Raw genomic sequence first — 72,089 nt, 5'->3', positions numbered from 1 at the left:
ACAGACCAAAAAACAAAACAAAAAGTCAAAAAAGTAGGCTTTGATCTGCATTCATACTCTATCAGTTCTTTCTCTCGAGATGGATAACACTTTTCATAAGTCCTTTGGAATCATCTTGGATCATTGTATTGCTAAGAATAGCTAAGTCATTGAATATTTATTAGTTTTAAAAACAATTTTGCTATTTGTTTTAGCAGTCCAATTCATAACATACTAAGTTTACTTTATCCAAATGTCATCAATTTAGTCCATTTCAAAGTAACCTTACCCAAGCAAACTTAAAAATTTAGTTCACAACTCTGGTTGGGGAGGTCCTCAAACCTTTTATTAAATCATAAGAATTTAAGGCAAAAGACACTTAATTATTTCCATTTCCCAAAGACTGTTATCACTTTCATTTTAATAACTCAATAGGGAGACCTTTTTAACTTTACAATATTTTAGAAAAAATTTCACATAACAATATATATTTAAAGGCATATTTTCCTAATGAAGAGAATTCACATTTCTAATCATCTGTCTAATATTCTTCCAAATTCCACAATACAAGAAAAACTAGAAGTCTAAAAAATATCATGTTTGCTTTTTAAACATAACATCAGACTCCGCAAGTTTTTCTCAAGTAAAATTTCACCTATTCAGTTAGATAAAATCTTAACTTATGCTTCTTAGAAAATCATCCTTGTCATTTTCCAAAACTCAATAACAATAGTTAACATTTATACAGTGATCACTATGCTAAGGATTGAAGAATTGTTTAATTCTTCCAACCACCCTGGGAAGTAGGTGCTATTATTTATTGTCCTCTTCACATTCAAAAAAGACTGAATACATTTTCTGAAATACCATAATTTTAATGTAGCTTCAGAATGAAATTTTGACAGTATCAACCCCAAATTTATAATCCCTAATAATTTATAATCCCTAATGATACTATTTAAAATCTCATTTTTAAAGAGTCAATTGTTTTCAGCTAACTTATCCTGTAATGTTTTGAAATTTAATGTTTTAAATGTATATTAAAAAGTTTTGACCCCACAAACTGAAAAGTGATGATGCTAATTATAATTTCTAAAATTCAATGAACAGTAAATATCACACTGGGTCTAATTAAAACAATCAAATGTAAATTAAACAACAGTAATTTTAACTGACATATGCTAGTATACATTTACAGATTCTTTGACTTAAAAAAACCACCCCCTATTATATCAATCAATTTCACTAGCTCTTTGATATTGAAGCAGATTGTTCTCCCTCAAAGTACTGGGTGTTCTTTTATAAATTTGTACTTTGGAAAATGTAAGGTTTTACTTCCAAGTAATAAAAATTTGTTTTCTGTTGTAAGCTTCCTAATTTTATCTGTAAAATGTTTGTTTTAGTGTTCAAGACGATGAAGCAAGGAATGCTCTGAAATAATTTGTAAAAGGTTTTTTTTTTGGTATTTCAAAACGTCTGTGTTTGGGGCAGCTAGGTGACACAGTGGATGGAGCACTGGCCCTGGAGTCGGGAGGACCTGAGTTCAAATCTGGCCTCAGACACTTAACACTTACTTGCTGTGTGACCCTGGGCAAGTCACTTGGCCCCAATTGCCTCACCAAAACCAAAAACCAAAAACCAAAAAAAAACAACAAAAAACTTCTGTGTTTTATGGTAATATTTATGTCATATACTCCTTTTAATTTGATATTTAAAAAATATGATCACCCTCCACATTAGGTAAGCAGTTAATTGACTCCTATATTCTCCTATAGTTATATTCTTGTTTAATTCTACATTCAATAATTCTTGCTTTATTATAGCCTTATTTTTACTGAAATAGAATTTTTTCATGTAAAATATTTTCATATTGTTGCCGTTGTTGTTTGTCCTTCATTCTCGAAGGGGACCATGACATCACCCCGATGTCATGACTTGTACTGAATTGGATTTCAGTGATGGAGGGCTGTGCAGGTTTACCAACCTCACTCTCTTCTTTTGTACAAGAAGGCTCAAATAAAAGAAAAAGAATAAAAGAAAGAAAGTGAAAAATAGCATGCTTCAGTCTGTATTCAATTAATATCTTTCTCTGGATGTGGAGAATATACTTCGTTAGTCCTTTGTGATTTTCTTGGATCATTGTATTGCTCTGAGAATAGCAAAGTCAATCATAGTTCTTCATCAAACGATATTGCTGTTGTTGTGTACAACATTCTTCTGGTTCTGTTCACTTCACTTTGCATAAGTTTAAAATACAATTTTGAACTAATTTCACTTTCAGTGATTTCAGCACAAGTTTGCAACATTTCTAATTTACCTAAACAATTAATTTTAAATACAATGGTATTATTAAATTTTACTTGCTTTTCAGTTGCTTCTGATTTTAAAATAAACTTTTTCTTGTTTTGTTTGTTTGTTTTTTGGGGGCAGGGCAATGAGGGTTAAGTGACTTGCCCAGGGTCACACAGCTAGTAAGTGTCAAGTGTCTGAGGTTGGATTTGAACTCAGGTCCTTTTAAATCCAGGGCCGGTGCTTTATCCACTGAGCCATCTAGCTGCCCCAATGAGCTTTCTTCTTGCTGTGATCATTCAGCAAACTGTGAACATTCACTAGTTCCAGTTTGCTTTTCTCTGATCAGTAAAGTCACCTTCCCTTTTTACATTAAAACAGACTAGTTACTCTTCAGGGAGAGTAATAAAAGCAAATGTTACAGAAACAGTGAAACCACCATTTGGAAATTTGTAGTAGAGGAAATAACCCCTGGTCTCTAATTAATTTATAATGTTACTTACTTTTCTGCAGTTGGGAGCAAAGATTCCTGCCTTTTTATCTATGTCTCTTATCTGCCCCCACCTTCCTCCCCAGCTTGGCCAAAGCCAGAAAGGCAGAGAGAAAAAAAAAATTTTTTCGAAGGCTTTTTAAAGTTCTTCAGAAAGCTTTTACTTTCTATACCATTTTCCTTTGGTTGATCAGACCACAGAAAAAGGTTGGTTTACTTATCTAATTCACTATTTTTTATTTTTATTTTTGTCAGGGCAATGAGGGTTAAGTGACTTGTCCAAGGTCACACAGCTAATAAGTGTCTAAGATCAGATTTGAACTCAGGTCTTCCTGAATCCAGAGCCAGTGCTTTATCCACTGTGCCACCTAGTGGCCCCTGGTTTACTTATCAAGGCGGAAATACAGATAAACAGACACATAGATGTACTTGCTTACAAAGTTTTTCTTTCTTATCTCTAATCAGTTTAGTTGGAAAGTTAGTGCACACATTTTTAAAAAGAGTAGTCTTAAAATTTTAGGTCGCAGTAATTGAAAAACCTCTTCTTTAGGTTGGATTAAGGATTCATATAAAATATCCTATAAATTGTCAAAAATCCTATAATTTGACTCTAAGATTAGTTTTCAAAGTCACCTTTTAAGCACCTAGTGGCACAGCAAAGTCTTCCTCCCTAACTCTAACTAAAAAGAAACTATCTTCGGTTGACCAATTCACAGAAAGAAAAGAGAGAAAGCAAAAAATGAGGCTTTAATTAATGAGAGTTAAGGGCCTGCTAGGTGGAAGAGCTGTGTCTGCCCTTGTAGGCATTCTGCCAACTTGGAAACTGTGGGCTAGTCCTTAACTCCCTTAAAGGGAGGACTTCCCAATGGTAAGGACTTACTCCACCCTTAAAAGGGCTTTTACTTCCCTTTTGTAGGGGATCTTCCCAAGACTTTTAGGGAAGGACTTGGGCAGCGGAAGTTCCCCAACTGGGAGGTTTAACAGAGTTTTCCCAGTAATGTAGAAATTCCCACTTACCTTAGCTCAGAAGAATTTGGGTTGAGCCCAAGGGGTAGTCCAATCTCTGTTATCTGGAGAGATGTCCTTGGAGCTTGAAGTCTCTCACTCAGGTCCCATCTGGGTTCACCAATTATTGCAATAAAAATCTGTAAATAAGGGAAACTGAGGCTCAAAGCTTCCAAGTATAATGATTTATTTGCAAGACTAGCAGTTGCCAACAAATCAAGCCTACTGACTCCTCAGTGGTCAGAAACAAAGAAATTATTTACAGAGCTTAGTTTTATAATAGAAAGAGAGGAATTGTAAATTACAGAAATCTTGAGAAACTTGTTTGTAACATACTACAATTGGACAAGGCAGATCATTTGACTAGTGTGTTTCTTGGGGCTTGTTGGAGTTATAATGGGAAATTTTTAGGGTGTGACACTTACTAGACTGATTATTCTATTGGTCTAGAATTTGTGTCTATCATCCCGTCAAAGGGAGGTTGTTTTAGCTAGAACGTCCTACAGCAGTATCATTTGTAGCTAATTTAAAGAGAATGAAGCTTCTGGGGGGAGCAGCTAGGTAGCACAGTGGCATAGAGTCCCAGGTCTGGAGTTAGGGAGACCTGAGTTCAAATCCAGCCTTAGACACTAGCTATGTGACCCTGGGTAAGTCATTTAACCCTGTTTGCCTCAGTTTCCTTATGTGTAAAACAAACTAGAGAAGGACATGACAAACTACTCTAGTATCTTCGCAAAGAACCCTCCCCCCTAAAAAAGGATCTGGCATGATTGGAAATGATTAAACAACAACAAAAAAGAATTTATGGCCAAAGAAAGAGAAACTTAACTTTTAACAAAAATCTTCTGATGTCTAATTTAATTTAGTGATTATTTAATATAAAGATCTATGTCTCATATCTAAATTCCAAATTAGACTATCAAAGTAATAATCATACTAGTATATTGGTTCCAACAGAAGGGAGCCAGGTTGTAAAGGGCTTTGAATTTCAAACAGGAATTTATATCTGATCTTGGAAGTGATAGGGAGCCACTGGAGTCGATTCATTAGAGAGGGGGAGCTGGTGACATAATCATATCTGGGCTTCAAGAAGATATTTTGACAACTGGGTAGAGGATAGATTGGAATGCCGAGAGACTTGAGGAAGGGAGAACGATTAGCAAGTTATTGCCGTGGTCCAGGCGTGAGGCGATCGGTGCCCATACCCGGGTAGTAGCAGCATCAGAAGAGAAAAGGGAACATCAATGAGAGAGATGAAGACCCAAACTGATGACATCACAGATCATTGAAGTATGGAAGTAATAATTATTATAATTATTCCTGAGAGTAACCCCAGAGCTAGACAGAGCTGGACTTTGTGACTCTTCTGTGTACCTATTATCACTTGGAGCCTGTCCTCTCTCTGTTTTTACTTCTGGAATGAAAAGTGATGCGTGGAGGTTGGGGTCTTTGTGTTTATTGATTAGTAGTTTATTAGATACATTTGCTTCTGTATATCATGCCCCTAATCTGTTCTACTTATCAATCTATTTCTTAACCAGTAGCAACTTGCTTTTTAGTAATAACTGCTTTGTTGTATAGTTTGAGATCTAGCATCACTAGACTCCTTTCCTTCCCATTTCTTTTCATTATTTCTCTATGTATGTATATCTAAATGAAATAATGTAGAAAATTTACATTATATGTATGTCTTTGTGTATATTATATCTATGTTTGATATATGTATAAAATATAATTTTATAATTAGAAAATTAAAAATTAAAAAAGATTCTTGATATTTATCCATATCAATTTTGTGATTATTTTATCTAGTTATATAAAGTAATCCTTTGGTAGTATGATTGGCATGGAATTGATTAAGTAAGGAAGTATTTGTTACTTTTATTATATTTACTTATCTTACAAACAACTAATATTTTTCTAATGATTTAGATCTGCCTTTATTTCTGATGAATAGTTTGGTATGGAATTGATTAAGGATGTATTGTTATTTTTATTATATTGGCTTATCTTGCCCATTAACAACTAATATTTTTCTAATTATTTAGATCTGCCTATTTCTGTTGAATAGTTTGATGGGTATGAAATTGATTAAGTAAGAACATATGGTTATTTTTATTATGTTAACCTATATTATTCATGAACAATTAATAGTTTTCCAATTTCTTAGGTCTGTCTTCATGTCTTTTAGCATTTTTTTATACAACTGTATTTATATGGTTCCCATATATGCCTTAGAAGATGAGCTCACATGTATTTGATACATTATGTAGTGATTTTAAATGAAATTTCTCTTTTTATCTCTTCTTGCTGAGTTTTATTGGTACAATATAAAAATGCTGATAATTTTTTGTGGATTTATTTTATATCCTGCAACTTTGCAGAATATAAAGTTATTAATAATAGGAATTAATTCTATAATAAAATTAATTATACATTATATAAGTTAATTCTACAGTAAAGTTATTCATTTCTTCAGTTAATTTTTAGTCAGCTTTTTAGGGTTCTTTATGTATACCATCATATCATCTGCAAAAAGGGAAAAATTTATTTTTTCTTTACTTACTACACTGAAGGCAGGTACAGCAGAAGATAATTCCCTCCTAGAGGCCTCAACCTCAGGAAGCAGCTCCAAGCACTATGTGTCGGCAGGATTGGTGGGGACTTGGCTATTCTGGGACATGGGTCTCTGTGCATATGTGCATAGGTAAGTTTAAGGGCTCTTTCCCTCCACCTGATCAAGAGAAGAAAAGCCTGGCAGGGAGTTTGGGCAAGTCACTTCGCTTGCCTGAGCCTCAGCTTCATTATGTAAAATGAGAGAGTGGGCCTGGATGGATATTCTCTGACATTTCTTCTAGCTTTAATATCTCAGCATTCCACTCCTGCTATCCAAGGGGAATTTCTCATAGGAAAGGATATCTCTGTCCCTTTCTCTTTATTCCTAGCCTTCTGCAAGGTTCAGTTGAGGGGAGCACACCCCAATAAGATTCCTTTTCCTGGGCCCTATGCTGGGTGAGCTTCAGAAGTTATCTTCTTGCTTGTCTGACTCTAGATGACATCTGCTTAGACTCTGAGCAGTTTCTCCCTGCACAAGTGGAATTTATAGGCTCTGGGACTCCTTTCTCCTTTAGGGAAATGTTCGCTGCTGAGGAAGCAGACAGGAAACCATTAGCCCAAAGTCTGAGAAAAGAGAATAGGATTTTTGCCTCAAAAATGAAGGGACAAAGGGGCAGCTGAGGTCCACTCAGGTTAAAGGTTAGCTGAGGACACCCTTGTCTATATATTCTGACCTGAGGAAGGTCTTGAAGCTGGGCTAGGAGAGAAGGTCATGTGAAAAATGATTCTAGTTTACTCTCCTATGCAAAGCAGGTTAGACACTGAGATGGACTTTCACAGCAGCTGGACTTTCTCTTTGGGGGTACAAAGGTCCCATTAGTTCCTGTGTATACCATCCTGGGGTCAATGAAGAGAAGCAGAGCCCTTGTCAAATGGGATACCAATGAACACCAGCCTCAAGAAATAAAGAGAAGGGAAAGGATTTAGGTCTGACTCTTAAGGCAAAATAAAACCAGAAAAGAAGTCAGAAGAATAGGGATCTAGTCTCAGGTAGTAAGGAAGACCAAGGAAGTGCCTTCCTGTAGGCTTGGAAAATCTCTAACTTCCCCTTTGTTTGATTCACTTTTCTTTCTAAAAAGTGGGAACAAGTGTTTGTAGAGGCGAGGGGACTGGACTGAGAATCAGAAGCCCCTGGTTCTAGTCTTGACTCTTTTATTCCTTTGCTATGTGATTTTGGAGCAAGCCCCTTTTCCTTCCTAGGTATCAGTTTCTTCATCTGTAAAAGGAGGTCAGAGCCATGAAAAGGATATAATAGCCGGGGCTTTGTCCCAGGTGCTGATATCTGTGGGTGTTTCTTTTCCTCCCTGTCCTTGTGTAGAGACTAGCATTCATCCATCTGTCCTAAGTTGGTACCTGCCTCCATGGAGGTTGGAGGTTGCCCTGAGAAAGGTCAGGGAGCAGGGTCTTGGTGGTAGAGGTTGGGGAAGGACAAGTAGGGTACCATTTCCCCCCTTCTCCTTTCATGACCGCTTCCCCCAGTACTCCTGCCTTTGAAACTCCTTTCCTTGGCTAAACCTCTTTCTACATTGTCATATCCATTCAGTTTAGGAATAACTCTCCTATGTTACTTTGTTCTCCCTTTCCACTGTGCCCGATGGATCCCTCCCTCCCCCCTCCCTCCCTTCCTTCCCTCTTTCTTTCCTTGCAATCAGAGTTAAGTGACTTGCCCAGGGTCATACAATTAGTAAGTGTCTGAGGCCCTTTTTGAATTGGCCTTTAGGGCCAGTGCTCTATCTAATGCACCACCTAGTTTCTCCCCCCCACCCCCAAATTGTTAATCAATTCCTTTTCATTTTACTTTTCTTTCCATCTTCCGGTGCTCACTGAAGCTAGGTTTCTCCTAATAAAAAAATATTTCTTGTCACTCTCTCCAAGGATGGCTGCTCCTTCTCTCACAAAGCCAGAAAGAGGAGTTGGTATACTATTTACTCTTCAAAGTCACTTTCAGGATTTCTTTTGTCACCATTATTCTGTTGCCTCTCTTTAAGGTTTCCTCCATCCTATCCAGATCCTTATTTCTGTCACCTGTGGCTGTTCAGGTCACTCTTCTTCCTCTTCCTCAGTACCTGCTGCAGGTCACCTCAATCCCAACTCTAGCCGTCTTCAAACATCCTGGCCTTCACTTAGCCAACCTCCTCAACTCCCATGACCCTTGCCCTCAGTCCACTTCAACCATTCACAGGAGCGGCTTTTATCTTTAGCTGCCACTCTCCCTTACCACCCCCAACCTCTCTCCCCCTTACCCTGTGCTGGAATTTCTAGTTATGTCTCCGATTGTGGAAGAGAGATAAAGTGAGGAGGGGTCAATTGCCTGACTCTGTTTTTGAATCTAGCATAGATGTTGCAACACAAGGGAAAGACCCTCAATTTTGTAGTCCAAGGACCCTCTCCTGGGAGCTGATGAGAAGGGAGAAGGGGAGAGTTAGGAGACAGAGATACAGAGATTTGGGAAGGGGCAGCCTCTCCCCATCCCCAATGACTCACCATGAGATACCACCAGGGGGATTTTCCCGAATGATAGTGTCATTTTTGTGGTTGTAGCTCCCATACCAGTAGAGACCCGAGTCCTGTATTCTAACCTTGTCTTGGTGACAGTGAAGAGGCTAGTGATGCTTTTGTCCTTTGATCAGAATCCTGGTCTGGTAAAGAATGAGATACACAAAACCCCTCTCGGCACCACATTCTTTGCCCCTGCTCACTTGCCTCATGCTGATACTTGTGGCTCATGTTGAATGTCTGCCCCTCAGACTTGTATTCTACAATGATATCTTGTTCCTGGAAGCCTGGACAAGATAAGCCTGAGTCAAGGAGAGCTGGGTAGAGCCTGTCAGCTCCTTCCAGAGCTGGGCTGGGGAATGAGAGAGAAAGGGTGGGATGGAGAATAACTTTCTTTCAGCTCCACGTACAGAAGATGCCCAAAGGATAAGCCCCTATAACCAAGGAGTTTTCCTCCGTAGCCTCCAAAATGCCATGGTCTAAAGAAATGAATTATTTTGTGCCCCTCTCCTTTCCTTCCCACTCCCTTTTTTCCTTTCCCTCCATCCTCCCCATTTCCTTTCTGTTAGCCTTACCAGAAACCCACCTCAGCAGCAACAACACAGTTGATTCCTGGGCCATCCTGCTCTCCCTCTCAGTAGTCCTAGGATGAGGGGGAACACTGAGGCCTCCACCCCCTATTGGCCTCTGGAGAGCTAGAACAAAGAACCTAAGCCGGACTCTGACTCAAATGGCTTCCCTTGAAACCACTATGAAGGAAGAAGAACTGAGGAAGTAACAAAGATCTGACTGGGGAAGTAGAGGGTTGGAGAGAGCAGGGACACTGAGCTCAGAGAAAATGGGTGTGAACATTCACGCCAAGGGCCAGAGTGCCTCTGCTAGCAAATATTGGGAGTTTCCAGGGTGTGTGGCTGTTGCTTGGGCAGTTTCTCAGCACAGAACTGTCCCTTCCCCATAGGGAAGCCCTTGGAAGAACTGATGGGGCTGAAAAATGGGACACATTTGGACTGGGAGGCATGCTTCCAGATAAGTACTAGTGATGGGGGAGGTGTAGGAAGGGTCAGTGGGTCTATCTTGGAATAGGGAGAAACAGTTCTTGGATAACATGACTTACCTCCTTTCCATCTCTGACACTGTCTCTAAACTTCATCTTCATCAGACTACTACTTCTGCACCTAACACCCTCTCCCTCTTGCCAGAGCTGAGAAAGAAGGAATAGGCTGAAAATATTCAGAACAGGATGTCTGATCCCTTGATGGCACTGAATTTGGCTCTGGGTCTATCTGAGAACACTTGTGCATTGTACCCTAACTTGGGGGGAAGATTGGGACTGAGCATTGAAAGAATAGGGTGTTGGGCAGTGATTCTAATTGACTTTACAATTTGAATCCAACTGGACACTGAGAGGTGAGACACTAGGCTGGACCATCTCTCAAATATAAAAGTAGCCCACTAGCTCCTATGGACACATTGTTCTCCCATTTGGTGCAAGAGAAAGGGGGTCTCACCAAGGGTGGGGGGAATTGATGAACACCAGCCCCAGGTATGAGAAGAGAGGTAGATGGGGATTGGTTGAAGATGATTCTAAAGACAAAGAAACAAAGAGGAAAAATTAGACAAAAAGATAGATGTCTCTCAATTTTGTAAATTCCTTTCAGTTTGTTTGTTGTTGAGTTTTTGCAGTTGTGTCTGACTCTTTGTGACCTCGTTTGAGGTTTTTCTTGGTAAAGATACTGGAGTAGTTTGACACTTCCTTCTCCAGCTCATTTTACAGATGAGGAAACTGACACACAAAGGGTTAAAATGGCTTTTCCAGGTTCACACAGCCCATAAGGATCTAAGGCCAGATTTGAACTCAGGTGTTTTTGAGTCTAAGCCCAGTGCTCTATCCACCATGCCACTTATATGGGATTCCCCTATATGGAAGAGCCTGGGGAGTCTGCTTGTGGAAAGGCACGATGATATATAATAGAAGGATTCTGCTTTTCAATTTGGAGCATGTATAGACATTCTGTAGCTAATTCTGGTCTGCTAAACACTTAGTGGGGATTGCTGATTATCTAGCCAGAAGTAGGATGAATCTGGGTCTGTCTTTTTCCAGACTGTCCACATTCCAGTAAGAGAGGCAGTGTTGTAATGGGAAAGGCTTCAGTCCTTCCTCATCCAAGACCAACATATGACCTATGAAAATGGGCCTCTGTTCTTTGCCCCTTTGTGTCTCTTATTCCCTGTGTCAGGTAAAGTAGATTGGAGATGTCTGTGATCTTGTGAATTCCAAAAGTTCAGGAGAGTGAGCCACTAGAATATTGGGAGCTTGCAAACATGCTGGGATTTGCTGGAAGCCAGACTGTAAGGAGTAGAATCCTTAGTGATTCTCTTTGCTTAGCAGAGATGTGGACTTAGCCATATGCTGTACATGCCACATTTAGAAGTGAACTTGGTGAAGGCAAATTCTATGGAGGAAACTACTTTAGGTTTGACTCCAATCTTCTAATAGGCAATAGAGGGGGAGAATATGATCCCTGTGTAATAGGAGAAATGTATGCATTTCTGTTCATGCTCTCTCTCTCTCTCTCTCTCTCTCTCTCTCTCTCTCTCTCTCTCTCTCTGCAAATACCCCTTTGTGAAAACTGATTTATATTATTTGGTTAAATGGAACTGGGTTGTTGGTGGCAGTTAAGAGTACAGAGGAGAGAAATACACAAGACAGGAAGCTCAAAGCAATGTCATTAGAAAAGTTACCCTACTGACTCTCAGGGAGATTCCTTGACATGCAAGTAGAGTAATTTTTTTTAACGAAGCTATTGAGTGATGTTTGGATAGCAGCTTCCTTTTTTCCCCATATATTTGAGGATAACATGCAATATTATCCTCAACTAGTCTTTAAATTAAAAAAAAATCTTGAAGTATTTGGATCCATCTTTTAACACAAGAAAAAATTCACTCAAATGATGAAATGTTTCTGCCAACTGTTTTGTTGTGAACCTTTTTGGTTCAACCTCAGGCTCAAAACTTCCCTTTCGTCTATAATCTTTGCAGCTAGCAGCTCAATCAAAACTTCATTCTACTGTTCTTCTCCATGAGACTCAATCAACTCCTCCGCATCACCCTCATCTACTTTTAGCTCCGATTCTTGTGCTAATTTTACAATCTTGTTTCTCAACCTCTTTAAACATTTCATCTTTGTCAAATCCATGAAAATTGGGATGAACTGAGGGTACACATTTTCCCCCCAAACTGTCTTCATACATGTTTCTGTTACATCTTCCCATGTCTTAGCAATATTCTGGATTGCATGGTAAATATTGTAGGACTTCCAGAAATCTCTCAATGTCAAGTCCTTATTTGCATTCAAAGCTGCGATTGCCTGAACAAATGTAGTGTGTAAATAATACGCTTGAAATTTACAATCACTCCCCAATCCATAGGTTGAAATAATGAGGTGGTGTTAAGGGGAAGGTAGACCACGTTTACATTTTCATTAAAATCATCCAGATGAGGAGAGTGAACTGGTGCATTATCTAAAATAAGTAGAATCTTGAAAGGAATGCCATTATCATTACAAAAATTGTTTAAAAATGATAAGGGTTATTCATGCCCTAGGGTTAACAAAATAATGTATAAGTAGTGTTGCCTTGCTGATTCTTTTCCATGTGCTGGAATTTTCTGAATGGTGCACAAGAACAGGTTTTAATTTGCAAGTCCCAGATGCATTCCCTCCAAGCACAAGTGTAAACTCTTGTTTTTTTCCAAGTGTTATGTTCCAGTTTGGTTTTTTCCTCCACCAAGATGTAAGTTTAAGATGGCCTTCTTTGATAAAATAGGTTAGTTTCTAAAGGTTTGTTCCAGCAAGTAGGGACTTTCATCTATTTTTTTTTTTTTCTGTAGGAACTCCGGGAACTTCTTTACTGTTTTAATATCTACATTGGTAGTTTCTCCTGACACTTGCATATTATGAAATCTTATACAATTTTTAAATCGTGCCAACCAACTACTGCCTGCTGTAAATACCTGTGTTCTCTCAGGGTACTTTACCTTTAAATCTTCAAAGAGACTTTGAGCCTCGGCTTGAATTGTCATCAAGTTTAAAGGAATATTCTTCTGAGTCTACTCTTCTATCTACATAGTTAATAGTTTCTCCAATTCTAGAATAGCTCCTCTTTCTTTCTGTTCTTTCTATTTCTTTCTGTTCACAGTTGATACTGCAAGACAAAATTCACATGCTACTGGTGATATTTTTTCTCTTCCTTCATATTTTCTAATTATTTTCATTTTCATTTCCAAGTTTATTGGCTTATGCTTCCAAGATGGTTCACTTCCCCCTTAAGAGCATGTTTGCTGCCAGGCATGGTGCAAATATAATGACTGCTATTGAACACCGTGAGAGGTATGGTATCACTCACTGTCTGCAGACACCCAAAAACTGACTTAGAGATGTTTCTCAGCTTCCCACCACCGTTTATGCTGTCTGCGTCATACAGCAACTTATTGTATAGTGTCTGCTTTGCAGAAGGAATTTTAGTAATTTTTCTGGAATGTGGATTTCTTACAGGACTTTTAAAGTAAAGTTGATTTTGCATAATGTGAATTTAAATAAAGCAAAAACTGTATATTTGATTCAGCAGCTCCCTAGTGAAACTCCTAGGAGGTGCTGGAGACTACAGTATAAGCTCATTTTTAAAAAACCCAGGGCAGTAGTTTGTTGGATTCAATAAATAATCCAATTATTCATGAAAGTTGATAAGTTCAGAGCCCTCAGGCTAGAGAAAAGGACTTTTTGCTCTCTATTTAATAGAGACTGGCTCTTACACTAGCTAGCCCCCCTCATTTCTCATCAACACCTTTTCCACATTGTATTCACATATAAACATGTCATTCAAAACATTTCAAATTGGAATATATGGTTTGATGTAGGGAGATAAAATAAAGAAAAACAACAAAAAGTAAAACAGGGCCAGGAAACCCAATAAAAAGAATACCAGGCAGTGTAACCAAGACAGAGTAGAGAGAATAAGGAAGGTTAGGGGAAAGGAAAACACGTTTTTCAGCAGTCACAAAGAGATAACTCCAGGTTCAGTCTCCCCCCCCCCCCCCCCCGCCCCACCCCCCCAGGGCAATGAGGGTTGAATGACTTGCCCAGGGTCACACAGCTAGTAAGTGAAAGTTCAGTCTTAATGTTTCTGTTGCATTTCCTGCAAAGTGGAGACTGTCCCTTCCATGTAGCATGGGACTGTGTGTCATTGTGTGGCTCAAAGGGAGGCAAAATAGGTACCTCTAGCCTGACCCTCCCCACTCCTTCTCCAGGGGAGACTTTAATTTTTGCCAGGAGGGGAAGAGGCAGGTTGGGGTCAGAAATTTGATCACTGTTAAGAGCTAAAATTCTAGCTAGTCTGTCTAAAATATCTAATGAGTGGTCGCCAATAAATTATAAGCTTTAGCAAGAGTTAGACTTTTAAGCATTTATTAAGGAGAATAAGAATTTGGTAAAGAGAGAGAAAGGCCTAGATTCCTATCTATTAAAGGGAGAGCACATTTCTAGCTCCACTCTCCACCAGAGTCCAAAGGAAAAAGCGCGAGACTGAGCGCCAGTCTCTTCCTTCCTCCTCCCACTAGCTGGCATCACTTCCTGATGCCAAAGAAAAGACTCCTGGTCTTGCCCTCAAAGACCTTCACTTCATGGGCAGAACTCTTCTACAGTAAGTCTCCAGCAGGTGGCGTCATTCCAATCGTTACATCACTCTGCCCTCCACAGAGAGAGGAGGTACCAGGTTTGAATTACATCTATCTGCTGCATTAAATATTGTTCATCCAGGGGGTATTTAAGGTTCAATCTAACTTCTAATCACCATTTCATTATTTGGTGGGACAGGACCCTAAGCTTTATATCTCTGGCTTGATTTCCTTCCCACCAAATACCTGTTTTAAAATGAACACACATAGGAGGTAGCTAAGAAACTCTTTTATCCAAGTTGATAGCAAAAATAGAAATCAGAGAAAATATACTCAGGAGAAAATATACCAGACAATACAGATTGAAGGGGCTGTCCCATTGGGAATGAGGTGACTTGGCTCAACCAAGAGAGAAAGTGTTAGATTTTACCCAAAGAGAAATTCCCTGAAATCTCTAGAATAGCAAGTTGGGAATAGGGGACGTGGTGAAAACTGCCAACAACTCTCATGTTGACTTCTTCCAAGAGTCTTTTCCTTCAGCAACCTGAAGTGAGGTTGGCATCATCCATCTTCTCTTTTGAAGCTGGAAGCCAGAAGCACCCCAAATCTAAAGAGACTGAAGAGACTGAAAGAGACCTGAAGACAAATCCAAAGAAACTGAAGAGAGTGGAGTTCTCTTCTTCTACCTTCCCTACTCACCTCACCCCTTAAAATGCTCTATTAATGAAATAGTGCCTCAATAAACATTTGTTGATCCAGCCCTCCAGCCTCTAAAGCCAGTTCTCTATCCACTGTATTATATTGCCTCTTGACCTTTTCTTTTTATACTTTTTAGGTATAATTTCAAACTTTTCCAGCACAGTTGATCCAATTCGCAGCTCCACCAACAATGTATTAGTGTTCCTCTCTTCCTACACTCCCCCTCCCAATATTTATGATCTTTTATCTTTTGTCATTTTTGCCAATTTGATCAATTTGATGGATGTGAAGTGAAAATACAGTCATTTTAATGTGTACTTCTCTTATTATTGATGAGTTTAAAGCTTTCTTTCATATGATTGTTGATAATTTGAATTTCTTCCTTTTAGAAAACAATCTTCATATCTTTTTATGACTTGTATATCAGGAAATGACTCTTATTCTTAGGTATTTCTATCAATTCTATCTGAACCTTTATCAGAGATATCTGCTTTGAATATTTTCCTAATTAAACACTTCTCTTCTTCTAGCTACATTTATTCACAATTGCTCTTTGTCAGGTATTTTCTTTTCTTTTTTTGCATTTTCCTTTTATTGTTTTCCAGAATATATGTGAAAACAAATTTTGACATCAATTTTTAAAAACTTTGTGTTCCAACTTCTGTTCCTCCCTCCCTTCCCACCCCCTACCCACAAGAACTCAAGCAATTCAAAATAAGTTATACATGAGTGGTCATGGAAAACATTACCACATTAGATAGGTTGTGAGAGAAAACAGTTAAAAAAACCAAAACTTTAGATTAAGGAATTGTCAAAGAAAAAAAATTTTAAATGTGTTTCCATCTGTTTTCAGATACCATCAGTTCTTTCTCTATAGATGGGTTGCAATTTTCATAAATCTGTCAAGGTTATATTGGATCATTGCCTTGCCGAAAATACCCACATGCTTCCCAGCAGATCATCTTACACTATTGCTGTAATTTTGTATACAGTACATTTCACTCTGCTTCAGTTTATGTAGGTCTTTCCAGGTTTTTCTGATAGTATCCTGTTCTTCATAACCTGTATATAGTACCTTAAACTTGACAAAGAATTTTCTTCATAATAGCCCAGCAAAGTAGGTACCATACATTTTGCCATTATAATCAATCATCATAACTATTTTCCTCCATCCTATTCCCTTCCCATAATATTTACTCTATTTTCTATCTTCCTTTACCCTATTCCTCCTCAAAAGTATTTTACTTCTGAGTGTCCCCTCCCCCTCTCTGCCCTCCCTTTTTTCACTCTTACCCTCCTACTTTCCTGTAGGGTTCACTCCCAATTGGGTGTGAATGTTATTCCTTCCTTTAGCCCAATCTTAAGAGATTAAGGTCTTTGAGCTAATTCTGTGTTCTAAATTTTTCTTCCTCTCTCCTTCCTCAACCCTCCCTATGAAATCAAGCAATTCAATATGTCATACTGTGCAGTTATTCAGAACATCGTCACCTTCCTCAAAAGTGTTTTGCTTTTTACTGCTCTCTCCCCCAATCTGCCCTTTCCTCCTTCCCCTCTTCTCTCCTCCCCTTATCTCCCTCCCCTCCCACTTTCCAACAGGGCAAAAATATAATACTGTACCTACTTGAGTATATATGTTATTCCCTCTTTGAGCCAATTCTGATGATATTAAGGTTCACTCACTCCCCCACTCCTTCCCCCTTCTTCTCCCCTCAATAAGCCTTTTTCTTGTTTCTTTCATGTGAACTACCTCTCCCCAGACCATCTCTCCCCTTCCCCCTCCCCCAGTTTATTCCTCCTACCCCTCAACCCTATTTTAAAGATGTCATCATGGGTTAGTTAGGTGGCACAGTAGACAAAGCACCAGCCCTGGACCCAGGAGGCCCCAAGCCCAAATCCAGCCCCAGACATAAGACACCCCATCCTATTTGCCCCATAAATAACAAAACATAAATGCTTTACAGATATCATCCCTTCATATTCAGTTCAGACCTGTGTCTCCTGTAAATTCCTTACTGAGAAAGTTCTTATGAGTTCAAAGTATTATCTTCCCATGTAGAAATGTAAACAGTTTGATCTTTTAATATCCCTCATGAAGTCTTTTTCCTGTTTACCTTTTTATGCTTCTCCAGGGTCTTGTATTTGAAAGTCAAATTTTCTATTCAATTCAGGTCTTTTCATCACAAATGCCTGATAGATCTCTTTCTCATTGAAGTCCCATTTTTTCCTCCGAAATATTATAATCAGTTTTGCTGTGTACATGATTCTTGGCTGTAGTCCCAGTTCCTCTGCCCTCTGGAATATTATATTCCATGCCCTCTGGTCTTTTAATGTAGATTCTGCTAGATCTTATTTTAACCTTATTAGAGCTCTACAGTATTTGAATTCCCTGTTTCTAGCTGCTTGCAATATTTTCTCCTTGATCTGGGAGCTCTGGAATTTGGCTATAATATTCCTGGAGGTTTTCCTTTTGGGATCTCTTTCAGAAGGTGATCAATGGATTCTTTCAATTTTTATTTTGCCTTCTGCTAGAATATCAGGGCAATTTTCCTTGACAATCTCTTGGAAGATGCTGTCTAAACTCTTATTTTGGTCATGGTTTTCAGGTAGTCCAATGATTTTTCAAATTACCTCTCCTAGATCTATTTTCTAGATCAGTTGTTTTTTTCCAAGGAGGTATTTCATATTGCCCTCTATTTTTTATTCATTTGGATTTGCTTTACTGTGTCCTGGTTTCTCATAAAGTCACTAGCTTCCATTTGTTCAATCCTAGTTCTTAGGCAATAATTTTCATTAGACAGCTTTTTTATTTCCTTTTCCATTTGGCTTTTCAAGTTGTTGACTTTTTTCTCATAGCTTTCCTTCATTACTCTCATTTCTCTTTCCATTCTTTCCTCCACTTCTCTAAATCTTCCTTCTGTCTCTCCTACTTTCTCTTCAAAGTCCCTTTTGAGAGCTTCCACGGCCTGAGACCAATTCATATTTTTCTTGCAAGCTTTGGATGTAGGGACCCTGAAGTTGTTATCTTCTTCTGAAGGTGCACCTCGATCTTCCTTGTCTCCAAAGAAACTTTCAATAGTTTGCAACTTTCTTTGCTTGCTCATCTTGCAGTTTTTTAGTTGACTTTTAGCTCCCTCTTACGGTGGGGCCCTACTTGCAAGCTACACTGTGTCAAGCTTTAGAGGGTCCCAGGTGTTTGAGGGAGGGCAGGTTTTTTCCTCTCTCCTGGCCTGTTCTCCAGTCTTCAGGTAACATCAAGCCAACTTGCTAGTTAACCAACCAGCAGAGAACTGTGGTGGTTTTCAGCTTCAACGAGCCTGCGCCCCTCCCACACCTGGGCCTCCTGCTGCTCAAGATTTCTTCCTGGTTCCATGCTGGGGTGGGATATCCGAATTTGTCCTCAGGTCCCACAGACACCCCTGTGTTCCCCCCACCCCCTTGGGCTAGCCATTCAGCCCTCTCACCTGACAGTAAACTTAGTTCCAGAAGACACCAGTACTGCAGCTGATTTGGAGGCTGGGGATAAATTCCCCTTGCACAGAGCGTTTGGGGTCGTTGTTGGCATGATAGGGGGGAGGGTATGGATTTTGCTTGCAGCCCAGTATGGCCCCCTTTAACCTGGAAAATAATCTCGGCATCTTTTTGCGGGTTTTGCAGCTGCAAGGCTTTTTTTTACTGCTGTTTTGGGGGTAATTGTGTCAGGAGCTCTGTGTGTTTAATGTCTTTCCTCTGCCATCTTGGATCCAAAAAAGCTGTCATGTATTTTCTCAATCAAAACCAATGGCATTATAACTACTATACTCTCCCTCTCTGTATGTGTGTGAATGGGATGGTCCATGAAAGTTTTTTACATTTAAAAATCTTGTGAATGAATTTTCTAGACAAACAATTCCTGTTGGATTACTGTATTGAACCCATGTAGCCTGGACTATTGGAATAAAGAACAGAGAAGGGATAGATGTCTAGTCAGGGAAGGTAGGTGGTGCTGCAGATAGAATTCCAGGCCTGAAGTAAACAAGACTCATCTTCCAAAGCTCAAATCTGGCCTCAGACACTTACTAGCCGTGTGACTCTGGACAAGTCATTTGACACTATTTGCCTCAGTTCCTCATTTGTAAAATGAGCTGGAGAAGAAATGGCAAACTATTCTAGTATATTTGCTAAGAAAACCCAAAATAGCTTGATGGAGAGTCAGATACTACTGAAACAACTGAGAAGCAACAACAGATATCCTGTCACAGTGACTAGGATGGAAGACTAGGGAGAGATAATTAGGAATCAGAGACCATCAATTTCTGAACTCAGGAAGCCAATTTGGCCAGGAAAGTTTGAGATGCTCTGTGTGGAACTTGGTCCTATTGATCAAAAAATATTTAGGAAATAGTGAAAGGTAAAAACTCTGAAATCAAAGTGCAGAAGGGGAATCCAGAAAGCTGGACTGGGATGAATCCTTTACATATGTCTAGTAGCAGTAAGGTAACAAGTGCTAGCCTACTGTTTAGGCCAGTGAGTTTAGGAAAGTTTACAGAGATTCTTAATAGGGCCAGTTATAAAGGGTCAGATTTCTCATCAAGGGAAGGATGAACTTCCTAATGATAAAAGGTGCCTGAAGGGGCAGCTAGGTGGCTCAGTGGATAGAGCACCGGCCCTGGAGTCAGGAGTACCTGAGTTCAAATCCGGCCTCAGACACTTAATACTTACTAGCTGTGTGACCCTGGGCAAGTCACTTAACCCCAATTGCCTCACCAAAAAAAAATTAAAAGGTGCCTGAAAGTGGAGGTAATGAGGTCTCCATTGCTGGGTGTATTCAGTAAATAACTAGACAGAAACTTGTCAGAAATACTGTAGAGAATATTTTCTCCTTCAGAAAGGGGATGGATGAGATGCTGTCTGCATTTATTTAATTAAATAGCTCAGAAAAATAAATGGCTAAAAAGTCCTCTGTACATATGAGGTTACCACATAACCTACAGGTTACCATAACACCAAAACACCAGTAGGAAAGAGGACCAATTTAGGGAACTTGTGGGGAGATCAGATACACTTGAAGAATGCAAGGGACCATGGTGACACCTATGGGGGAAGCAACATGAATAGCCAAAGTCATTCTCAGTCTCAGGAAGGCCTCCCTTCATGCTTTCCTTCTCTGCCTCTTTTGGTAGCTGCTCCACCATATAGAGCCACTGATGACCTTCAGCTAGCTCAGTACCATCATCTAGCTGTGAGCTGCTGTCCTCTGCTGATGAGATTTCAATGTTTAATGCTGTCATTCTCTATGCCACTCACCTGACTGGTTTTCCATGGCCAAGATCCTCTCTGCTGCCATCTGCTGGCTGTCTTTGGAATTTCAATTACTATATTCAAGTCTCTTTTTTTAAATCTTGGCATGACTTTTTCGTGACTTAAACCATCAAACCACAATTAGCCTAATGGACAGTAAACATCATAAAGCTTGAGTTGAGTCTGTTTCTGAACTCCTTTGACTCTATCTAAGCTGCCCCTCTAAGAGTTCAGTTCCTTCTACTCTGAGATAATTCTTTCTAGCTTTTTCCATGTCTGCGATGCCCATCATAGTGCAGCAAATCCCTATTCTGGAGCAACATGGAAGGAGCAAGGCAGAATTCCAGTCAGCATCAAAAGAAAAAAAAGAAAGGAAAGGTCTGTTCTTATATTTTAAAAAATGGGCTGGAATATTAATAATAATGGGACAGCCAGATTAGACAGCAGATGGTTGTGAATGTGAGTTGAGAGCTCAGGGGACAGAATAGAGCTGAATGTATACATCTGGGACTCAGCAAATGCATAGAGGCACTAACTGGAATCATGGAAATAGATAAGCTTACCAAGAGAGAAAGTATAGAGCATGAAGGAAAGAATGCTGAAGGGAGAGCCTTAAAGGAAATTCACACTTAGAGCTTGGAAAGAGAAGATTGAGCTTTCAAAGAAGAGCTAGGAGGGCTGGTCAAGCAGGTCAATGGCAATCAAAGAAGAAGAGATAATGCCATATGTAAAGAATTAATTGTTATTTGAGGTTTTTATGACCCCATCTTTTGGCTAAAATTAAAAAAAAAACAACACCTTGGCACAGGCACCAGCCTCGGGCTCTGCAAACTGCACAGTGCTCTACCCACTGGTTGTAGCCATTGCCATGTCACTGGCACCTCACATCATCCCCACTCACTGATGTCTGCATGGGCCTGGCAAAATTATAATGATTGGAAGCCTAGTGAGGGCAGTCATGTGACTGTCAGAGCGGCCAGCCAATTGGCTAGGGGCTGTGTGTGGTCAGCCTGGGGTCTGCTGGGAAGAAGGGAGGTTTTCTGCCATTCTAGCGTGAAGCTGGAAGGTGACAGGATGCTGTTGTGTGTTCTCAGCTGATTCCTGGGTGGTGGTGTTGCTCAGGTTGTATAATTTCCCTTTCCCCATTTTATTTCCTTTCCCTTAATCCTACTGATCCTGTTTGTATTTTTTTAAAGTTCATTCTTGTTAAATAAATCCTGTTCTGTTTTGAGGGAGGCTGTCTGTCTTCTTCCTTGCCCCAATATTGCGGCGAGCCGCTTAGCTAACACTCCCCAATTAAAAATTGGTCCCTACACATAATTGAGTTTTGGACTTGGAATAAGAAAGTGTTGGGTTCAAATTCCTGCTTTCATGTTTATCAGCTATGTGTCTACATAGAGTATTTATAAGGGTCCGGTGATATAATAGAATAAAGTACTATATAAATGTCAGTTATCATTATTTTTAAGAAAGGACTGTCGAAAAGTGTTGAATGTCTTCCTAACCCCAAGTTTGAAAAATGCTTTAAATTGAATTGAAGTCCAAGGTGGATCAATCAACCAACCAATGAACTTATCAATATTTATCAAGCATCTACTATATGCCAAGTAGATGAGGAAAGAGGACTAACTATTGGTTTCTGTTCCCCTCTATCTGTTTCTGTTTCCCCAGGGGAAACAGAACAAAAATTCAAAGAGATAAGACAAGGCAGAGGGGCAGGATACACTATTTTATTTTCTTACAGCCTACAAGGGGTTCAGGATAGCTGATTGTTAAATTTTTGGTATGAGCATTTATACTTTGGAAATCAGCAAATGCACAGATGGTAAAGGAGTTGGAGAGCTGGCCAGAAGGAGCTTACTGGGTCCCTTTGCTGGGGCTGGGTGCAGGGCTCTGCTGCATTGCCCATACTGAGATTCAGGTTGCAGTCTTGGTTCACAGTCCCAGGGCAAGAAGGAGCATTGGCACACCAGAGCTTCTACATGCAGGGGAGTGAGCCCATGCTTATATTTTCAGGGCAGAAAAGAGTGCTTTTGGTCACTCGCAGACAAGAACACAGGCCAGGAGGGTAGCAAACATACCTCTCCTTAAATCATACCACCTTGGAATAAAACAGAAAGCTTACAGACCCCCAGAACTAGCTCTAAAAACAGCTGCACAAAGACACTGAAACTTGGGACAATGCCCCTCCCCCTTACTTGGGGAGCAGAGCCCAACTTTAATATAAAGTTAAAAATCAATAAATAGGTTGGAAAATGTGCAAAAACCAATAAAAGATCCTGACCATAGAAAGCTACTATGGTGACAGGGAAGGACAAAAGACAAACTTGGAAGAAGACAACAAATTCAAAACTGCTTCATGCAAAACCTCAAAGAAAATGTAAATTGGTCTCAGATCTGAAAAAGAATTCCTGGAAGAGCTCAAAAAAGATTTTAAAAATCAAATAAGAGTGTTCGCTTCGGCAGCACATACATTAAAATTGGAACAATACAGAGAAGATTAGCATGGCCCCTGCACAAGGATGACACGCAAATTTGTGAAGCGTTCCATATTTTTAAAAAAATCAAATAAGAGAGGCAGAGGAAAAAATGGGAAAAGAAATGACAGTGATACAAGAAAACCATGAAAAAAGTGTCAATAGCTCAGTAAAGGATGCACAAAAATACTAAATAAAATAATTTTAAAAAAAGAATAGGCCATATGGTAAAAGAGGCACACAACTCCAACAAAGAGAAGAATTACTTAAAAATCAGAATTGGTCAAATGGAAAAAAAAGATATACAAAAGTTACTGAAAAGAAGAAGTCCTTAAAAAGTACAATTGGCCAAATGGAAAAGGAGGTACAAAAGCTCACTGAAAGAAATAATTACTTAAGAATTTGAATTGGGCAAGTGGAAGCTAATAACTCTATGAGACATCAAGAAACAATAAAACAAAATATGAAATATCTCATTGGAAAAATAACTGACTTGGGGAAATAATTTAAGAATTATTGGAACACATGAAAATAGTCCAATCTAAAGTAGTCCAAAAAAAGAAAAGAAAAGAAAGAAAAGAAACCTCCCCCAAAGGAAATCAGCCAATGCTACAAATAAGAACTGGATTTATTGTTTTGTCAGTTGTCAAGACTTAAAAGAGTGGTGGAAATAATACTAATAATTCAGATTAAATTCAAAAGTACAGCATGTGTTTTCAGAGAGTGGGTTATTAAACATTTGTTGGCACACCTGGCTCCAGCCATCTTGTGATGCATTTGGTACTTAAGAATTGGTGAGATGTGAAATCTCTGTACTTAGCACTCTGGTCTGAACTAGGGGCATCAGGACTCTCCATCAATAGGAAATGTAGGGGGATATCTTGGACAGCTCCACTTTATTCAGCTCTGCTACTTTTTCACTGTCCCCATTACCCTGAGAATTGAAAAAGTTAAGAAAATGAACAAACTCAATATTTGAGCATGATCCCTTCTTCTTGCAACTTTGTCCTTTTTCCTTTTTAGAATTTTCATATCACTTCCAATGCCTTCCAACCCATACACCCACTTCATATGACCAGTAAAGACTTTTAATCACTGTGAGAGGCATAGTAGAAATACCTTCATATCATGTCTGGCTGTTATCTCAATTCAATTAACACCCTATTACTGCCCTAGGACCTAAATCCCAGCCTGTCCTGGCAGCTCCTAATCTGTTCCTTTTACACTGAACCCAGACCCATCCACAAAACAGCTAATGGTGATGAGAATAATAATAATCCTCACATTTGTATGGTGCTTACTACATTTTATGTAGTATAAGTGTTTTAGGAGCTATTCTTTTTCTCAGGATAGCTAAAATGTATTCCCATTTTGAGGTTGAAGAAACTAGGCAAGCAGAGGTTAAGTGACTTGCCCACAGTCACATAGCTAGTAAGTGTTTAAATCTGGATTTGAACTCAGGATTTCCAATCTACAGGCCCAGTGCTTTGTCTAGTGTGACATTTAACACCTTTTATACCCCTCATTTTAGTATGTCAATGTAGACTTTTATGAATCTTTTTATTATCTCAGGGCTAAAATTCTAGCAGTGTGGCTCTGAGGGGACACTCTGGGAATCTTTTGTTCCACTGTAAGGGCTGAGGGGGAAAGGGAAGACAGGAAATATCTTTTAAATGCTTACTATGTGCCAGGCACTGTCCTAAGGACTTTACAAATATTATTTTGTGAAGTGGGTGCCATTATTATCCCCATTTTGCAGTTGAAGAAACAAAGGCAGACAGAAATTAAGTGACTTGTGCAGGGGCACACTGGCTGGATTTGAACTCAAGTCCTCTTGACTCTAGTGCCCATAGGAGCTACTTGCATCCTAGGATGGGAGAGAGATATCCCTCGGTTTATTTCTAATTCAAGCCAAAGTCAAAATAATGACAGTAGGGTATAGTTGAAAGAACACTGGGGGCAGCTAGGTGGTGCAGTAGATAGAGCACTGGCCTTGGATTCAGGAGGACCTGAGTTCAAATCTGGCCTCAGACACTTGACACTTACTAGATGTGTGACCCTGGGCAAGTCACTTACCCCAATTGCCTCACAAAAAGAAAAAACACTGGAATACCTGGCTTCAAATCCTACCTCGGACTGTGTGACCTTGCATGAATCACTTAACCTCTATCTACCTCAGTTTCCTCAACTGTAAAATGAAGATTATGGGATCTATGGCCTCTGAGGTCCCTTCTGACTTTAAATCTATAATGACCCTGGAACACCACCACTCACCTGGTTCCTGAACCTGAAGAGGAGAATAAGAAGGACTAAGAAGGCCAAACCTTTTATCAGGAGGAGGCCAAACACCACAAGGGTGAGGAGACAGTTTGGGAACCTGGGAGGAGAAAATGGAGAAGATGGTGAAGCACCTGTGAGGCTGGGTCCTCTGGTACATTCCCCAGCTGTGAGGGTGCCTGGGGTGGAACCCTGGTCATGTCTTCCCAATATACTTAAAAAACAATTTATTCTGAATATAAACACACACAGAGAAAATAAAAGAAACATAAAAGAAAAGAAAAGAATATTTCCATATTTTGATATGAGTAATATAAATCAGCATTTAGTTTCCAATTAATTTTCAGTCTATATTTCCATGGCTCTTTATTACATGTAATTTTATTGTGTCATTATCTGAAAAGGATGTATTTATTATTTCTGCCTTTCTACATTTGACTGTGAGGTTTTTGTGCCCTAATACATGACAAATTTTTGTGTATGTGCCAAGTACTGCTGAAAAAAAGGTTTATTCTTTTTTATCTCCATTCAATTTTCTCCAGAGGTCTATCATATCTAACTTTTCTAAAATTCTATTTACCTATTTATCTGCTTCTGAGAGGGGAAGGTTAAGATCCCCCACTAGTATAGTTTTACTATTTCCTCTTGTAACTCATTTAACTTCTCCTCTAAGAATTTGGATGCTATACCACTTGATGCATATATGTTTAGTATTGATATTACTTCATTGTCTATGGTACCTTTTAGCAAGATGTAGTTTCCTTCCTTATCTCTTTTAATTAGATCTATTTTTGTTTTTGCTTTGTCTGAGTTAAGGATTGTTACCTCTGCATTTTTTGTTTTTTACTTCAGCAGAAGCATAATATAGTCTGCTCCAACCCTTTGCCTTTACTCTGTGTATAACTGCTTCAGATGTGTTTCTTCTAAACAACATATTGTAGGATTCTGGTTTTTCATTTACTCTGCTATTTGCTTCTATTTTATGGGGGAGTTCATCCCATTCCCATTCACAGTTGTGATTACTAACTGTGTATTTCGCTCCATCCTATTTCTTCCTTTGTTTATACTTTCCTTTCTTCTTTCACCCTATTCTTCCTCACCAGTGTTTTGCTTCTCACCGCTGCCTCCCCCAATCTCCCCTCCCTTTTATCAGGCCCCCTCCCTTTTATTTCCCCTTTCCTCCCCTGCTTCTGCCCTCCCTTCTATCAGTGTCCACCCTTCCCCCTTTACTCTTTTACTTCCCTAAAGGATAAGCTAAATTTCTTTATCCAAATGAGTATATATGTTATTTCCTCTTTGATCCAAATCTGATGAGAGTAAGGTTTCCCCCCTCTATTGTAATAGGTTTTTTGTACCTCTTCATGTAAGGTAATTTACCCCATTCCACCTCCCCTTTCTTCTTCTCCCCATATATTCCCTTTTTCACCCCTTACTTTTTTTTGGTGAGGCAATTGGGGTTAAGTGACTTGCCCAGGGTCAGACAGCTAGTAAGTGTCAGGGTCTGAGGTCAGATTTGAACTCAGGTCCTCCTGAATCCAGGGCTGGTGCTCTATCCACTGTACCACCTAGCTGTCCCTACCCCTTACTTTTTTATATCATCACATCAAAGTCAATTTATATCTATACCCTCTATGTATATTCCTTCTATCTGCCCAAATAGAGATACAGTTATCAAGAGTTACAAGTATTATCTTCCCTCATAGGAATGTAAATAGTTTAACCTTATTGAAAAACCTTTTTTTTTTCCTGTTTACCTTTTTATACTTCTCTTGAGTCTTATATTTGAAGATCAAATTTTCTGTTCACTTCTGGTCTTTTCATCAGGAAAGCTTGAAAGCCCTCCATTTCATTGAATGTCCATCTTTTACCCTGAAACACAATGCTCAGTTTTTCTGGGTGGTTGTGTCTTGGTTGCAATCCAAGCTCCCTTGCCTTCTGGAATATCATATTCCAAGCCCTCCAATCCTTTAATGTTGAAGCTGCCAGATCCTGTGTAAACCTGACTGTGGCTCCATGATTTTTAAATTGTTTCTCTCTGGCTTCTTGCAGTATTTTCTCCTTCACCTGATAATTCTGGAATTTGACTACAATATTCCTTGGAGTTTTCCTTTTGGGGTTTCTTTCAGGAGGTGATTGGTGGATTCTTTCAATGACTTTTATCCTCTGATTCTATGATATTAGGGCAGTTCTCCTTGACAATTTCTTGGAATATGGTGTGTAGACTCTTTTTTTTCAATCATGGCTTTTAGGTAGTCCAATAATTCTTAAATTATCTCTCCTGGATCTATTTTCCATGTCAGTTGTCTTTCTGATGAGATATTTCACATTTTCTTCTATTTTTTCATTCTTTTGATTCTGTTTGATTCCTGGTGTCTCATGGAGTCATTAGCTTCCATCTGCCCAATTCTAATTTTTAAGGCATGATTTTCTTAAGTAAGCTTTTGCACCTCCTTTTCCATTTGGCCAATTTTTTCCCCATTTGGCCAACTGTATGTTTTTTATGGGACAATGGGGGTTAAGTGACTTGCCCAGGGTCACACAGCTTGTAAGTGTCAAGTGTCTGAGGCCGGATTTGAACTCAGGCACTTCTGAATCCAGGTCCAGTGCTCTATCCACTGCAACACCTAGTTTCCCCTCAGGCCAATTGTATTTTTTAAGGAATTGTTTTCTTCAGTCAATTTTTGTGCTTCCTTTTCCAAGCTGTTGACTCTTTTTTCATACTTTTTCTTGTGTAACTCATTTCTCTCATTTCTTTTCCCATTTTTTCTTCTATCTCTCTCATTTGATTTTTTTTTTTTTTTTTTTTTTAGTGAGGCAGTTGGGGTTAAGTGACTTGCCCAGGGTCACACAGCTAGTAAGTGTTAAGTGTCTGAGGCCGGATTTGAACTCAGGTACTCCTGACTCCAGGGCCAGTGCTCTATCCACTGCGCCATCTAGCTGCCCCTCTCTCATTTGATTTTAAAAATCCTTTTTGAGCTCTTCCAAGAAAGCTTTTGGATCTTGAGACGAATTGATTTTCCCCTTTGAACTTTCACATGTAGCCATTTTGACAGTATTGTCCTCATCTGAGTTTGTGTTTTGGTCTTCCCTTTCACCATAGAAGGACCCTTTTCTGTTTCTCATTGATATTTTAGCTTACTTTTTGACTTTTAAAGTTGAGGTCTGCTCCTGGGTGCATGGGCCATTGTTGCAAGCTTCTTGTTCTGGAGGATAGGGGCCTGATCACTGATGTTCTCCTTTGAGGCCTCTGTAGCTTGCAGATTCCTCACTGCCCTAGGCTTGCTCCCAGTGCTGGGATGGCTTGGTTCTTTAGTTTGATCTCTCAGTCAGATCTGGGGTAGATCTCACAACTGGCCTGCTGTGCCACTCAGGAGAACTCAAGCAACTTCCTGGCTTCTCTTTGCTGACTTGGCTCTGCCTCTTGCACGGTTTTTTTTTCAAGCATATAATAAATTCCCCATGTGACTTTCATATCTGTTCTGTTGGTTTGTGCTTCCTTCTGAACTTCCTTCTATCACTTTCCCTTTACTCCATATACATCTCGTATGAATTTAGTTCCCTGTGTGTTGTTTGTCCCGTAGAATATGAGTTCCTTAATGGCAGGGATACTGTTTGCCATTCTTTATATCTCTAGCACAGTGCCTAGCGCAAATTAAGGGCTTAATAAATGCTGGTCAAACAATCGATAAAGCTTGAGTAGGCTTTCTAATATCTAGATAAGTGAGCCATGCTCCCTGTGGGGTAGCACTTTCAGTGACATAAGGCAGTCCAAAATTATTGAAAATTATTTGGTGGGGGCGGAGGCAGCTAGGTGGCATAGTGGATAAAGCAATGGCCCTGGATTCTGGAAGACCTGAGTTCAAATCCGGTCTCAGACACTTGATACTTACTAGCTGTGTGACCCTGGGCAAGTCACTTAACCCTCATTGCCTTGAAAAAAAAAAAGAAAATTATTTGGTGGGATCATGGTCCATTAGATTGTGAGCTCCTTGAGGGCAGGGATGATCTTTTTCTTCTTTTTGTATCCCCAGAACTTAATAAATACTTAAATGATTGATGACCTAACTTGGTGTCTCCTTTGTGACCTGAGATCTAGCTGATGATGTTGCTTCCTCAGGGTACCTTGTCACATGATTCAGTGATGTTCAAAATTCTCCCACTGTACAAAGGAGTAGGAAGAGCATCCAGGAAGCATGACCAATATTATTGGTTCAATAAACTCTTAGTGGTAGAACACAACCCCTTCCTCATCACACAGGATACTTTTAGCTGGAAGTAACCTCTTTAATGAAGGTTTCCCCCAACCTCCAAGCTTCACTGACTTTTGTCTAATAAGTAATGAGTATGCAGCCCTGCTCTTACTCCTTCCCCACAATCCCCAAACCACAGCCACATGTGAGGGTGCTTTTTTCTCATCAGGCAAAATTTTAAAGCTCATGAAAATTGTCCTCAGCTCTGGTGTAGTGGAGAGAACTCTGTGGCTGGAGTCAGAAGACCTGGGTTCAAATGAAGACTTTGCCGGTTATTGCTCATGTAATAAGCCACTTAACCTTTCTGAGCTTTTATCCCATGAAGCATTTGGATAAGAGCAAAGGTTTTTCACCTTTTTTTTTTTTTTGAGTCCCTTTGGCAGTGTGATGAAGCCTGTGAACCCTTTCTCAGAATAATTTTTTTAAACAACTGAAATATTAAATTTCAGTTAGAAGCTAGTAAAAATTGAAATGTATTTTTTTTTTCTAGACAAGTTCATGAATCTACTGAAATGCATCCACTGATCTCAGGTTAAAAACCCCTGGACCGGATTGCCTCTATGGTCCCCTCCTATTCTAAAAACCTATTTTCTCATTATACAACTTGGGCATTGAATTTTATGTGATTTGCATTTCATACCTTCATCCTGTTCTTCATCTTGTGCCTTTCAAGGGTTAGGGATCTCTAGTCTTTCTAGACACAGTTCATGGTCAGAGAAAAGAGGAGAGAGATCTTCAGAAAAACATCCTTGGACTTCTGGTGCTAGGATTCTTTCTCAGAAATCTGACTCAAGTGCAAGGGAAAAATTTTTTTTAAAAAGGAAGGAGGGGCAACTAGGTGGCACAGTCGATAGAGCACCGGCCCTGGATTCAGGAGGACCTGAGTTCACATCCGACCTTACACACTTGATGCTTACTACCTGTGTGACCCTGGGCAAGTCACTTAACCCCAATTGCCTCATTCCCCCCCCCCAAAAAAAAAGAAGGAAGGAGAGAAAAGGGAATAACAGAAAATAAAAGAGATAAATGAGGTGTTCTTACTAATGTTCTTTCCATTCTTGTCCCTTCCTAGGACCTAACCCATCATGGAACCATATATTATTTTTTCATTTCAGTTGTGTACTACTCTGTGACCCTATTTGGGGTTTTCTTGGAAGAGATCCTGGAGAGGTTTGCCATTTTCTTCTCCAGCTCATTTTACAGGTGAGGCAAACAGGGTGAAGTGACTTGCCTGGGGCCACACAGCTAGTAAGTGTCTAAACCAAATTTGAACTCAGGTCCTGTTGACTCTGTGCTCTATCCAGTGAGCCACTTGGCTGCCCCATACACTAGTACTGTTAATTACAATGCTACCTCAGCAGCTTCCCAGTAAACAGTCAGTCAATTAACAAACATTTATTAAACACCTACTATGTATCAAGTACTATGCTAAATGCTGGAGATACAAAGGAAGGCAAGAGACAGTCCTTGTCCCCAAGGTGCTCCTAGTCTAATGGGGGGGGGGAGACAACATTCAAACAGTTACATACAAATAAGCTACAGCCAGCATAAATTGGAGAAAATCTCAGAGGGAAGGCACTAAGAGGGCTGGGGAAGGCTTCTGGCAGAAAGTGAGACACAAGTAAGTCAGAGAAGTGAAGAAATAGAGATAAGGAAGAGAGAGCACCAGGTGAATGTAGTGTCAAAGGAGAGAAGGGGGGTTGTATGAGAGACATTATGAAGGTAGAAATAATAGGACTCTGCACCAGATTGGATATGGAAAAATGAAAGAGGCAGAAGTGGATTGAAGTTGTAAGTAGAAGTAGGTTTTCATTATTATTGCAGGCAATTGGGGTTGTGACTTGCCCAGGGTCTCACAGAAATCAAGTCCAGAACACAGAGATTTGAACTTAGGTCCTCCTAACCCTAGGGCCAGTGCTCTAAACACTGGACCACCTAGCTGCCCAAAAGTAGGTTATTTTGAAGAACTGGGTGGTACAATGGATGAAATCCTAGCTAAATTGTCTACTAATTGTGTGACCCTTGATAGGCATGTGCTCATAAATATTTTATTACTTATTCTCCAAGAAAAGCAAAAAAAGGACACAACATACTTTTTTTTTTTTTTGTGGGACAATAGGGGTTAAGTGATTTGCCCAGAGTCACACAGCTAGTAAGTGTCAAGTGTCTGAGGCCGGATTTGAACTCAGGTACTCCTGAATCCAGGGCCAGTGCTTTATCTACTGTGCCACCTAGCCGTCCCCCACAACATACTTTTAAGTTTAATCAACATTATTAACATTTCCTCCATTACTTTCTTGTCTAGACAATCGACAAATCAATAACTGAAGTGTAAATAAATGCTCACACTGAAAATTTAATAATCAGCTTTTGTTTGCTTGAGCTGGCTCTAGCTGGGACCTTAGCTGATACTTAACATCAGCATCTCTCAATCTCAACTTCCTTTGTCAAGAAAAACAGAAACAGTATATAGTATGCTCATAGTATAATACACACACACACACACACACACATATATATATGTATATGTATATATATACATGTGTATATATATGTATGTACACATCAACCTCAATTTCCTTATCTTTGTGAATAAAAACATAAATATATGTAGTATATATGTTATAGTATAAAGTGGGAATAATAATAGCACCTACCTCACAGGGTTGTTGTGATAGCCAAATCAATTAACACATGAAAAAAGCATTTTGTAAACTTTAAAGTGCTTTGGATGTATGAGCTACTAGTCCTACCTGGTGTGAATCATCCTAAGCCAAAGGAGTTCTCTTAGGTCACTAGATATGATGCCTTATTTTCAGGGTTCTCATGCAGAGCTTTCTATGGACCTCTGGGTGTAAGAGTCCTGTACTGATTCAACCAAGGGGACCCTGAGCTAAATTTTACTTGAGAGGAGACAAACCACTTCTCTTATATTTCCAGGGGCTCCCCCAAGGATGCTGAAGTTGATTCTGTTGGTTCATCACAGACCCTTTACATACATTCTATGTGCTGAGCTTGGATTGCCTTTGGCCTTAACAGGTGTTGCTGGAATTGTGGGAAGACTTTCCGATTGTGTTAGTGATGGACTGACTTGAGTGGAAGTGGTAGAGACCCTTACTAAACAATGCACCAGGGATGGAAACTTTCTCAATTCAGGGCTGGGGCCAGTGTATTCTCATTTGGCTGCCTCCAGGATGGCTGTTAGGGAAGCGGAAGGGAGTGGAGTGGGTAGGAGTGGGGAGAGTGCAATAAATAGGCTGCAGCCCAAGCTGAAATCTGCCAAATTGATCATAGGGTCACAAAAGCTTGGTTCTGTAAAGCACCTTAAGAGATCATCTAGTCCACTGTCTCATTTTTTGCAGATGAACAAAATGAGGCCTACATAGGTGAGGTAACTTAACCAAAGTCACACAAGTATTAAGGGACTAGTCTGGTCATCCGATGCCAAAAGAGGTGCCTTTTTCATATTGTCTGCTATCACAGGCATCTTGACAAAGGGAACTACTTAAGTGGGACTAGGTCAATGGATGCAACTGAGCTAAAGTCAAGGGTCAGAAGTAAAACTGGAGGGGGAAGCACAGATGTTCCGTAGTAAGGGGGCCCTAACTGGAACCACCTACCTTAGGTCCTCAGAGACAACATGATCCACAACCTGACTTCTAGAAGTAGAATTTTCTGGTAGCTGGATATCTGTCACAACAGTTGCTTTGAACTGGGGCCTGAAAAATATCACAGCAGTGGTTAGTCAGTCAATAAACATCTATTAAGTGCCTACTATGCACCAGGGACTATACTAAGTGCTAGGGATACCAATAAAAAAAGAAAGATAGTGCCTGCCCTCAAGGAGCTTACAATCTAATGGGGGAAGATAACACAGAAAAGGAAGCTGAAAAGGTGAGGGATAGGAAAGAGAAGGAGGAGAATGATGGGCAAGTTCAAAGGAATGCTGTGGGGTGGAAAATGAAAACATGGCTGGCTTCATCCTTAAATGGAGGTTATAAGAAAAACTGTCTCCTTTCAAGCCTTCAATTAGAGGGAGGGAGGGGCCCTTGGGCAGAGCATACTGATGAAGTATGAACACCAGGGTTAATATAGTCTTTTTTTTTGTTTTTGTTTTTTTGGTGAGGCAATTGGAGTTAAGTGACTTGCCCAGGGTCACACAGCTAGTAAGTGTTAAGTGTCTGAGGCCGGATTTGAACTCAGGTCCTCCTGACTCCAGGGCTGGTGCTCTATCTACTGTGCCACCTAGCCACCCCGGTTAATGTAGTCTTACAGGATAATGAGGTTCCAAGGGAGTACAACCAGATGGAGGAGTAGGAGGCAAAAAGAAACCAGATTGCAGGCCATATATATGTGAAAACAAGAGAAAAACATGGGAAGTGTGGTTCCCTGGGGTCCACCTGAACTCTGGGCTGAGGCCAGGAAATTGCACAAGAACTTCAGTGTGGTCGCTGTGGACTGTGGACTCACAGGTCAAGAGGGAACAGGCCAGGTAAGTGCAGGTAAGGGGGCACACACAAACTTCTGGGGAGACAGAGTGTGATCTTACAGAGGGAGTTCCTGGAGAGGAGTTTTACCTGATGGTGGAAGAGGTGATGGTCAGATCTTCTATCATGGTAGTTGACTTCACAGCAGTATCAGAGTTCAATGGGGTTGTATTCTGTGTTTGGGCTGCAAAGAGAAGACAAAGGGAGAGACAGCTGGCAGCTCTTTTCCTGGAAGGCTGCCTAATGCCAAAGCCTCAGACCTTGCCCAGATCTGTGGGATGATCAGAATGAGGGCAAAATGTAAAGTCAATGCTCTCTATTAATGTGTGGTATTATTCAAGGTATATCAAACCTCATTAAGGATCAATTCTCTTTCCTTCCATTTTGTCTTCTCTTTTTTTGGTTGTCATTACCCTTTAATTTATCTATTATCCTTGGCATTAAGGCCATTGGTGACCAAGATGATCACAGTGTAAGGGGGAAGAGCTTGCCATAGTAGAAAGGGCTTCCCTGAAAAGGGGAGCAAGAGAAAAGAGAAGATGGGGAATGATGGATAAATCCAATGCAGTGCTTTGGGATGGAAAATGAAGGGATGGTTGGCTTGGGCACTCTCCTTAAAGGGAAGTTCTAGGAGGAGCTGTCTGTTTTCCACCTTTCAATCTGAGGGAGGGAGGACAACCAGGGCAGAGGGTACTGATGATGTGTGAGCACCAGGGGTGATGTAATTTAAGGAAACTTAGATCCAACATCTGGCCTTGTCACTAACTTGTGTACGTACCTGGCAACTGACCCATCTTTAGTCTCCAGTTTCCTTCCCTGAAATGAGGTTGTTGAATTAAACGACATAAGAAATCAGATTTTTTTTTTTGGCCATCACCAATATTGATGCCATGGGATCAGTAATGAAATAATTCTCTTCTCTATATGGTGGCTAGATGGTACAGTGGATAGCATGCTGGGCCCAAAGTCAGGAAGACCTGAGTTCAAATCCAGCCTCAGATACTAGTTCTGTGACCCTGGGTGTAACCTCTGTCTGCCTCACTTTCCTCATCTGTAAAATGAAGATTAAAAATAGCAACTACCAAAAAAAAAATAGCACCTACCTCCCAGGGTTGTTGGGAGGATCAAATGAAATATTTGTAAAGTGCTCAGCACAGTGCCTGAAACATAGGAAGTGCTTAATAAATGTTTCTTTCTTTCTTTCCTTTACCCTTGGGATTAGAGGTAATGGGCTATGGTCAGCAATGTTTCATATGCTATCAATTGGGTCAGTTGTTGATTCTACTTTTTGTTTTTTGTTTTTGTTTTGTAATGAGGAAGGTTTCTGTGAGGATGGCTGTTGTTATTGTTCAATTGTTTCAGTTATATGTGTCTTACTCTTTGTGGGGATTTCTTGGCAAAGATACTGATATGTTTTTCCATTTCCTTCTCTAGCTCATTTTATAGATGAGGAAATGGAGGCAGGGTTAAGTGACTTGCACAGGGTCACACAACTAGTGTGTGACGATGGATTTGAACTCAAAAATATGAGTGTTCCAGACTCCAGGGCAGGCACTCTATCCACTTTGCCACTTAGTTTCCCATCCTGGGGCAGTCAGTGTGTGTGTGTGTGTGTGTATGCATGCGCCTTAGGAAGTGACTGTTATTAAAATATTTTAAAAATAAAAACTAAAACAAAGGATTGAACCAGATATTGCCTAAGGGATATCCAGGTTTCAGCATTCTACTATGAGACTATGATGCCCTGATAATCAGAATTTTGAATTAAATGGTGAAACCCATAAGTATATGATCCATAGGATCATAGATTTAAAGCCAAAAGGTACCTCAGAGGGAATCTAGTCCCACACTCTCCTTTTATACTGGAGGAGATTGGAGATTAGAGAGCTTAATTGACTTGCCTGAGGTCACCCAGGTTGTGGCTGCCAGACCTGGGCAATCAAACCCAGATCCTCTGACACCAAGTTTAGCTAGCATTTATTCCTTTGGGCCATATGAGACATTTTGACTTTACTAATTAGAATGGCAACAGAAAAGGTGAGGAACTATGAATATAATGGTGTCTATGCAGTCAGCCTTGGTTGATATATTGATTGCTTTTGTTGAATTTGTTTTTTCCCCCCATTTTTTATAAAGTATGGCCCATTGAGTGATGGAAAGGGAAAGGAGACCTTTGGAAATGAAGGTAATGTAGAAACAAACTATCTACTGATTAAAAAACAATTAAAGAAAGATAGATGGAAAAGATAGGGCTACTTTCTAGTAGGACAGGGCTTTATTTATCTGAATTTTTAATAATTCTCACGTATTTGAATGAACCTTAACAATTCCCCAATCTCGTCAGGTTGTGTTGTCTGGCTGGCAGACAGTCAGGGTCACCTGGTAAATAGGTCAGGTTTCCTATATATTCCTATATATGTCATTCTCCCTTTCCCTGCTCCTTTCCCCACCAGTGTCACCTCCATTCTCTGACCTCTATCTGCTACTACTCTGGTGAAATATGTGCAAAAGGGATTTAGAAAACTTACCATTCTAGGATCATATATGTCGCACAGCTTTTTTTTTTGTAATCTTTTTTGGTTTTGATGAATGAGTGGGATATGGTGGACTTGAGTCAGTTTAGACTCTGAGACTTATTATCAGATTATTCTGTCTCTGTTAAGTCCCATTGCTAAATCATATATCTTGCTTTGCTGAACTTAGTGTCTCCTGTTAACCATCCCTCCCTCCTGGCTTGCATTCCAAAGCCCCCAGTCTTTGTTATTGTTAGTCATTCCATTTCTACAATACCCCTCTTGTTCCCCTTGTTTTATGACCCAGCAGGAGAGCTGTCTCCTGTTAGTGCAGACTTAACCCTGACACTACCTCTCCCATCTTGCATTCCTAAGCCCCAGCTCAAGTAAATCTGTCTATCATATCTCTCCTTCTCCCCCTTTGCCCCCTCCTTACATGGGTGGAGTGGTTTCTCCCTTTCCCCCTCCCCTTCCCCCAACTCTCAGACATAGCTGAGCATGCACCCATACTATGATCACGAGCTGAACACGCATCCTGGGTGAGACAGGATTGGATGTTAGATTGTGAGCTCACCCTGTGCATGAAGGGAACCCCCCCCCCCCCCAACTTCCATAAAAACCTAACTCATGAGCTCATTAGTGTGCTCCTTATCTCTTGCATGGGGTCACCCATTCTCATGAGAATGAAATAAACCTGTCTCTGCTTGACTTGGTGGTCTCCTCAAATTATTTGGGTAAACTGAGGCAAACTGTCACAAACAGTGAAGCACTGGTCTGACCATGTCACCTCCACACTCAGTAAATTCCAGTGGCTCCCTATCATCTCTACGATCAAATACAAAATCTTTTGTTTGATATTCAACTCCCATGATGAGCCACCTCCTCACCCCTTCCAGTCTTCTTACATCTTTCCTGTCCCTGCCCCTCCTACTTGGTCACAGTGGTCTCTTGGCTGTTTCTTTTTTGGATAATTTTATTATTTTGTTTGTTTGTTTTTGCGGGGCAATGAGGGTTAAGTCACTTGCCCAGGGTCACACAGCTAGTAAGTGTCAAGTGTCTGAGGCTGGATTTGAACTCAGGTCTTCCTGAATCCAGGGCCAGTGCTTTATCCACTGCTCCCTTAGCTGTTTCTTGAACAAGACATTCTATCTTCCAACACAGCAGCTTTTCTGGCTTGTTCCTCATGCCTGGAAAACTCTCCTTCCTTATCTCTTCCTGGTGGCTCTCCTCACTTTTTTAAAGTTCCATTTAAAATCCCACCTTCTAAAGGAAACCTTTCCCAAATATCTTCAATCTAGTGTCTTTCCTCTGTTAATTATTTCTTATTTACCATGTATATAACTTATATCAACATATCTGTTTGTATTTTGCCCTCCCCTATTAGACTATGAGCTCCTTGAGGGGAGGGACTGTCTTTTTGTGTTTCTTTGTATCCTCAGTGCTTAGAACAGTGCCTGTCATGCAGTAGGCGCTTAATAAATTTTCTCTGTTTTTGTGAATTGGACCCCTTGGATAGTCTTAGTAAAGCCTATGGAGCCCTTCTCAGAATAATATTTTTAAATTCATAAAAAATTATAAAGAAAACTAATTATGTAAAAATACAGTTATAAATGTTTTTGTTACATTCCTGAAGAATCCCTGATCTTGAGCTGGAAAATGACTCCAGAGACCATTTGGCAAAATGCTTTATTTGATAGCTGAGGGATCTGAGGCCTGGGGAAGTTGAGATTGCTAGTGTCAAAATCACATTAGGATGTGCCTAGGGTGATCTTCTTAATGTCCCAACTAAAATCTCAGAAGCTAAGACTCCAGAGGTGACATCATCTTGGACATGTCTTTATAATAATCATAGCTCATATTTATGTAATATTTTCCAGTTATAATAAACAAAACAAAAACTTAATATTCAATTACATTTGATCCTCACAGAAACCACATTGGATTGTTTGTTAATCTCTATTATTTACCATAAGGAAAAATGGAAGCTCAGAAAGATACAATCATTTGCTCAAGCTTACACGATAATCACTAAGTGTTAGAGGTGGGAATTGTTCAGATTTCCTGATTCCTGGGCTGGAGCTTTTCCTTGCATACTGTCTCTGAGACTATGCTATGACTTGGAAGTGTAGGGAGAATTGCTTTGGGGACATGATAGTCAGGAATGAATCTAAGAACCTGCTGAAACAATTCCTTGGGTTTGGGAAGAGTTGGGAAGGATGTGGTACAGGAACATTTGTTAGATTCAAGATTTGGTTGAGTCTCTGCCTTGAGGCTAATTTGTTTTGGTAGAAAGAAAAGGAAAGCTGAATCAAGTCCAATGCCTATAACTAAAAACTTCAGCCAACATATGACATGGGAACCATGAACCACTTTCTCTGCCCTGTGGTGAGAGATTGCTAGTCCTTTCAAAGTGTTTTAGCCACTACCAGACAGATGGGAACAACATTAGGGGTGTCACCTTCAAACATGTCTGGGGACTAGGAATTCTGTATAAATGTCTGTCATTGAGCTTTGAGGTTCTCCCTGCCCCAAAGTTTTTGCTTTAGCTGGTATACCAGTCTCTGGTACAAGATCAGGCTGTGCAATTTTCAGCCTCCATCACCTGTTCCTGAGATTATAGGAATTGAAAATGGTGAAGCACATTTCTGTTTTTGTGCATGCCACTATATCTATGTGTGCACATGTGCATTTGCATGCCTGTGTGTACATGTGGGTGATGTTGGACACCAAGTTCAGTGATCTACCAGTTAGAAAGAGAACTGGCAAGGAAAGAAGTGGCTTACCTTTCCTAGAAATAGAAGACCACGCTATGGAAGAGCTGATAGAAATATGAGAAGGGAGGTGCTATATATATATATATATATATATATATATATATATATATATATGTGTGTGTGTGTGTGTGTGTGTTCACAGGTATAAGTGTGTAGGGTGATTAAAGTTCTTTAAAAAGGACGAAAAGCTTCAAGAAAGTCCAGTTCTCATAAAAGGCACTTACCTGGAGCTACTATTAAATGAATTCTCTTGAAAATAGCAATAACATTCACAGTAGAATTGTTGTTTCCACACCAATATTCTCCAGAGTCTTCCACCTGGAGGTCAGACATGTTGACCATGATGACACTAGTGTTATAACTGAGGGAGTATCGTGGGTTCTCAGTCTTTGACAAGGGTTTTGGTCTTGTGATTAACAAAGTACATGTATTTGTATTTCTTTTCTTTTTACACCAGGCTTTCTCTAGATGATCAGGTTTCAGAGCTGTATACTGGCATCTCACTGTGAGAGTCTCCCCCACCATTCTGTGCTCCACTTCGTATATTTCTTCTCCAAGGGCGCCTGTTGAATACAATCTCAGGTCACTAGGAGCTCAGTTGGACAATAAGCATCCTTCCTTGGGTAGGAAAGAAGGAATAGAGGCAACATTTTTGTAGAATGCCAACAAAACCCAGTAGGAAGAGACAGAAAGTGAAATTCCCTTCAAAAAACCACACAGAGAATCACAAATGGTAAAATAGACTATATGGATTACATTTTTTAAAAATTTTGTGTAAACAAAACCAATGCTGATAGAATTAGAATTGAAGAAAATTAAAGGGAAATCCTCTTTGCAACAAGTTTCTCTCACAAAGGTCTTATTTCTAAGACATATAGGAAACAGTTTTAAATTTATAAGAATAAACCATTCTCTAATTGCTAAGTGGTTAAAGAATATGAATAGGCTGTTTTTAGGGGAAGAAATCCAAGCTATCAATAGCCATGATTAAAAAATGCTTTAAATGACTAATAAGTAGGAGAATACAAATTAAAACAATTCTAAAAAATTTAACGACCATGTTAACAACAAATATAACAACAATGACAATACTAGCTAATTTAATTTACTCATTCAGTGCCATACCACTTAAACTACTACAGAATTATTTTCTAACTTTGGATCTGGGGAGAATGAATGACAAAAAGGAAAACAACAACAAAGAATAGAGAGGCTCACAGAAGATAGATTGGGTAGTTTTGATTCCATAAAAATTGAAGTGTTTCTATAAACAAAACCAAGATGATTCACATTTGAAGAGAAATAGTTAACTGGGAAAAAAAATCTGTAAAACAATTTTTTTCCTAGGGGGTGAAGTGGATAGAGCACTAGTGTTAGAATCAGGAAAACATGAGTTCAAATCTGGCCTCAGACACTGGCTAGCTATGTGATCCTGGGCAAGTAAGTCACTTAACTTTGGCTTGCCTCAGTTTCCTCATCCATAAAATGAGCATAATAATAGCATCTACTTCTAAGGGTTGTTGTGAGTTTAAAATGAGGTATTTATATAACACTTAACAAACCTTAAAGTACTATATGAAGGACAACTATTATTGTTATCCTCATCATTATTATTTCCAAGATATAGAAGAAATTGATTCAGATTTATAAGAATGATTAATTCCTCAATTGATAAATGGTCAAAGGATATGAATAGGCAATTTTCAAAGGAAAAGATCCAAACCATCAACAATCATATGAAAAAAATTCTCCTTATCATAAATAATTAGAGAAATGCAAATTAAAAGCAACTTTGAGCTTCTGCTTCACACAGAGTGGCAAAGTTGACAAAAAAGGAAAATGATAAATGTTGAAAGGGCTGCAGGAAACTAGGGAATGATAAAACATGGTTGGTAGAATTGTGAGTTGATCATGCCATTGTAGGTGGCATAGTGGATAGAGTGCTGGGCCTTATCTTTCTGAGTTCAAATGCAGCCTCAGATACTTCTTAACAGTGTGACCCTGGGCAAGTCACTTTGTTTCACTTTCCTTGTCTGTAAAATGAACTGAAGAAGGAAATGGTAAACCACTCCAGTATCTTTGCCAAGAAAACCCCAAATGGGATCAGGAAGAGTTGGACATGATTAAAAAATGACTGTACAAAAACACACCATTCTGGAAAGTAATTTAGAATTATGACCTAAAATTACTAACTTGTGACTTTACTCCTAAAGGGATCAAAGAAAGAAGGATCTGTAGGAACAAAAATATTCATAACAGCTCTTTTTGCATTGTGGCAAAAACTGGAAACTAAGGAGTATGCATCAATAGGAAAATGAATGAGCAAATTGTGGTATATGACTATACTGGAACAGCCTTAAGAAAAGATGAAAGTGGTGGTTTGAGAGAGACATGGGAAGACTTGTATTAGCTGATGTAGAATGAAGTGAGCTAGACCAGAACAATTTATACAATAACAACGATACTTTTTTTTTTTTGGCAGGGCAATGAGGGTTAAGTGACTTGCCCAGGGTCACACAGCTAGTAAGTGTCAAGTGTCTGAGGCCAGATTTAACTCAGGTACTCCTGAATCCAGGGCCGGTGCTTTATTCACTGTGCCACTTAGCTGCCCTCAACAACAACATTTTAAAGAATAACAACTTTGAAAGACAACAGCTATGTGGCCTTGTTTGGGCAAAACTATGTAACTCTTTAAGGTTTACTTAATGCATAATGAGCTGGACAAGGCAGTATTTAAACCATTCTGGTGGTTTGTCAAGAAAACCCTAAATGGGGTCACAAAGAGTTGGATATGACTAAAATGACTGAACAACAGCAAATGCTTTACAAAAATGATCTCATTTTGGGGCAGCTAGGTGGCGCAGTGGATAGAACACCGCCCCTGGTTCAAATCCGGCCTCAGATACTTGACACTTACTAGCTGTGTGACGCTGGGCAAGTCACTTAACCCCAATTGCCTCACCAAAAAGAAAAAAAAAATGATCTCATTTTATCTTCACAACAATCCTGGGAGGTCTTAGCATCCTCATTTTATGGATGAAGGAACTGAGGCATACAGTAATCAAGTGACTTGCCCAGGGTCACAGATAAGTTCTGAAGTCCTATTTGAATTCAGTTCTTCCTGACTCCACACCTGGCACTCTACCCACTGTACTACCTAGCTTTCTCATCATATCTCTAACTAATCATGATTCCAGGGTACCTTTAGTGAAGCATGCTACTCTCCTCCTTATAGAGAGTTAGATCAAGATGCAAAATAAGACATATTTTTGGTGACAGCCAATGTGGGAATTTGTTTTGCTTGACTGCATATGTTACAAGGATTTTATTTTTTCTCTCTTTTTAACTGGAGGGTGGGAGGAGAGAAATAATAATCTTAAATAAAATAATATACAAGATAGGTTGTATAATATATAATAATAAGATATATAAATATAATAAATGTTGATAGGGGAAAAACAAAAAATCAAAATAACTATATGAAATACTTAGGAGTCTACTTAAAGAAAATTAAAGCATGTTAATTTAAAAAGGTAAAAGAAAAAAAAGGGAACCTGGGTTCTTGAGAAAGTGGCCCCTCTTATGCCACCACTGTCAGATCCTGAATATGTCTTCTAAGGGCCCACCCCACCCTCCTTCTCTGCCAGTTCATATACCATCTGTGTAGCACCTCTCACCACCCTCTTCTCCTTTTCTGTCCCTTCCTATCTCTCTAGTTCATCTTATCTCCACTGTACAGTTATTCTCTTTTCTTCCTTACCCCTTTCATATGAAACCCATAGAAGCAGCAGCAGCAGCAGCAGCTGAAGAGGGACCTCTGGGGCAAATTTGCTTCTTTCCATGAGCAGTAGTTCAAGGGACACAGGAAGCCTCCAAATATGTCTGGGAGAGTTGAAAAGAACAGCTGTGAACTGGTTGCTCTCTTGGCTCTTTCTGAATCCCAGAAAGAAAACAAGAACTTACATATACTGATTGGGGAACAAGTAGTGTAACAAGCAGAAGTACTGAGCTCAAAAGGGCAGGTGGGTTTGGAGAGCACATCGCTAAGCCTTGAGGTTGGGCTCTAGACTGGAACTTCTTAAGTTTTTTTCACTTGCAAACCCTTTCCCCCTTTCATTCACTCATTCACTCATTCATTCACTCACTCATTCATTCTTTCATTCACTCATCTATCCATCCATCCATCCATCCATCCATCCATCCATCCATCCATCCATCCATCCATCCATCCATCCATCCATCCATCCATCCATCTATATATAATTGCGCATTTTGAAACCTTTTACTGTTGCCAGATTTTTTGTAACCCCCACAGTCAGTTATACAACTTCATTTGGTCTCTCTCCTGATCTACAGTTTAAGAAGCTTTGCTATAGAGCCCCATAGATCACCAGAAGATGTGGCTTTTTTTGGGCAAAGATTGATCAGTTTCTTACATAGTATCCCCCCATGAGGAAGAAAGCCACCAGGAAGACCTAGCTGGGTAGGGGTGTTGTGATTGGTCAGGGTAGATAGATGGGTTTCTGGGAGCAGGATGAGAGGTGTCTAGGATGGATGACAGTTGTCTAAACAATAAGAGAAGATGAAGATGGAGTCATGGCATATAGGTGGGATACTCTTGGAAATACTCACTCTCCCCTCCATGTTCCTGCTGAATTCATTTCCATCCTCCAGAAGGAAACAGAGAAGCAATATGAAATTGTCCCACAAAACTTGTGAAAATGTTCCAACATTGGAACTCAAAACTTTAAATAAAAATGATTGTTATTAAAAAAGAAAATTTCTCTACCATAACTTGCTGTCTCTCATAATAATAAAAGTATTAAAAACATAATAATGATATGCTGCTGGTGGTGCTGATGCTGATAATTAGCATAAGAATTAGGCCCTAGCTGGCCAGTCCCAGTTCCATTTATGCAGCACTTTAAAATTTGCTTTCCAGGAGGCAATTCCTTGAGAGTAGGGATTATTTCAGTCTTTGTTCCTGTATTCTACCAGGTGCTTAATGACATGACAGATTGTTGTTATTCATCTACCTGCACATACCACTTTGTGTCTGGTTTTGAAGAGTGAGGTGTTTATTTTTGAATAAATTTACTCCTTTAGTAGAAATGGAGCCTTTCTTGGACCTGCCTGAAATGATTTACTGCAGCTATGCCAAGGTACCATAGTGGAGATGAAAGAGAAATAATAATTTTTGTTATAGTTAACATTTATTTAGTGCTTACTGTGTGATAAGCACTATGCTAAAAGCTTCACAAATGTTATCTCATTTGATCCTCACAATAACCATATAAAGTAAGTGCTATTATCATCCCCATTTTCAGAGGAGGAAACTGAAGTAAGCAGTAGTAGAGTGTTTTGCCCATGGTCACACAGCTAGTAAGTATCTGAAGCTATATTTGAACTCCATGATCTATTGACTGTGGCACTCAGGTCACATGACACATTGCCAGAGTTTGAGTTTTCTGTTTGTACAGAAAATAATTTGCAAAATGAAATTTGAACTACAGAAAGGTGGATGGACATTTTCCTTTTCAATCTTGGTTTTTGCCAGAATTCAGCTGTTATTTGGCAACTTCTCCCTTGAAATGTTAACATTTGGTAACTTTTGGTTTAACTTTTATACGTATCAAAGAATAAATCATGGATATTTCTTTCTCTTCTTTTCTTTCTTTCTTCCTTTTTTTTTTTTTTTGGTGGGGCAATGAGGATTAAGTGACTTGCCCAGGGTCACACAGCTAGTAAGTGTCAAATGTCTGAGGTTGGATTTGAACTAAGGTCCTCCTGAATCCAGGCCTGGTGCTTTATCCACTGTGCCACCTAGCTGCCCCTAATCATGGCTATTTCTAAGCACATTAAAACGATCCCTACGAGAAAATGTCAAATTGTTCTTTTAAGTAAAGAAAAAGTGATCACCCACCACTATTGACATCTAACCCAGCCCTTTTTGTCCTTTTCCCAGGCCAACAAAAACCATTTGAAGGAAGTTATGTGTACATGGAGAAATTGGGGTTATGGCAAGGCAGTGCTTAGGGAGCATTAATTAATTAATTATTATTATTATTATATTATATATTATAATTTTTATTATTATGAGAGACAGCACTTTTCCATGTAGAGTTCCCAAGGGTGTATATGAGGCAGGAGAACCCACAATAATTTTAGAGGCATCAGTTAGACACATAGATTCAGTTAAATTCATTCAGTTTACTTCAATTCAGATCAGAATTGTTCACTACACTTCAACTCGAGAAACATGAACTGTGGAATCACAATATCACAGAATTGGAGATTTGGAAGGGACCTTCAGGACTGGCTAGTCTAATCTATCGTGAAAGGAATCCCCATTATAACATTTCTGATAAATGGTCAACCAAACTCTGCTTGAAGACCTTCAAGGAGAGGGAACACACCATATTCAAGTTTATTCAACTTAGGTCAGCTTTACTTGTTGGGAAGTTTTTTTCTTCTTCTTCTGTGTAACTTGAGTCCCAAAGCCCATTGGTGTGGGATTCTCTCCTCACTGATGGAGATGAATGGCTCACACCTGTGGGAAGGGTGGGGGTAAAGTTGAAGGAAAGAGAGAATCAGTCTCTAGATTTCTTTGGGAAGCTCATCTGTCTCTTTGTACTATGTAGTCACTTCAGGTGCTTTCTGGCTTCCAGCTTCAAGAGAGAAAATGGGTGATGTTAACTCCACTTCAGGTTACTTAAGGGAAAATAAGACTTTGGGAAGAGGCCAAGATAAGAGGAGCTACTGTCTCCATCATCTCCCTATCCCAGGCTTGCTATACTAGAAACTTTAGAGGAATTTCCCCTTTGGGTGAGATCTGGGACTCTCTTCCTCTCTCAGTTGAGCATCCATTATCTTACTCTCAATGGGAAAGCTCCTTCACTCTGTATTGTCTGGTATATATTAGCATATGTATACTTTCTCAGATTTTTGTTTTGCTATCAACTTGGATAAATAGGTTTCTTCACTGTGTCCTATGTGTGTGTATTATGGAACTGATATTTATTTGGTGGGAAGGGATATGAAGCTTGAGGTCCTCCTGGACCCATGAAGAAAATGGTGATCAGAAGTTTACCTTGAACCTGAAAAACAAATCTCCCACACTAGTAATATTTAAAGGATCAAATAGATAGATATAATGCTAGCCTAGTATCCCTCTCTTTGAGGAGAGCAAAGTAATCAGGCTTGTGGCTCCAATCTCCTGCTTCCCCTTTTGTAAGGAAATAAAGTCTCTCTTGGAGAAGGGTGAGGGGAGAAGAGACTAGAGATGTCTATTCTTTTCCCCCCCTTCAGATAGCTTTTATTTATTTTTTTAATCATACTTTTTTTATTTAAAGTTTTGGGTTTCAAATTTTATCCCTCCTTTCCTTCCTCCCTTCTCCCCTCTCTGAGGTGCTAAGCAATCAGATATGGGTTATACATGTGCAATTATGTAAAACATTACCATATTTGTAATTTTGTTTAAGGAAATAATAGGAAAGGCAATGAGCTCCAGAACTCATGACTCGATCGCTACAAAAAACATCCAAATAACACCATAGGAAAATGCCTGGAGCAGCAAAACTCACAGAAGAATGTGCTGAAATTATCTTCTAACCAAGAACGGCTTGGAAGGTTGGAAGGAGGGAGCTGCTGTACTGAAACAGGAGTTGAGCCCAACCCCACAGTCACCCTGACACAGATCCAGTCCCAGGAAGGCCTCACCAGAAAAGCAGACCCCCAGAGCCTCTGAATCAGCTGAAGCACCAGTGTTGTCTGGAACTAAGCTCACAATCTGGTGAGTAGGCTGAGCCCTGGGCAGGGGGGAGACTACAGGGGTCTATGCTGGTGCTAAGGCAGAACTTGGATTTTACACCCCTGCTGAGAATCAGGAGGTAGGCTCGAGTAGCAGTGGCCTAGGTGGGGAAGGGACACAGGCTCATTGGAACTAACAACCACAACACACAAAGCTGGTTGATTAGCAAGTTGGTTTGGGGTCATCTAAGGACCACGGAACAGGCCAGGCGAGTGAAGAACCTGATTCTCCTTAAATCATACCACCTGGGACTTCTAAATCTTGGGATACTGCAGCCTGGAAACAGTGCCCCACTTTAAGGAGCTAAAAGTCTAGTAAAAGAAAGGCAAGATGAGCTGACAGAGTAAGGTGAGGACCATAGAAAGGTTCTCATATTTTATGTTCTAAAGTCCCTTCTAGCCCTCACATACTCTATTCTATGTTCTCACATTCTGTGTTCTTGAAGGTTCTTATTTTATTTTATTTTTTGCAGGGCAATTGGGGTTAAGTGATTTGCCCAGGGACACACAGCTTGTAAGTGTCAAGTGTCTGAGGTCAGATTTGAACTCGGGTCCTCCTAAATCCAAGGCCAGTGCTTTATCCAGGCTTTTCTGAAATACAGATATCTATTATACCCCCTTTTGAGCCATACAACACCCCCATCCTAAGTGTGTGAATGTAGGGGGAACAATCCTTGTTACATCTGACATCAAGCCTAAATTAGTCTATTTGCAAAATCCTTCCACTGTTTTTAGTTCTGTCCTCTGGGGTCAAATAGAATAAATTGAAATCATCCAACCCATGACATTTCTTCAAATACTTGGAGACAGCCATGATATCCCCTGGAGTCTTCTTTGTCTGGGGTAAGTATGTCCAGTTCCTTCAACTGACCCACATATGTCAGAGACTCAAGGCTCTTCTCCATTCAAGTTAGCTTCTTCTGGGCATTCTCCAGATTATTAATGTCCTTCTTTAGCTCAGAAATGAACACAATGCTCCAGGTGAGATCTGAGGGAGTCAGGGCATAGTAGTATTATGTCCCAGTTTCTGGGTATTGTGTCACTTTTTTTTTTTTTTTACATATAAGGTATTTTATTTTTTCCGTTACATGTAAAGATAGCTCTCAACTTTTGTTTATACAAGCTTTACAATTTCAGATTTTTCTCCCTCCCTCCCCTCCCTCCCCCCTCCCCTAGACAGCAGGTAATCTGATATAGGTTATATCTATATATCTATATACATATAGATATAGATATCTATACACTATTGGGTCACTTTTAACACAGCCCAAGATTGCATTCACTTTTATGGCATCCCGCATTGAGCTTGAAGCCCATTGAAGCCCCGAGAACTTTTTCAGAATGACTGCTCTTAATTCATGTCTTCTCCATTTTATACTTGTCACCAAGGATAAGACTTTACATCTTTCCCTGTTGAATTTTATCCTATTCGATCCTTCCCAATACTCCAGTCTGTTGACATGCTTTTGGATCATGTTTCTCTCATCTAATATGTATGGGCTATATCCCTCCCAGATTTGTGTCATCTATAAATCTGATGGCTATACCTTCTATGCCTTTAACAATGTCATTGATAAAAATGTTCAGTAGTATAGGGCTATTTCTGGGCTGGGGCCACTCTCCTGGTAGCTTAGAAACTAATATTGAAACACAATGAAGTATTCATAGGTTATGACCTACAATATTAACAAAAGGACATTTATTGAGGCATTGCAGGACAAGGCTATTTAACAAGAATAGGCATTCAGAGCCCTTTGAGCCGATTTAGCTGAGCATCTGAAGAGTCCCTCTTGCTTCCTGTAGCTGCTTTGTACTCAGGATATGAGAAAGTCAGTGATCTGATAAGTGTTTATTAAGCACCTACTCCATGCTAGCCCCATGCTATGTACTGGGAATACATATACAAAAAATAAAGACAGTTCTTGTTCTTAAGGGGCTTGCAATGTAATGGGGGAAGGCAATACATGAAGGAAACTGAGAAGGGGAGGAGGTACCCATAGCTAGAATTAGATGGAATCTGACCATCCAAGCAATTCTGAATCTATTTGATTGCATAACTGTCCAATCCATAACTCTCCATCTATTCTACAAGTATAGTATAAAATACTTTATCAAGAGATTTGCTAAAAACAATGTAAACTACATCTTCTTAGTTCCCCTTATCTACTGGTCTAGTATTCCTTTTAAGAAAGGAAATGAGGTTCATCTATTTTATAAAATATATTATATATATTGTATTGTTAGATCTGATATATTGCATATCAGATCTAACAATATAATAATATATTATATAACCCATATAATATATATAATAACCTGTTCTTGATGAATTCGTCCCTTGTAATCACTGTGTCTCTTTCTAGATGTTTCCCATCATCTTTTTAATGATCCATTATAGAATTTCCCAGGAATCAAAGTTGAGCTCATTGGCTTATACTTTTCAGACTGTTCAATTCCCTTTTTCAAAAATCAGGACGACATTCAGCCTTCTCCAATCTTGTGCCTCTCCTCCCATTTTCTAAGATCCCTTAAATATCACTAAAAATGATATCTTCTAGTTCTTTCAGACTGTAGAACTTTACCTTGTGCCAAACCATCATAGGATTTTTAATCTCCATGCTAGTTAGCCATGTATGGGGCAGGGCCTTATCATTCATTATCATTATCAGTCTCTGTTGGTCATCTTTGAACAATTTAAGGGAGGGGGAGGAGGATAGAAAGAACCTTTAAGAATTGATTTTGCTGGGACACTTCCAACTATCTGGTCTGCTAGCCATAGTAAGTGGCACAGCTCAGTAGAGTGTAACAATTCATTTTGAATCTACATCAGGGACCTTTTATGGAAAGTGGCTGTCCTGATGGATCAATTTCAAGAAGGCTTGATGAACTCAAGGTAGGAGTAATTTGCCTGGCTTTGGAAAGAACAGAGGTTGCCTCCTGTCTTCAATTTCTAGGAGAATTATCATCACTGGACATGAATAGGCAAAGCTTAAATCTAGTTGGCCTCCTCCAGACCCCTACTTCCACTGGGTGAGAAAGGTGGTTGATGAAATGGGTATTGTGTATGTTTTATAGGAAATAAGAATGTGATGGAGGAAACTATCTGGTTTTGGGTCTCTTAGGAAAATAGGAAGATTTCACAAAACTAGGAATAATAGAATTTTACATCGAAAACTGGAAGGGACCTCAGAGACCATCTAATCTAAGCCTTTCATTTCAGAGATAAAGAAACTAAGGTCCAAGTAAGTGATATGCCCAAGGTCATACATATAGACAATGGCACATATAGGATTTGAATACAGGTCTTCTGCTCCTAAAGTTAGTGGTCTTTCCATTGCACCTCACTATCTCTGTCCATTAAAGCCCACCCTTACTCCTTAATTCTTTCTTGGTACCTCTTTTATCGGATTGTACTTGGACCCTCCAATCTGGCTTTCAAGATGATTCATCCAAGATGGAAGTTCATTTTACCCCCATGCCTTCTCCCTTTGGATGCTTTTAAGAAAAGAGTCAAACTGCCCAGACTGGGAGAAGGAATTCCAAGTGATAAAGGTGGCTTTTGAGGTCTACCACAACCATTTCAAGAGGGCAGAGAATTCCATCATCATAAGGTCTGGGATGAACCAGGAGAACCTGGACCTCCTCTAGAAGGTCCAGAAATAAGTAGGATGTCTGTCCAGCTAACTCTTATGAAGGCCTATAAATGGAGAGGAGAGTGAACCTACTGGGAGGAACTTTGAGGCCAGGATGTCAATCCAAGTGATGGAACAGCAACTTAGGAAAGAGACAAAAGACAGGGGATGACTTTTGTACAAGAACCTGACTCCTCAGCTCTGTTTTATAACATAAAACCCAAAACTTGGCTTTATGTTAACCCAGCAGGAACTGAAGGAAAGGCAGCCTTTTAAACCAAAACACTTAATTGTCTTTCCATTCCAGTGAAAGTACAGAATAAAAGTACCTTTTGGAAGTAACTTTTCCCTGTTTTAGAAAAGCATGTTGATTGACAGCATTGAAGCAGGGAGTAACTTAGAGTTCTAAGCATAATGGAATTATGGAAATCTCTACTGGTGTTTAGCTCTTGAATATCCAGTTATATGTTATGATAACCAAGGATTTACAGCCAAGATGGCTGCCTGAATGGGAGGCAAACTGTTTAGCTACCTACAGTCTACAACTACCTAAGTACAGCAAAACCCTGAATTTCATACTAGACTGAATAATGATTAAGAAATTCAATGGGTAACACAATAATTGACTTCTTTCCACCCCCAGAAGAGCACAAGAGGTCTGCCTAATGGGTTATAGGAAAGGGGATCTGCCAGCAAAGATAGAGACAGTGTATGGTAGCTTCCCAGTGCAACCAGAAATGGCCCAAACATGTGTAGCCTCCAGGACTTTGTGACCAGAGGTAGCAAGAGTAGAGGGCTTCTTTGAGAAAGAGAATCAGGGTAGTCAGAGAGGCAAAGGTGGAGGGAGACTTTGGAAGTTTAATGAGCAGGGGCAGTAGGCAGCAACCAATGACAAATGTGGGTCTACAGATCTTAGATCATCTCACCCCAGGCCTAGAAGTTCTGAGGTTCTTGACATTCTCTCTCTCTCTCTCTCTCTCTCTCTCTCTCTCTCTCTCTCTCTCTCTCTCTCTGCAGGGCAATGAGGGTTAAGTGATTTGCCCAGGGTCACACAGCTAGTAAGTGTCAAGTGTCTGAGGCTGGATTTGAACTCAGGTCCTCCTGAATCCAGGGCTGGTGCTTTATCTACTGTGCCACCTAGCTGCCCCCACATTACCTCTTAAGGTATAAGAGAGGACCTTACTTCAAAGATAGGGGAAGTGTGGTGTGGATCTAACCAAGGAAAGTAGAGATTAGCTCAGGAGCCTCATTGACACTGGGTGAGACTGGGCAGGGCTGACCACTGCCACCCAAAAGCATAGCAGAGGTAGAGCCTGGCCTTGGAATAAAGCCCCAGTTCACCAAGTAAAGCTAGAGCTAAATTTTTGCAAATTTAGAGATCCTCCAGAAGTTACTATCTGTAAAATTCACAAGCAAAGACTATTAATAAAAAAAATAAACATGAACACAGTGTAGAAATTTAATGTACTGATTAATTGATTAAGCATCTTATTGCCAATGGTTGAAGAATACAGCTTTTGATGTTGGGTTGAAAAATGTATTTTATTAAGAATGCAACATGTTTCATTTTCTTTTCAATTATTCATAGTTGTAGTTCTCAAACACTGTAGACCTGGAGTCAGAAAGAATTGGGGTTGAGTTATGCCTATGACCCTTACTGGTTGTGTTTCCATGAGCAAGTCACCTAACTTTTCATGCTCTCATTTTTCTCATCTGTAAAATGAGGGTGATTCTTCTTAATATTTATAGTAACTATCTTTCAGTTGTTATGGATCCCAAATGATATAATGTAGATGAAGTGCTTTGTAGATCTTAAAATATTATATAAAGTTGAGTTTGAAAATTATTATTGTTGCTATTTTGATTAGTGTAAAGCTTAGCAAGTTTTGCTCTTCAGCTAGTTTTACTTTCAGAATTATAGCTACTGATAGAAAGAGAAGTTCAGATCTGGGAACATAAAAATGGGGTGGGGCAGCTGGCATAAAGTACTCCATAGGGTCACTAAGGTTTATGGTTCTTCAGTTTGAAGCACATTTTCTTTCTTTATTTAGCTTTTTAATTTTTCACAACATGGCTAATGTGGAAATGTTTTGCCTGACTTCATATATATAATCGGTATTGTATTTCTCGCCTTCTCAATGAGTGGGGGAGAAGGTGAAGGGAAGGAGAGAATTTGGTACTGAAAATCTTTTCTCTGAGGATTAGAATTTTTATTTAGTAATACATAATCTCAATAGCAAAAGGGTTGAGACTGAATTTTAAAATAGAAAATGGAAAGGACACAAACACAGATACAACTATTCTAATATTTTCTTATATTCAACCTACAAATTTCAATTTTTAATACTTGCAAGGCAATTCTAGAGTTATAAATAAATTTGACATATTGTATTTCCTGGTTTGATAATTTAACAAAGAAAAACATTCCAGCTAGTTCAGCTAATTTGGTGCATTCATACATAGAATTAAGTGATTCTATATATTCTTTGAACAAGACATGAAGACAAAATGCTTGAGGTGAATGAAATAAACAATGACGGTTCCATGACTTATTCTAATCAATTTTCATCTACGTGATAGTAAAATTGCTAATTTGTTTAGTAATAAATAATTTTTAACAGATTGCTAATAAGATCAAGTGTTTTTTGTGCAATTCATGCACTTTGCTGGTACTATGTTAAATAACAAAATCACACAACTTGATATTTATGATGTATAATTTCATATATAATACTACAAAAGTTTAGCTTAACATTTAAGTTAAAAGTCTATCAGGGGCAGCTAGGTGGAACAGTAGATAGAGCACTGGCCCTGGAGTCAGGAGGACCTGAGTTCAAATCCGGCCTCAGACACTTAATACTTACTAGCTGTGTGACCCTGGGCAAGTCACTTAACCCCAATTGCCTCACCAAAAAAAAAAGTCTATCAGAACAAAGTCAAACAATTTACTATATAAGAAAGTTTGTCCCCCAGTATAATGTTATCTTAGGTATAAATTTATTATCTTTAACCTTCTTCCTTATATGAAAACATATAACACATGCAAGCAATGTTGTGTGCTCTCCCTTTAATAGATAGAAATCTAGGCCTTTCTCTCTCTCTTTACCAAATTCTTGTTTTCCTTAATAAATGCTTAAAAGCCTAACTCTTGCTAAAGCTTATAATTTATTGGCGACCACTCATTAGATATTTTAGACAGACTAGCTAGAATTTTAGCCGTTAACAGATGGCTGACCACGAAGAGGAAAGCTGAACCTCACTTCTGATCTTCTGGTTGGGTAAGAAATTTCCCCTCCCTCTCCCTTTAACTGCTAAGTACTGGCGTACTGGCTGTGTTTTCCCTTTAAATTTTTTCAAATGGACCTTTTAAACTCCCTAATTACCCTATTTTTGATTTTAGTCTGTTTAACCAGACAAATGGGAGATAAGATCATGTTAATGCTTTGTTTTTGTGGATTTTCTATTTTTCTTTTTATTTTTGTTAAAAGAGCCAGCAACTTACTCACACAAGGAAATATCTCTCCCTCTCCCAACCATGCTTTTTCAGAGAAATCTGAAGAGATTCAGGCAGCTTTCCCCAGTTCTAACACTAATTGTTGCTCTAATTTTGCATGCCTGGAGGCAATGACCCACCCTCTAGAAGCTTTTAATCCCCTAGCACCTGGAGGCAAAGTGGGGGAAGAGGAATCCAGGCCTGAGTTCAAAATCAAATCTGATTCAAATTGTGCTGGTCCCTCCCCTCCTCTCCAGACCCCACCCTCTACTCCTCCCATGGCCAAGCCCATTGCTTCCCCTGCCTGGGAAGTCCAGAGAACTGATGCGCATGCTCAACTTTCTCTAACTACATTTGCAGCTTCAGGCTCAGCCCTTCCCCAGCCTGGCTGTGCTTCTGAGACAACCTTAGAAAACCCTTTAAATTCCAGATATGCTCGTTTTGTTCATAATTTTGCTAACCTGCTTTTGTCTTTAATTAGTAATCTTATAAAGCATTTGTATGGTGGAAAGACTGACAGACAATATAGAGGGGTTAAAGAAGAAAAACTTAAGCTGAATAAGAATGACAATCAACATAGTTCAAGACTCTGCCTCTTTTGCCATGGAAGGGTATATATTTTACAGAAATGTAGAAGTAAGCAGCAAGGTATTGATATGAGTATTGGGGATTTTAGATAACGGAATCAAAAGTGTTCTGAATTCACTCAGAGTATTAATGTCAGTTCAGAGGTTACATAGGATTTCTATGCTATTACATATACATTTTGAAATTAATGGTATGGGTTTATTTTCGTAGAGATTTTCATGCATTTGAGATTGTGTTTTATACTTAGTTTCTAAAACAAAGAGAATATTTGTAAAAGCTTTTTATAGTCATACGATCAAGTTTATATTTTGTAATACTCTTATTAATATTAAGTTCATATTCATTTAGATTTCCCTAGTTTGAATTTCATTGTCTTTTATTATTCCACGTGTATTTTCTTCTATTAATTCATCTATCTAATTTTGAAACATGGTTTTGATTTCATAATACAATGTTAATTCTAGGAGTATTGTGCTCCCATATTCTGAGTTATTTGTTTTTGCTATTTTTTCTCAACTGATTATTTGATCAAACTCTTTAAAGCATTTACCTGGCAAATTGTTTGCCATGGCAAGTGTAAATTGATTCTAGAAGTATTATTTTTGATAAGCATATTCCAAAAAAAAAAAAAAAAAGAGGGGAACATTTGTAAAAGTTTTCTTTTTTTCAAAAAAAAAAGTTTTCTTTGAGATTCTGTTGTGCTTTAACTTATATTTAAATATGTTCATATTTTTCACAAAAGTAATTGTATACTAAGTAAAAAAAAGGTATTATTTGAAATTGTTGCATAATTATATATTATATTCTGAGTCAAGATGTATTCACATTTTTTGCAATCATTTATTATCCTCAATTTTTAAATCCATATGAGACTTGGATTATGGGAACTTATCATTTAAGACATTAATTGCCTTTATTCTGAGTTATCAGATGCCAGTTGGCCAAGATGCCATCCAATCACAAGAGGAATACATGCAAGAGCAGACACTGAACTGTCACATGAGGGGAGACATGCATGAAGTCAAGGTATGGCCGAGGGAACGGCTTTTGACAAATGTTGAGGTTGGATTCTCTTGGTTTAATATTTTATTTTATTTTTCCCCACAATATTGTACAGATGGCTGGAAGTATTGATCCCACCCATCTCACTTCTACACCTGGCTTCTATGCTCCCTCCTATATGCCTGATGCCATGGACCATCTCAATCCCATGCATCTGATTAAGTCTGACTCAGTTTCCTCCAATATGTTCGGTGGCATGGACATATATTCCATCCACCTATTTTAAGCCTGGCATACTGCATGGGCAGTATATATTGCTCAAGTGTGGGAATGCTCATATCCCATCATTTCTCTGTTCTTTTATGGTAACCCCCATAATTATCTCAGGTGTCATGATAAATAACAGTGTTGAATTTGGCCTTGACACCTGTTACCAATTATATTAGATTTTCTAATTTCTCATAATGGCATGAGGATAATTAGGCAGATGATGCAAAAAGTGATGAAACAAAGATAAAAATTATTTTTAAAAATTAATATCGCAGCAATTGTCTTCTCAATTACTCTCCATAAGGGGGGACTATAATAATAATGTAATTTTAAAGAATGGTTCAATTTTTGTTTTATTGTATGTTTCACGTGTTAACAACTAAGATTCTGTATTCCCTTAGACATGTTTTTGAGAACTTTCATTGTTGGATTTGATTATTGACAAAGCTATTTTAAAGTTGTGTTAAGCTCAATTTTGTAGGAAATTTTCCTGGCTGATTACCAGCATCCACACATCAACCCCTGAAAAGACTTCCATTCCACGACTACACCTAGAGGACATCTGAGAAAAGACTTTCAGAGACTTTAAATGAACAGTTTTGATTTGTTCTTTTTGTTGGTTTTTTTTCTCTTTCTGTTATAATATACACCATCTGTAACATGTATTCTCTGCAGAGACCCTCCCTTTGCAAGACTAATGTCAAAGCGTCGGTTCATGAGGACAAAAAAAATCGCCCCTCTGGACAAAACTTTCCTCTCTTCCTTTTCTATATTGTTGTTCACATATTATTAGTTAGCAATAGTTATCATATTGTTTTTACTGTTCCGTCAAGGAAACATTTTGTTTCTTGAGGAACAACAGGGGAGACTGTAACGATTGGAATAATGCCACCTGCTGGATACTTACTGTAGAGGAGTTCTGCCCATGAAGGGAAGGTCTTTGAGGGCAAGACCAGGAGTCAGGAAGTGACGCGGGCTAGTGGGAGGAGGAAGGAAGAGACTGGCGCTCAGTCTCGCTCTCTTTCCTGGGGACGCTGGCGGAGAAGGGAGCTAAAAATGTGCTCTCCCTTTAATAGATAGAAATCTAGGCCTTTCTCTCTCTCTTTACCAAATTCTTGTTTTCCTTAATAAATGCTTAAAAGCCTAACTCTTGCTAAAGCTTATAATTTATTGGCGACCACTCATTAGATATTTTAGACAGACTAGCTAGAATTTTAGCCCTTAACAGATATTTATGATTTTATCAATGATGCTTTGAAATCAAGTGACAAACTGATGCCTTAAAGCCAAGCAATTATACTTTAGGAAGAGATTATTGTTCAATGACTCAAAACATTCAGAGTTTTTTTTTTTAGTAGGTTCTTTTTTTCCTTAGACTTCCATATTAAACTGAACAGAATGATGGTAAGTATGTAGCATGGTTCAAAAAAGACAGTACTATATATAACCTATATCAGATTGTTTTCTGTCTTGGGGAGGAAGGAGGGAGAAAAAATTTGGAACTAAAAATCTTATGAAAACAAATGTTGAAAACTATCTTTACATGTAACTGGAAAATAATAAAATACTTTTATGATTAAAACAAAAAAAAGACATAGTACTAAGAAGCCTGTCCAATGATAATTCTACAGAAAAATATATTCTTAGCAAAACATTAAAAATGTCAAAATACATCAATTGCTAATGTTTTAAACAAACCAATTGATCTAGATGGGTTTCCTCATTTAACCCACCTTTTCCAAACACATTCAGTTCTCACTGTCTGAAGAAACTAATTCTAACATATTCAAAGTCCTACACCTATCCTTTAACATTCGATTGCAGAATGTATAATTTGAGAGAATTTTCTACCAATGTCTCCTTGTTGTTGTTTTTTTCACCCCTGATTTCAGTTTCTTGTCTTTATTAGAACTCCAAGACTTGTTATGGATGTTAAACTCATAGGAGATTCTGGTTTTGCATTCTGTTTGTTGCTATTTTAAAAATTTAATAGTGTTTTATTTTTTCCAGTTACATGTAAAGACAATTTTCAACATTCCTTTTTTTGAAAGATTTTTCTTCCTCCTCTCCCCTTCTTCCATCCTGTGGTAAAAAAATATGAAAGTTTTTTAACAGTCGGTTAGGATAACTGAAAGACGCCAGTTTTTTTTAAGGACCACCCTTTTGGGGAGGAGACCAACGGCATGAGCTATGCATGCCAGTCCGCCTGCTGCGCACGTCAGACTGCCTGCTACGCACTCGACTTCAGGGGTGCGAGCTTAAAAGACAAGGAGAGAATGGAAGTGGAGCTTTTTCCTGCTCTGCTGGTCTCCTGACTGTGCTGCACAGACGGTCTCTCTCTCTCCAAAGGTGGCCTTTGGTTTTGGTGAGTTTTTATAAGGAATATAGACTAAGCTTAGACTTAAGACGATTTGTATTGTGTTTCTACTTTCCTATCCTTCTAATCAACATCACCTTGTGACTACCATAACAATAAAAGGTCTATCTAGAAAACCAAAAGCTTCTTCCATTTACTAGTCTGGGAGATAAATTAAGGGAAAGGTTAAGTAGGGGAGATTTATGATCTAATATCCAATTTTAAATCTCACAACCCCAAGATGGCAAGCAATCTGATATAGCTTATACATGTGCAATCCTGTAAAACATATTTCCACATTAGTTATGTTGTATTCTGTTTGCCACATTTTTCTGTGCACAAATTTCCACTGCTTGTGCTTCCAACAAAGGGACCCAAAATTTCTTCATTTTTTTTTCTTTTCAGCCACTTTAAATGTTGCCTTTCAGTACTTCTGGTACTAAGATGGTGGAGTGAGGAAGGAACCCTCTCAAGCTCTCCCAAATTTCTCCTCCAAGCCAATATAAAATTACCTCTGAATCATTCCAGGAGCAGGGAAGCAGCCTACCAGCCTGGCAGGGAAGTGAGGTCCAAGAGCAGCAGCAGCAGTTTCTGGATTCACAGCAGGCAGACTGAAGCAGGACTCTGAGCCTGGGCAAAGCACCAGTGAGACTCTGCCCTCCTGCAAATCAGCAGCCCCCAAGGCAAATGAGCACTGTGGGCAGCATAGGAGGGACCCTTACCAGGCACCCCACAGCTAGCACTGACAACCAGGGAGGCTTTGACCCCACTGCTGACTCTACCAGCAGAGAGACTCTTTCCTAGAAAAACCAGCAGCAGGTGGTGCCAACCCTTGGGCAGTTCTGCAATAAAATTACCCCTCCAGGGCTTACAGCAGGGCCCCCACACTTGGGCAGATTTACAATTACTCCTCCAGGGCCCACTAACAGAGAGGCCTCATTAACAGAGCAATGAAGCAGCGGGGCACCAGCCTTGGGTCAGACCAACAATAAGATCACTCCTACAGGGCCAGCCACCGGAAAGACTTGGTTAATTTGTACAATCCAGCACCAGGACACCAATCCTGGAGAAGGCCAGCCTACACCCAGGGGAGGCCAAAAGGGAGGACTAACCACTCTCCCCCAATACCAGTTATAAGGGAAGAATACTCGACAGAGAAAACAAGCAGCCCTGAAGCATAGTGAAAGCCAGAACCTTAGCACAAAAACTTGGGACAATACTGTAATAGAGCCAAACTCTCTCTCATAAAATCATCAAGGCACAAAAACAAGCACTCCCCCCCCCCCCGCCCCAAAGCTTGACTATTGATAGTTACAATGGTTATAGGGAAAATCAAAGTATAAACATAGAGGAGGACAATAGTAACAAAATAGCTCCAGGTAAAGCTTCAAAGAAAAATGTAAATTGGTCTCAGACCCAAAAATAATTCCTGGAAGAGCTTAAAAGGGACTTTAAAAAGCAAATTAGAGAAGTTGAAGAAAAATTGGAGAAAGAAATAAAAGTAATGCAAGAGAACCATCAAAAAGAAATACAAAAATTTACTGAGGAAAATAACTCCCTAAAAACAGATTTAGCCAAATGGAAAAGGGAGTACAAAAGGTCACTGAAGAAAATAATTCTTTAAAAAATAGAATTGAACAAATGGAAACTAATGGCTTTATGAGACATCAAGATACAATAAACCAAAAAAAAATTAAAGAAAAAAATTTAAAAATAATAAAAGCAAAGAAAATGTGAAATTTCTCATTGGAAAAACAACTGACCTAGAAAATAGATCTAGGAGAGACAATATAAGAATTATTGGACTACCTGAAAGCCATGATAAAAAAAAGCCTGGACAATATCTTTTTTTTTTTTTTTTGGTGAGGCAATTGGGGCTAAGTGACTTGCCCAGGGTCACACAGCTAGTAAGTGTTAAAGTGTCTGAGGCCAGACCTGAACCCAGGTACTCCTGACTCCAGGGCCAGTGCTCTATCCACTGCACCACCTAGCTGCCCCGGACAATATCTTTTAAGAAATTATCAAAGAAAACTGTCCTGATATACTAGAATCAGAGGGCAAAATAGAAACAGAAAGAATCCACCAATAACTGCCTGAAAGAGATCCCAAAATGAAAACTCCCAGGGACATCATAGCCAAATTTCAAAGCTCACAGATCAAGGAGAAAATATTGTAAGCAGCCAAAAAGAAACAATTCAAGTATCATGGTTTACAGTTAGAATTACACAGGATTTGGCAGCTTCCACAGTAAAGAACTGCAGAGCTTGGAATATGATAAACCAGAAGGCAAAGGAGTTAGGTTTGCAACCAAGAATCACCTACCCAGTAAAATTGATTATAATATTTCAGGGGGAAAATGGATATTGAATGAAATAGAGTACTTTCAAGCATTTCTGATGAAAAGGCCAGAGTTGAATAAAAAATTTGACCTCCTATTACAAGACTCAAGAGAAACATAAAAAGGTAAAAAAGAAACAAGAAAGAAAAACTGTAAGAAATTCAATAAGGTTAAACTATATTTCTATACAACAAGATAATATTTTTAAGTCTTAACAACTTTATTATTTTTATTTGTTTGTTTTTTGGTGTGAGGCAATTGGGGTTAAGTGACTTGCCCAGGGTCACACAGCTAGTAAGTGTTAAGTGTCTGAGGACAGATTTGAACTCAGGTCCTCCTGAATCCAAGGCTGGTGCTCTATCCACTGCACCACCTAGCTGCCCCAACAACTTTATTATAATAGCAATTAGGAGTATATGTAGACAGAGGATGTGGTTATAAGGTGACATTGAAGAGATAATATTTGTAAGTCTTAAGAACTTTATTAAAAGAATAATTAGAATATGTAGACAGAGGGTGTGGTTATAAGGTGACATTGATGGGATGACATCACCCCCCAGGTCCTGAAAAATAAAAGGTTAAGAAATAAATTGCATGGAAGTAGAAAGAGGGGGGAAATTGAATGGGGTAAATTGTCCCACAAAAAAGAGGCATGAAAGAACTATCATAATGGAGGGGAAGATGCGGTGTGTGTATGGCAGACAAAGATTAAACTCATCAAAATTGACTCAAAGAGGCAATAACATATACACTCATTTGGATATAGAGATCTATCTTACCCTATAAAGAAGTTATAAAAGGGATGGGGATCATAGAAGAGGGGGACTGATACAATGGAGGGGATATTGGGGAAGGCAGTGATCTTAAGTAAAACATTTGTGAAGAGAGAAAGGGTAGGGGTAAGATTGGAGGGGAATAAACAGGTGAGAAATAGCATGGAGGGAAGTAAACAGTCATCACAACAATAAATGTAAATGGGATGAACTCACCCATTAAATGGAAGCAGGTAGCAGAATGGATTAAAAATCAAAATCCTACAATATATTGTTTACAAGAAACACATTTGAAGCAGAGGGATACACACAAGGTAAAGGTAAGGGCTGGAACAGAATCTATTATGCTTCAGTTGAAGTAAAGAAAGCAGTGGTACCAATCATGATTTCAGCAAAGCAAAAGCAAAAATTGATCAAGTTAAAAGAGATAAAGAAGGAAACTATATCTTGCTGAAAGTTACCATAGACAATGAAGTCATATCAATACTTAAGATATGTGCATCAAATGGTGTAGCATTTAAATTTTTGAAGGAAAAGTTGAATAAGTTACAGGAGGAAGTTGATAATAGAACCTTCCTAGTATGAGACCTTAATCTTCCCCTCTCAGAACTGGATAAACATAACCAAAAAACAAACAATAAAGAAGTTAAGGAAATGAATAAAAAGTTCGATATGATAGATGTCTGGAGAAACTGAATGGGAAAAGAAAGGAATATATCTCCTTCTCAGCAGTACATGAGACCTACACAAAAATTGACCATGTATTAGGGCATAAAAACCTTACAACCAGATGCAGAAGAGCAGAAATAGTAAACACATCCTTTTTAGATTATAATGCAATAAAAATTACATTCAATAATGGACAATTGAAAGAAAGATTAAGAGTCAATTGGAAATTAATCTGATCCTAAAAAATGAGTGGGTCTGGGAAGCTAGGTGGAGCAGTGGATAAAGCACCAGCCCTGGATTCAGGAGGACCTGAGTTCAAATCCAACCTCAGACACTTGACACTTACTAGCTGTGTGACCCTGGGCAAGTCACTTAACCTCCATTGCCCCACAAAAAAGAAAAGAAAAGAAAAGAAAAACAAGTGGGTCAAGGAACAAATCATAGAAACAATCTATGATTTCATTAAAGAAAATAACAATGATAAGACAACATATCAAAATTTATGGGATACAGTCAAAGTGGTACTTAGGGGAAAATTTATATTTCTAACTGCTTACATCACTAAAATAGAGAAAAATCAGATTTATGAATTGGGCATGCAACTAAAAAACTAGAAAGTGAACAAATTAATAATACCCAGCTAAACACCAAGTTGGAAATTCTGAAAATCAAAGGAGAAATAAAATCTAAAGTAATAAAACCATTGAATTAATAAATAAAACTAGAAGCTGGTTTTATGAAAAACCCAATAAAAAGATAAACTATTGGTTAATATGATCAAAAAAAGGAAAGAAGAAAAACAGATTACTAGTATCAAAAATGAAAGGGGTGTACTCACCACCGATGAAGAGGAAATTAAAACAATTATTAGGAACTATTTTTCCCAATTATATGCCAATAAATTTGACAATCTAAATGAAATGGATGAATATGTACAAAAATTTAATTTGCCCAGATTAACAGTGGAAATAAAACATTTAACCCAATTATAGAAAAAATATTAAACAAGCCATCAACCAACTTCATAAGAAAAAATCTCCAGGACCAGATGGATTCACGAGTGAATTCTACCAAACATTTAAAGAACAATTAATCCCAATACTATATAAATTATTTGAGAAAATAAGCAAAGAAGGAGTCCTACCAAATTCCTTTTATGAGACAAATATGGTGCTGATACCCAAACCAGGATGAGCCAAAACAGAGAAAGAAAATCATAGACCAATCTCACTAATGAATATTGATGCAAAAATTTTTAATAAAATACTAGCAAAAAGTTTATAGCAACACATCACAAGGATCATATACTATGACCAGGTGGCATTTATACCTGGAATGTGGGGAAACTATCAGTATAACTGACCATATCAATGAGAAAACCATCAGAAATCATATGATTATTTCAATAGGCACAGAAAAGGCCTTTGGCAAAATACAGCACCCATTCCTGTTAAAAACACTAGAGAGCACAGGAATTAATGGGTCTTATTTTAAAATGATAAGTCATATTAATCTAAACCCATCATTGAGCATTATCTGTAATACCCAATACAATTAGGAGTGAAACATGGATGCCCATTATCACCTCTATTATTTAATGTTGTACTAGAAGTGTTAGCTATAGCAATAAGAGAAGAAAAAGAAATTAAAGGAATTAGAATAGGTAATGAGGAAACAAAACTATCACCCTTTGCAGATGATATGATCTTAGAAAATCCTAGAAAATCAACTAAAAAGCTACTTGAAATTATTTACAATTTTCTCAAAGTTGCAGGATACAAAATAAACTCACATAAATCATCAGTATTTCTAAATATTACCAACAAAGTCCAGCAACAACAGATAGAAAGAGAAATTTCATTTAAAATAACTGTGAACATTATAAAATACTTGGGAGTCTACCTGCCAAGAACATCCCAGGAACTATATGACCATAACTAAAGAAATAAACACAGAAATAAAGTCAGATCTAAACAATTGGAAAAATATTAATTGCTCATGGGTAAGCCGAGCCAATATAATAAAAATGACAATCCTACCTAAATTAATCTATTTATTTAGTGCCATACCAAACTATCAGCAAATATTTTATAGATCTAGAAAATATAATAACAAAATTCATCCTGAAAAGCAAAAGCTCAAGGATATGATGGGAATCAATGAAAAAATTATGAAAGAAGGTGGTCAAGCAGTACCAGATCTCAAACTGTATTATAAAGTGGTAATTATCAAAACAATCTTGTACTGGCTAAGAAATACAGATATGGATCAGTGGAATAGAATGGGTACAGATTATACTATAGTAAATGATTGTGGTAATCTAGTATATGATAAACCCAATGATCCAAACTTTTGGAATAAAAACTTATTATTTAACAAAGACTGCTGGGAAAACTGGAAAACAATATGGCAGAAACTAAGTCTAGAACAACATCTCACACTTCATACTAAAATAAGGTCAAAATGGGTACATGATTTACACACAAAGGATGATTAACATAAGCAAATTAAGAGAGCAAGGAATCATTTTCTGTCAGATTTATGGGCAGAGGAAGAATTTAGGACCAAGGAAGATATAGAGAGCAAAACCAAATGTAAAATAGATTATTTTGATTATATAAAATTTAAAAATTTTTGCACAAAAAACCTAATGTAACTGAAATTAAAAGGAAAGCAGAAAACTGGGAAAGAATTTTTGAAACAAATATCTCTAATAAAGGCCTAATTTCTCAGTTATATAGAGAATGGAGTCAAATTTATAAGAATACAAGTAATTCTCCAATTGACAAATGGTCAAAGGATATGAACAGGCAATTTTCAGACAAAGAAATCAAAGCTATAAATAATCATATGAAAAATGCTCTAGATCACTGCTGATCAGAGAAATGCAAATTAAAACAACTCTGAGGTATTACCTCACGTCCATCAGAGTGGCAAATATAACAAAAATTGAAAATATTGGATTTGAAGGGGATGTGGGAAAGCTGCGATGCTAATCTGCTGTTGGTGGAGTTGTAAAAAGATCCAACCATTCTGGAGAGCAATTCGGAATTATGCCCAAGGGGCTATAGAATTGTGAACACCCGTTGATTCAGCAATGCCACTGCTAGGTTTATATCCCAAAGACATCCCCAAAAAGGGAAAAAGGTTTATTTGTACAAGAATATTAATAGCAGCTCTTTTTGTGGTGACTAAGCATTGTAAATCAAAGGAATGTCCATCAGTGGGGGAATGGCTAAACAAGCTGTGGTATATGATGGTGGTGGAATACTATTGTGCTATAAGAAATGACAGGCAGGACGATTTCAGAAAGGCCTGGAAAGACTTGTATGAATTGATATATAGTGAAGTGAGCAGAACCAAGAGAACATTGTTCACAGAGAAAGCAATATGTTTGATGAAGATCAACAATACAATGACCCAAGACAATCCTAAGGGACTATTGATGAAACATACTATCTCCCTCCAAAGAAAGAACTGATACTGATGGAATACAGACTGAAATATGCTATTTTGTACTTTGATTTTTTTCTTTTATTCAAGTTTTCTTTTACAAAATGACTAATGTGGTCATGTTTTACATAATCGTATATGCATAACCTATATTTGATTGCTTGCTGCCTCAGGGAGGGGGGAGGGGAAGGAGGGATAAAATTTGGTACTCAAAACTATAAATAAAAATGTTTATTATTAAAATATATTTCCTTCATTAGAAAGTGTGATGATTTTTCAGTTAATACCTTATTAGCATAAATTATTTTTTTAATTTCAGGGAAGACCTGAATTTAAATCTTCCTTTAAACCCAAATCATTCTGGCTCTCATTAATTGGCCAATAGGCCCAGCCTAATGAGCTCTGTGGCTCATTGTTCATGTTGTGATGGTTTAGAATGAATATGAATAGCAATTGTTTTTTCAGTTCTGACAGAAACTTTGAGTCTTCCCCTCCGATGAATCTCTTTGGAATGGTAAATTGGGGCATCTTTTGTCTCAATTCTAACCTAGCTCTTGGTCATTGAATGGCCCTTGCCTCAGACAAACTGAGACCTTGAAAAGACCTTAATTTAGAAAGGTGAAGGTCACTTACTGCATCCTGGGCCATCACCAGTTATCCTGATCTATGTCTTGCCACTGGACTAATTACTCTGGAGAAGAGAGCAAGGTTGACAATTTTGCACAACATTGCCTCATTCAAATACAATTCATGTACAAGACAAAAATATTTATGGCTGCTCTTTATGTGGTGGCAAGGAATTGGAAGTTGAGGGGATGCCCATCAATTGGGGAATGGCTGGACAAGTTGTGGTATATGAATACAATGGAATACTATTGTGCTGTAAGAAACGATGAGCAGGAGGAGTTCAGAGAAACCTGGAGGGTCTTGCGTGGGCTGATGAGGAGTGAGATGAGCAGAACCAGAAGAACATTGTATACAGTATCATCAACATTGAGTGTTGATCTACTGTGATGGACTATATTCTTCTCACCAATGCAATGGTACAGAAGAGTTCCAGGGAACTCATGATAGAAGAGGATCTCCAAACCCAAGAAAAAAAAAAGAACTGTGGAGTATAGATGCTGAATGAACCATACTATTTCTTTTGGTTTTGGTGCTGTTGTTTTTTTCTATTTTGATGTTTTTCATCATTGCTCTGATTTTTCTCTTATAACATGACTAGTGCAGAAATAGGATTAATGTTATTATGTGTGTGTATATATATATATATATATAACCTATATCAGATTACCTGCTGTCTAGGGGAGGGGGGAGAGAGGGGAGGGAGGGAGAAAAATCTGAAATTGGAAGCTTGTATAAACAAAAGTTGAGAACTATCTTTACATGTAACAGGAAAATAAATAAATAAATAAATGAAAATGCAAAAATACCCCAAAACAAACCAATTCATGTAGAAGTCAAGACCTCACACTCATGATATTATTGGTCCTCTCTAAAAATGAAGGATCAACAACAACAACAACAACAACAATACCCCCCCAACAAAAACAACAACTACTTTCTTGTAGTTACTGAGACCTAGTTCTCTCTTGATAATGCAGCTTCTTGGGCTATCCTTTTGTTGTGGGCCCAAAGTACCCCCAGAAGTTTTTGGGGGCACATTGAGGAATATTCTCCTTGAGAAACTAAACCAGAGGACAGATATGCCTAGAGATAAGCGGAACCAGTTTGAACTGAGCTAGCTTTGGGACCTCCACCCTTCATTCTGGTCTCCCTTACCCCTGGGGAGATAACTTTGGGTGTGGCTTGAGAGATCGGTAGCCACCCCTCACCCAATTCCTCTAGTCACCACCAGTGGGGGATGGTCCTCCCTCACTAAAAGAACTTTCCACAGGCAGATGGTCCACCCCCATCAGCCCCCTATAAAAGTACCTGCCAGCCTCATGCTCAAGGAGATTGGTACCTCAGAGCCACGTGCTTTGTTCCATACCTATCTCCCCATGAGAAGTCCAAGGATTTCTTTCATGGTTTCCCTTCCCTTCCCTTGCCCCTAAATAAACTACCATCTTATTCTAACTGCTTTTATGTGCAAGAGGGTGTAATTCTTTTTTTTTTTAATTTTTTTTTTTTAGTGAGGAAATTGGGGTTAAGTGACTTGCCCAGGGTCACACAGCTAGTAAGTGTTAAGTGTCTGAGGCCGGATTTGAACTCAGGTCCTCCTGACTCCAGGGCCGGTGCTCTATCCACTCGCCATCTAGCTGCCCTCGAGGGTATAATTCTTTAAAGAGGAATTCCTAAGAACGCTTAACCCAAACCCTACCCCATTTCCCCTATAACACTTTCCAGTATTGCTTGTACTTTCACTTATTCACCCAAACTCACTGGTTGTGGTGGGGGAAGTGGATTAATCTTTGCTTCCTATTTCCACCTTTAGGCTCTCCCTTTACCACAATCATTCAGAAGCCTTTTCTACTTTGAAGTTTATTCAATATATTCAATATATATTTATCAACCAATCAAGTTTTGTTAGCTATTGTGAATAAACCTGCAAGACAGTCTCCTTCCTTCCTCAATGAGTTATTGCCTGGTTCACAACTTTGCTCTCATCTCTAACTCCTGTTCTCATACTAGGGTATTTCAACACACATATTGATACTTCCTCAAAACCTTAACCTCTCATTTCTTCAACTTACTCATTTCCCACATCCTACTTCTCTACTCTACCATAAACACACAGAAGTGGTCATATACTTGATTTTGTCACCACCCACAAATATTCTACATTCATCAACTCTGAAATTCCTGTATCTGACTGTAATCTGTCATTCTATCTCTTCTTCCATCTTGAAACTCCAAACCCTGTTACTCACAGTAACCTCCAATCTCTCAAACCTTCTGTTCTTTTCTTTCTTTTTTGGGGGGGGGCAGGGCAATGAGGGTTAAGTGACTTGCCCAGGGTCACACAGCTAATAAGTGTCAAGTGTCTGAGGCCGGATTTGAACTCAGGTCCTCCTGAATCCAGGGCCGGTGCTCTATCCACTGTGCCACCTAGCTGCCCCCCTTCTGTTTTTTTCTAAGCCAGCATCCCTGCACTGGTTATACAAGCATGATAGTGATATGCTAAAAGGCCCCTCCATGGTTGAACTCTCACCTTTGGCCTGCCTACCCTATGGTATCCTTCTCCTTAAAGTGCCTTCTTTTAGCTTTACCCTCTCTGGACATGATGTGAGTCAAGTCCTGCCTGCACAACTACTTCCTCATCCACTTTTTTTTTTTCCAAAGCAAAATAATTTAATAGCATAGTAAGAAAGGCAGCAAGAAAACAGCTCCCCTGTGATCAATGGGACTACTCATAGAGTTCCCAAATAGAAAGACAAATGTTGGAAATACATGTTGCTAAGGTAGCATACAACTCGGATACCCCTGGGTCCCTGATGATCTCTTCCAACTGCTTCTCACATAAGGATTTGGTTTTGTTGGGTGAGTGACTCTGCTAGACCCTGTGGGTATACTCTTGGATGGGACACACAGCTGCTTGGGGCACATGGCTCCAATGCTCATTTGGAGTCTTGTTTCCCTCTTTAACTGCCATTCTGGTCTTGTTTAGTGCAAGGAACCCCCATCCACTTTTTTTTTGGTGGGGCAATGAGGGTTAAGTGACTTGCCCAGGGTCACACATCTAGTGAGTGTCAAAGTGTCTGAGTCTGGATTTAAAGTCAGGTCCTCTTGAATCAAGGGCTGGTGCTTTATCCACTGCACCACCTAGCTGCCCTACCCCATCCACTTTTTTTTTTTTAATTTTTAATTTTTTTGCAGGGCAATGAGGATTAAGTGACTTCCTCAGGGTCACACAGCTAGTAAGTGTCAAGTATTTGAGGTCGAATTTGAATTCAGGTCCTTCTGAATCCAGGGCCAGTGCTTTATCCACTGCACCACCTGGCTGTCCCCCCCCATCCACTTTTGAATGTCCTTTGGTCACCTAGTCCTTCAGACTTCTTCATTGCCTCTAGCTAGATTATTCTAAATAGCCACCTGATTGGTATCTTTTCTGATCCTTCCAAACATCCAACTGCATATCCTGTAAACCTGTTGATCTCAACACAAAATGTCTTGTCCACTCCTGACCCTCCTCAATTCCTAATTTCCTTACTGTTGAGGGTTGACCATCCTCCCAGTCACCTTAGCTTGCAACCTAGCTGTCATCTGGGACCTATCTCCAGTCGTCCTGATCTATATCTGGCCACTGGATCCAGATGGCTCCAGAAGAGAGAGTGAGGTTGGTGATTTTGCACAGCCCTGCCTCACTTAAATCCAATTCACTGCAAGTCATGACATCAGTTCCCTGATATCATGATCCTCTTCAAGAATGAAGGACAAGCAACTGGATATACTCTTTTCCCTTCTGCATCTTGACCCTCCGATGAATCAGTTCAACCCTTTGCTGTTCTCATCTCCTTAGTGCCTTTCCCCTTTATCCTTTAGAAGATCTTGCCCTTCCAAACCCAGGCCTTAGATTACTCCTACCATTTACTGTATTTCCTTTTACTCATGTGAGAAGAAGCTGGAGTATATCACAAAATTGTACTGACTAGGTCCACTGCAGTTTATATCACAGAATCTCAATTCTCATTACAGCCAGGCAATCCTTTAACATCTCTCTAATCATGTCGCTAACCCATTCATTAGAGTGCCTCCTCCAAACCTTTTCATCTTTCTTCAAACCTCCCACAGCTCCCCTTTCTCTACCCTGTCCCCTGTTCTTTGGCCAAGAACCTTACCTTATATTTCACTGAAAAGAATGAGGTCATTTACTGAGAGCTTCCTCTTCTCTTGTGTTTCCCATGTCATATCATTCAGTTGCCTTTTGCTATTAACTTCTCCTTTGCCTACATTTTACATAATGAGATGACCATTCTCCTTGCTAAGGTATCCCATCTTCTCCAACAGATTGCTACCCTCTATCATCCATTCTTTTATTAATCTCAAATTGCTCTCTTTCTACTGGTTCCTTCCGTACTGCCTACAAGCATTTCCATATCTTCCTATCTTCAAAAAACCCTCACTTAATCTGTCCATCCGTGTTAGCTAACATCTTATATTTCTCCTTCCTTTTTTTGGCTAAACTCCTTGAGCAGACCATTTCTAATAGGTAACTCCAACATCCTTTCCACTCTCTTCTTAACTCTTTGCAGTCTTGCTTCCTACCTCATCATTCAACTGGAACTGCTCTTTCCAAAGTTACTGTCCAACTCTTAATTACTAAATCTAATGGCCTTTCCTCAGTCCTCATGTGTGACCTCTTCATAACCTTTGACAATATTGATCACCCTCTTCTCTTGTATACTTTTCTTTCTAGACTTTCATGATACTGGTTTCTCCCAATTCTCCTATGCATCTGACTAGTTCTTTTCAACTTCCTTTGCTGGATCTTTATCCCAGTTACACCCACTAACAGTAAGGGGCCCCTAAGGCTCTGTCTTGGATTTTCTTCTCTCTATATATACTATTACACATTGTCATATCATCAGCTCCCATTGCACTGATCATCATTGCTATGAAGACAACTTTCACATCTATTTGTCCAGCCCTAACTTCTCTCCTGACCTCCAGGATCAAATATCTAACTGCCTTTTAAAAATCTCAACCAGGATTCCTGGATGACATCTGAAACTCCTCATGTCCAAAATTGAACTCATTATCTATCTTCCCCTTCCCCACACAAAATTCCCTTTTCCCTAGTTTCCATTTTACTGTTGAGGGTACCATTGTCCCAGTCACCCAGGTTCAAAACCAAGTGACTGTTGCCTTTATATGTCCAAGTCTGAACACAGTGCCTGATATATAGTAGGTACTAAATAAATGCTATTTGACTGACTGTCTGATATTGTGGGGAAAGGAGTTAGGACTGATCCTTGGAAGGAAGGTAGATGTCATCTCAACCTAGGAAACATTGACCAACACGAAAGACACATCAATTCCTGGGATTTATGCAGTGTTAATAGAAGAAAAGTTCTTAACCTAGGTTTGTGAACCTGTTTAAAAAATGTTTTGACAATTGTTGTTGTTCAGTCATTTTTCAGTCATATCTGACTCTTTATGACCCCATTGGGGATTTTCTTGGCAGAGATACTGGAGTGGTTTGCCATTTTCTTCTCCAGATCATTTTACAGATGGAGGAAACTGAGGTAAATGGAGTGAAATAACTTTTTCAGGATCATACAGTTAATAAGTGTCTGAGTTCAGATTTGAACTCAGAAAGATGAGTCATCCTGACTCCAGGGCCAGCACTGTATGCACTATGCCATCTGGTTGTCCTTTGATAACTGTATTTCAATATAATTAGTATCTTTTTTAATCCTATGTATTTTATTTTATTCATTTAAAAGCATTATTCTGAGGTGGTC

At 39.0% G+C, this 72,089-nt stretch overlaps 1 protein-coding gene and 1 non-coding gene across 3 annotated transcripts; one reads left to right on the top strand and one right to left on the bottom strand.

Moving 5' to 3' along the window:
• The first annotated feature begins 22,971 nt into the window (after positions 1–22,971).
• On the top strand, positions 22,972–23,078 carry LOC122726855. The gene has a single exon (XR_006352849.1). It is a non-coding gene; the product is annotated as a U6 spliceosomal RNA (small nuclear RNA).
• Positions 23,079–23,649: 571 nt separating this feature from the next.
• Positions 23,650–43,141, bottom strand: LOC122726658 (trem-like transcript 4 protein). 2 transcript variants are annotated; one of them, XM_043964500.1, is made up of 6 exons: positions 43,060–43,141; positions 39,524–39,862; positions 34,103–34,196; positions 33,146–33,244; positions 25,273–25,375; positions 23,650–23,932 (listed from the first exon to the last, which is right to left on the bottom strand). In XM_043964500.1, the coding sequence occupies exons 1-6, from the start codon at positions 43,139–43,141 to the stop codon at positions 23,855–23,857; spliced, it is 795 nt and encodes a 264-aa protein (XP_043820435.1). In that variant the 3' UTR covers positions 23,650–23,854. The 2 variants fall into 2 exon arrangements, with proteins under 2 accessions (XP_043820435.1, XP_043820436.1); XM_043964501.1 differs by lacking the exon at positions 25,273–25,375.
• Positions 43,142–72,089: the final 28,948 nt, after the last annotated feature.

The sequence above is a fragment of the Dromiciops gliroides genome, chromosome 4 (assembly GCF_019393635.1).
Source record: "Dromiciops gliroides isolate mDroGli1 chromosome 4, mDroGli1.pri, whole genome shotgun sequence".
NCBI classification, from domain to species: Eukaryota; Metazoa; Chordata; class Mammalia; order Microbiotheria; family Microbiotheriidae; genus Dromiciops; species Dromiciops gliroides.
Note: the sequence above shows the minus strand (reverse complement) of the source record. Positions and strands in the feature narration are given on the sequence as shown.

What these genes read in the sequence shown, in the direction of transcription:
- LOC122726658 (XM_043964500.1), bottom strand. Translation starts at nt 43,141, where the DNA reads ATGGAAAGAAGCAAATTTGCCCCAGAGGTCCCTCTTCAGCTGCTGCTG. An exon ending in GTTGTCTCTGAGGACCTAAG is followed by an intron (nt 25,376 to 33,145) that starts GTAGGTGGTTCC and finishes TTCTCCTCCCAG; the next exon opens with GTTCCCAAACTGTCTCCTCA. An exon ending in TCTTCAGGTTCAGGAACCAG is followed by an intron (nt 23,933 to 25,272) that starts GTGAGTGGTGGT and finishes TTCAATTCTCAG; the next exon opens with GGTAATGGGGACAGTGAAAA.